The sequence below is a fragment of the Heterodontus francisci genome, chromosome 5, assembly GCF_036365525.1.
Source record: "Heterodontus francisci isolate sHetFra1 chromosome 5, sHetFra1.hap1, whole genome shotgun sequence".
In the NCBI taxonomy this organism is placed as follows: Eukaryota; Metazoa; Chordata; class Chondrichthyes; order Heterodontiformes; family Heterodontidae; genus Heterodontus; species Heterodontus francisci.
The window spans coordinates 119,807,611-119,879,699 of record NC_090375.1 but is presented as its reverse complement, the minus strand read 5'-3'; the positions used below and the strand labels follow the sequence as shown (position 1 = coordinate 119,879,699).

The following is a 72,089-nucleotide window of genomic DNA, read 5'->3' as shown; positions in this document are numbered from 1 at the left end:
TCACAGAGGGATTTGAAAACAAAGAGGAGAATTTTAAAATCGAGGCATTGTTTAACTGGGAGCCAGTATAGGTCAGCATGCATAGGGGTGTTGAGTGAACAGCATTTGGCCTGGCTTAGGACACGAGCAACAGAGTTTTGGATGATTTCAAGTTTATGGAAGGTAGAATGTGGGAGGCCAGACACGAGGTAGCAAAGGCATGGATGAGGGTTTCAGCAGCAGACAAGCTGATGCAGGAGTGGAGATGTGTGATTTACAGAGGGGGACATAGGCAATCTTAGTGACAGCGTGGATGTGTGTTTGAAAGTACATCTCGGGGTCTAATGTGATGCTGAGGTTGTGAAGAGTCTGGTTTAGCCTCAGATAGTTGCCAAGAAGGAGAATGGAATTGGTGGCAAGGGAGCACATTTTGTGACAGGGACCTAAGACAATTGTTTAGAATCTTAGAATGGTTACAACACAGAAGGAGGCCATTCAGCCCATCGCGTCCATGGTCACTCTCTGCAAGAACAACTCCGTTATCCCAACTCCCTGCCCTTTTCCCGTAGCCCTGCAATTTTTTCCATTCAGGTGATTACCTAATTCCCTTTTAAAAGCTACAATTGAATCTGCCTCCACCACAGGCAGTGCATTCCAGATCCTAACCACTCACTGCGTAAAAAAGCTTTTCCTCACATCGCCCTTGGTTGTTTTGCCACACACATTACATCTGTGTCTTCTGGTTCTCAACTCTTCTGCTAAGGGGAACAGTTTCTATCTATTCTGTCTAGACCCTTCATGATTTTGAATACTTCTATTAAATCGCTTCTCAACCCCAGCTTCTCCAAGCTATCCACATAACTGAAGTCCCTCATCCTTGAAACCATTCTCATAAAGCCTTCACATCCTTCCTAATGTGTGATGTCCAGAATTAGACACAATACTCCAGTTGAGGCTGAACCGGTGTTTTATAAGGGTTTATCATAACCTCCTTGCTTTTGTACTCTATGCCTCTATTTGTAAAGCCCAGGATCCTGTATGCCTTTTTAACCACTTTCTCAACCTGCCCTTCCACATTCAAAGATTTTTCAATTTCTCTCAGTTCCTGCATACCCTTTAGAAATGGACCCTTTATTTTGCCTTTCCTTATTCTTCCTACCAAGTTGTATCAGTTCACACTTCTCTGCCTTAAATTTCATCTGCCACATGTTTGCCCATTCCATCAACCAGTATATGTCCTCTTGAAGTCGATCACTATCCTCCTTGCAGCTCATAATACTTCCAAGTTTGTGTCATCTGCAAATTTTGGAATTGTGCCACATACAACTATGTCTATGTCATAAATATGTATTAAGAAAAGCGGTGGTCCTAGTACCCATGGTTCCCGTGGAACCCCACTGCATACCTTCCGCCAATTCAAAACATAACCATTCACCACTACTCTCTGTTTTCTGTCACTCAGCCAACTTCATATCCATGCTGCCACTGTCGCTTTGATTCCATGGACTTCAATTTTGCTGGCAAGGCTGGTATGTGGCACTATATCAAATGCTTTTGCCAGACCATGTATACCACAGCAACTGCATTACCCTCATCAATCCTCTCTGTTACCTCATCAAAAAAACTCAAACAAGTTAAAAATGATTTCCCCTTAACAAATCTGTGCTGACTTTCCTTAATTAATCTACAGTTGTCCAAGTTACTGTTAAATTTGTCCTGAATTATCGTTTCTAAAAGCTTTCCCACCGCCAATATTAAACTGACTGTAGTTACTGGGCTTATCCTTACACCCTTTATTGATCAAGGATGTAACATTTGCAATCTTCCAGTCCTCTGGAACTATCCCAGTGTCTAAGGAGGATTGGAAGATTATGGCCAGTGCTTCTGCAATTTCCACCCTTACTTTCCTCAGTATCTTTGGATGCATCCCATCAGGTCCTGGTGACTTATCAACATTAAGTACTGCCAGCCTTTCTAATACCACCTCTTTATCAATTTTTAGCCCATCTAGTGTCTCAGGTTGCAAACAGTCTGGTTCAGCCTCAGACAGTTGCCAGGGAGAGGGATGGAGTCAGTGGCTAGGGACCGGAGTTTGTGGTGGGGACCAAAGACAATTTTGTCTTTCCAATATTTAATTAGAGAAAATTTCTGCTCGTCCAGTACTCGCTGCTGGGCAAGCAGTCTGATAATTTAGGGACAGTGGATGGGATGAGAGAGGTGATGGTGAGGTAGAGTTGGCTGTCATTAGCATATGTGGAAATTGGCATTGTGTTTTTGGATGATGTCGTTGAGGGCTGACTGTAGATAAAGAATAGGAGCAGGCCAAAGATAGATCCTTGGGGGACACCAGAAGTAACAACGTGGGAGCGGGAAGAGAAGCCATTGCAGGTGATACTCTTCAATGCTTATATTTTATACAGTCAGGTCACAGTTTGTAAAAATAATGATGTCACACCAGCTCCAAAAAGTTTCCAAAGCAAAACAAGCTGATTCAAATCTATTGAAACAGTCGCGCCTGCACTGATGTAAGCACAGCAATCATAATGTGCAGTTCAAATTTTCACCACAAGATGTCACTTGATGCTTTCTGTATTATCAACTTATTTGCTTCACCAGATCTTTTCACCAATAAATACAGGTATTAGAAAGAAAAAGCCTTAGCACACTGCTCTCACTAACATGCCAGTCAACAACTGAGTTATGTAGAAATTTCATTTTGTTTCATGTTATTCCATTTTGGAAAGTTGAAATTAATAGTATAATATAACTTGGATTTTGACAAGGCAGATGATCAGGTTTACAGACACGTTCACAGTGATTAGTGATTTTTTAATGTAAATCTGTTCTGTCCATAATTTTTTTTAATTGTGAAATTTTACACTGCAGGAACTACATGTTCTCTGGTCACTTTACACAGATTTTTGGGCAGAGTTTTACACTTCAATCAAATTTCCACCAGTGTAAATTACCCATTTGCTGTCAAACTAGGCCTCATTTATTATTCCACACAGTTGCAAAGTCTGCCAAAAAGCCAGTTACCGTAAGTAGACACAATCAAATTTAAACTCACCACAAATGTTTATTTTGAATTAAGCTTACATCTTCACTATTCACTTTCTGATGGTTCTACTCTCGACAGAGAAACCTCCCTCCGCCACCTTCCAGCAGCAAACACCCATCAAATACTGCACAGCAAATTATCATATGGCATCAAGTAAGCCTTAAAAGTATTACTCTGCAGTGGAAATCTAAAACGTCTACTCCAAAAGCTGTGGACACTGGTTTAATTGAAATTTTCAAGATTGAGATCAATAAACTTTTATGGGGTAAGAGCACAGATCAACCATGATCATGGCAGAATAGGCTTGAGGGGCTGAATGGCCTACTCCTGTTTACCAGGCTTATCACACCCTCTTTAAAGCAGAGGCAGTCCTTTCCCCTCCAAACTCGCCAATGGCTCACTTCAGCGTCAGCCACCACCTGCAGCAAAGGAAGTCTGTTTAAGTTTGGTTAAATTCACATTATTTCAGCAGCCCTGCCTGAGTCATTTAACAGTGGAGTTTGTATTGTTAGTGAAAATGGTCAGTCAGCTTTTTTACTGCCATATTGCTTTTGCCAACTTATTTGACTCTAACCCCCAGAACCAATTTATGTTTCAGTGAGAATTTTTCACATTGTATTATCATTAGAATTTGATTACTAGGTGCTAACAGACTGATAAAACGGGCAGACACATGGATGTTGTAAGTTCATGCAGCAAAATGTGAAATGATTCATTTTGATAGGACGAATGAGGAGAGGCAATATGAACTAAATAGTACAATTTTAAAGGGGATGCAGTAACGAAGCGATCTATGTACACAAGTCTTTGAAGATGGCAGGACAAGTTCAGAAGGCTGTTAAAATATATTTGGGATTTATACACAAAGGCATAGGGCAAGATTTTAATTCACTCAAAACCATTCAGTTACACAGAGTTAAAATCGGGCCTATAGAGTACAAAAGCAAGAAAGTTATACTCAAAATTTATAAAACACTGGCTAGTCCCCATGTGACTATTGTGTTCAATTCTGGGCAGAGTGTTGAGAGAGGACTTACTAGAATGGTACTAGAGATGAAGCACTTCAATTATGTTGAGAGACTAGAAAAACTGGGATTGTCCTTCTTCGAGAAGGGAAGGTTAAGGGGAGATTTGATAGAAAGGTTCAAAATCTCAAAGGTATTTGATAGAGAAAATAAGAGAATCTATTTCCTGCAGCAAAAGGGTTGTTAACCAGAGGACACAGACTTAAGTTGATTGGCCAAACAACCAGTCGGGACCTAGGTAAACAATTATTTGACACAGCAAGTTGTTACGATGTGGAATGCACTGCCTTATAGGATGGCTGAAGCAGATTCAATAATAACTTTCAAAAGGGTATTGGATGAATACTTGGATGGCTCTTTTATCCTGACAGGACAGTTTTGTTGCCATTTCTATGAGTGGCAGAACACAATTTGGATGTGCTGTAAAAATAGGTCGTACCAGAAGAGCACTGAAAACACATATTAATCATCATGAGAAATTAGGTTTCAGCTCTGGGTCAAATATAAATCTTGGCTTAAGTCAACCGCAGAAACAACAAATTACATTTATAGAGCACCTTTAACAAAATGAAATGACTGAAGGCACGTCACAGGAGGGATTATCAAACAAAGTTTGACACCAAGTGTCATGCAGGCACCCACCTGCCAAGAATGAGGACATCAATTTTGCCACATGAACATTAAAACTGAAAATTGTTGCTGGGAAGAAAAGAGGGCCTATCACAAGGAATTGCCAGGCCCCTCACCGGAAAGACCTTTTTTGCATACTAGCAGACAGTGTTGGAACAAAGGAACCAGTCCCTGCTTCGTCAATACACAGAAGACGTGGTCAGACCAGTTTAGTCACATGACTAACTGGCTGTTGGAGTTTTTTGAATTTGAACTTGCCACAGAGTTTTAAAACTCAGAAAGCTGTTTGCTCCTGGTCTGGAACAGACCTCTCTCCTGTCTACTCCCATCTCTTTCTCATGGAACTGAAGACCCAATGAAGACACATGAACCCCAAGTGAGAAAAGTCTCCTACAGTGAACAAGGTTTAAGAAGAATACTGGGCCCCAACGAAAAGCAAAACTACCTAAAAAAGGACTACAGTGAGCTCAAAGCAAAATAACAAGAAACTATTCTGATATTGCCTCAAACCTCTACTTTATTTTTTCTTCTGCTCTTTTCTGTCTCTATTTGCATGTGCGTACTGCGTATGCATGCTAGCGTGGGGTGCGGCGTGTATCCATAGGCATTAACCAAATAAGAGTTTAAGTTTTAATAAATTTCACTTTTCTCCTTTAAACCTAAGAAAGCCTGTTTGTGCTCATTTCTTTGCTTTATAATTGTAATGAGGTGGACAAGGATTCACCAAGGGGGAGCTCAAAACATGGTGTGCTTAAAAATTTAAATCCTGTTACAAAAGACCAGGTGAAGGCTGAAAGAGACCGCTAGACACCTTTCTCACCTGGTCGTAACACCAAGTGACATAAGGAGCCATTAGGGCAGATACCAAAAACCTGGTCAAAGAGGTAGGTTTTTAGGAGCATCTTAAAAGATGAAAGAGAGTTAGAGAAGAGAAGGCATTTGGGGAGGGAATTTCAGAGTTTAGGGCCAAGTAAACTCAAGGCATAGCTACTAATGGTGGAGCAATTAAAATCAGGGATACTCAAGAGGCCAGAATTGGATCTCAGAGGGTCGTAGGACTGGAGGTTTCAGATTGGGAGGGATTTGAAAACAACGAAGAGAGCTTTAAAATTGAGGCATTGCTAGACCTGGAGCCACTGTTGGTCAGCAATCAAAGGGATGTTCGGTGAATGAGACCTGGTGCGAGTTAAGATACAGGCAGCAGAGTTTTGGATGACCTTAAGTTTATGGAGAGTGGAAGATGAGAGGCTGGCCAGGAGACCATTGGAACTCAAGCCTAGTGGTAGCAAAATCATGGTGACCAGCAATGTTACAGAGGTGGAAGTCGGGGATCTTGGTGATGGAGGACATATGTGGTTGGAAGGTCATCTCAGGGTCAAATAAGATGCCAAGGTTATGAACGGTCTGATTCAGCATAAGACAATTGCCAGAGAGAGGGATGGGATCGATGGCTAGGGAGTGGAGTTTGTGGCAGTGGTCAAAGGCAATGGGTTCGGTCTTCTCAATACTTAGTTGAAGCAAATTTCTGTTCATCCAGTACTGGGTGTCAGATAAGCAGTCTGACAATTTAGAGATAGTCGAGGGACTGAGGAAGGTGGTGACATGTAGATGAGAAATAAGCAGCCACCAATGATAGATCCTTGGGAAACTCCAGAGGTAATGCTGTGGGAATGCGAAGAGAAACCATTTCAGGTGATTCTCTGGCTATGACTAAATAGATAATAATGAAACCAGGCAAGTGCAGCCTACTCCAGCTGGATGACCAAGTAGAGACATTGGAGGTAAAGGTGTGGTCAACCGTGTCAAAGGTTGCAGACAGGTCAGGAAGGATGAGGAGGGATAGTTTACCTTGGCCACAGCCACATAAGATGTCATTTATGACTTTGATAATGGCTCTTTCAGAACTGCGGCAGGGATGGAAGCCTGATTGGAAAGATTCAAAAATGGAGTTCAAGGAAAGATAAGCATGGATTTGGGAGGTGACAACACGTTCAAGGACTTTGAAGAGGAAAGTGAGGTTGGAGATTGCAGTAGTTTTCGAGGCTTGGTTTTTTGAGGAGAATGGTGATAACGGCAGATTTGAAGGGGATCAGGGACAGTACCCGAGCAGAGAGAACTATTAACTGTATCAGCTAAGAAGCCAAAAAGGGAAGTTGGGTGGAAATAGTGTCGAGGGAACAGGAGGTGGGTCTCATGTACAAGATGAGCATGGAGAGGGGATCAAGGGAGATAGGAGAGAAACTAAAGAAAGATGCGAGTTCAGGGCTAGGGCTGGGGAAATGTTAGAGAAAGTTTAGCCCTGTAGGCAAATGGAAGGGAGAGACATGGCAACGGCAGCTGAACGGATGGTCTCAATCTTAGTGACAAAGAGGTCCATGAGCTCCTCACATTTGTTGGAGGTGAGGATGGAAGAGTTACGGGAGAGGCATTTAAGAAGGCCGTTTGTAGTTGAGTAGAAAATTCGGGAGTTGTCTTTGCATTCCAGAATGATCCTGGAATAGTGAGCAGCTTAGGCAGAGGACAGCAACACCCAACATTGTTTTCTTGTGCTCCAGGCAGATCTGGTGACGAATATTTAATTCAGTTGTCCACCATAAACATTCAAGTCTGTATCCCTTGGACTTAAGGGAGCAGAGTTGAGAGCCATACCAGGGTGAATGACCAGGGACAAACACAACAAAGGTGAAGGTAAGGGTGCGAGGGTGTGATAAAGCAGATTGCTGGCTGCAGAAATGTTGTGCTGAATGGAGAGCCAAAGGCTAGATAGTTGGGAATTTTAAAGTTCAGTTGTTAACTGACTTGGACGAGAGTTTTTGCCAGGGACAGACACAGAAGGAAGGGGAATTGGGTGTAGGTAGGGGACTATGTAGAGTGTTACAAGCAAGTGATCAGAGATGGCCTTATCTGTGACTGATACAGTGGGCATATAGAGGCCACGGGTGATGGAAAGGTCAAGGGGTCAGCTGTGAATATAGGTTGTGGTGTTTATATGGCGGGAAAGATTAAGGGAGGATAGGAGGGTAGTGAACTCAGAGGAGAGAGAGCAAAATGAGTTGAGATGAAGGTTGAAATCACTGAAGATGAGAAGTTAATTAGTGCTGAGGCTGAGAAAGGAAAGCAAAGTAAGTAACTTTTTTTCTTCCTTTCAGGTGTTAAGGAATGCAAGCTCCAGCAGTTGATGGGAACTAATGCCCCTCCAGATCCTTCTTCCACTTCACTTCCCTCTGACCCCACCCCTTCTGATCTGACCCCTTGCCGTGTATTCATATACCCTCTGACCTTCCCCTCTCTGACGCTGAACATTTTGTACTCAGCAAAGGACTCAGTTTTATTCCCTTACGCCCCCACCTCAATTAATTTCGTGCTCAGCATGACATTGAGCTCTTTTTCCGTCGCCTTCGCCTCCATGCTCACTTCTTTGACCAAGAGTCCTCCCCCCGACCAGCAGACCCATTCACCCGCCTCCAGCATTCCCCCTCTACCTGGACCCCTCCCTCTGGCCTCTTACCGGCTCTTGATCTTTTCATTGAAAACTGTCGGCAAGACATCGGACGTCTCAATTTCTCTGCCCCCGCCCACCCCCCCCCCCCCCACTCACTCTAACCTGCCCCCTCCTCTGAACTTGCCACACTCCGTTCTCTCAGGTCTAACCCCGACATTGTCATCAAACCTGCAGATAAGAGTGGTGCTGTTATTGTCTGGCGTACCTACCTCTACCTTGCAGAGGCTCAGCGCCAACTCTCAGACACTTCTTCCTACTTCCCCCTGGAACATGACCCCACCACCGAACATCAAGTACTGTCCACAAGACTGTCACTGACCTCATCTCCTCTGGAGATCTTCCCTCTACAGCTTCCAACCTCATAGTCCTGCAACCCCGGACAGCCCGCTTCTACCTCCTTCCTAAAATCCACAAACAGGACTGTCCTGGGAGACCCATTATTTCAGACTGTTCCTGCCCCACTGAACTTATTTCTTCCTATCTTGACTCTATCTTTTCTCCGCTGGTCCAGTCTCTTCCCACCTACATCCATGACTCTTCTGATGCCGTACATCATTTTGACAATTTCCAGTTTCCTGGCCCTAACCGCCTCCTCTTCACTATGGTCATCCAATCTCTCTACACCTCCATCCCCCACCAGGATGGTTTGAGGGCTCTCCGCTTCTTCCTTGAACAGAGGCCCAACCAGTTGCCATCCACCATCACCCTCCTCCACCTGGATGAACTTGTTCTCACATTGAACAACTTCTCCTTCAACTCCACTCACTTCCTTCAAGTAAAAGGTGTCGCTATGGATACCCGCATGGGTCCTAGTTATGCCTGTCTTTTTGAGGGATATGTCAAACACTCCTTGTTCCAGTCCTACTCAGGCCCCCTCCCCCAACTCTTTTTCCAGTACATTGATGACTGTATCGGTGCCGTTTCCTGCTCTCGCCCAGAACTAGGAAACTTTTATCAACCTTGCTTCTAATTTCCACCCTTCTCTCACATTCACATGGTCCATCTCTGACACTTCTCTTCCCTTCCTCGACTTCTTTGTCTCTATCTCTGGGAATAGGCTGTCTACTAATATCATTATAAGCCCACCGACTCCCACAGCTACCTCGACTACACTTCTTCACACCCTGCCTCCTGTAAGGACTCCAATCCATTCTCCCAGTTTCTCCATCTCTGACGTATCTGCTCTGATGATGCTACCTTCAACGACAGCGCTTCTGACATGTCTTCCTTTTTCCTCAACCGATAATTCCCCACCACTGTGGTTGACAGGGCCCTCAACCATGTCCGGCCCATTTCCCACACGTCTATTCTCACCCCTTCCCCTCCCTCGCAGAAGCACAACAGGGTTCCCCTTGTCCGCACTTTCCACCCCACCAGCCTCCACATCCAAAGGATCATCCTCCGCCACTTCTGCCACATCCAGCATGATGCCACTACCAAGCGCATCTTCCCCTCCCCTCCCCTGTCAGCATTCCGAAGGGATCATTCCCTCCGCGACACCCTCGTTCATGCCTTCATTACCCTCACCACCGCGTCCTCTTCCCACGGCACCTTCCCCTGCAATTGCAGGAGGTGTAATACCTGCCCATTTACCTCCTCTCTCCCCCCTATCCAAGGCCCCAAACACTCCTTTCAAGTGAAGCAGCGATTTACTTGTACTTCTTTCAATTTAGTATACTGTGTTCGCTGCTCACAATGTGGTCTCCTCTACACTGGGGAGACCAAACGCAGATTGGGTGACCGCTTTGCAGAACACCTCCGCTCAGTCCGTAACCATGACCCCGAGCTTCCGGTTGCTGGCCATTTCAACACCACCACCAACAACACCCCCCCACCCCACCCCCCGGCTCTCATGTTCACATCTCTGTCCTGGGACTGCTGCAGTGTTCGAGCAAACATCAACACAAGTTCAAAGAACAGCATCTCATTTACCGATCAGGCACACTACAGCCTGCCAGACTGAACATTAAGTTCAATAATTTTAGAGCATGATGGGACCCCCTTTTTATGTTTAGTTATTTTTTCTTTTTCTCTTTTTTCTTTTTTCTTTGATTATTTTATTTTAGTTTGTTTCTACTGTGCCTACCCACGGTTTCTGTTTTTTTTTAATGTTTTGCTTGGAGTGCTTTGTACTTTACAGTCAATTCACACCCTCTCTGTACTAACACTTTGTCTTTCAGCACACCATTAACATGCCGTTTGCCTTTGCTCCATGACCTTCTGGTCAGTTATTCTTGTCCTATCCACACCTTCTCTTTTGTTACCTCTTGCCCCACCCCACTTTACTTGCTTAAAATCTCTTACATTTCTAATATCTGCCAGTTCTGATGAACGATCACTGACTTGAAATGCTAACTCTGCTTCTCTCTCCACAGATGCTGCCAGACCTGCTGAGTATTTCCAGCATTCCTTGTTTTTAAAGCAAAGTAAGTATTTCTGTGAGAATCTCAGTGTGGTCTTTGGGCGGACGGTAGAGAACGAGGATTTTAAACGAGAGCTAGAGGAATGGCATATGGTGAGATCCTCAAAAGGAGAGCAGTTGCTTGAGCAGTAAGGGGTCAGAAAAATGTATAATAAGGGCCGCACCACTTCCGTGGTGTTTGGATGTGGCAAATGGTGGAAGGTATAACCAGGAGAAAAGGCTTCACTAAAGAGGAAGGTGTCATCAGCTGTCAGCCAGCGTTTCTGTCAAGGCCGTGATGTTGATGCAAACGTCCACAGTGAGCTCAGAGGCAGCAAGAGCCTTGTTCAGAAGTGAGTGGGCATTCTGGAAGGAGATGCAGAGATAGGCGATGAAAGCTGATCCGCTGTCAGAGTCCATGGGGTCAGCCTTAGGAAAGGTATGTGGGACCACAAGGAGATTGGGCAGACTGGAAAGGAAGATCAGCAAGATAGTAGGATGGGGCAGTTGGGGTTGCTGCTCATAAGGAGGCAGTGATGTCTGTCTCAATGGGCTTTTCAGAGGTTTCCAAGAAAGGCACAGAGGGAAGCTGTAGAATTATCTAAGAAATAGTCAAGCCTGGGACAGCAAGAGGAGAGTCGGAAGTCAAGGAGTGATGAAGGGTTGGGGTAGGGATTTGGGAGGGCTGAATACCCAAGAGGAGAGAAATGAAAAGAGGCATGATGACAAGAGTGAGGAGTCTTGGAAGGGTAGAGAGTAAAGAAGAAAAAAAGTGGGAGAAAAAGGGGAAATAGGTCAGGTCCGAAGGGGCAAACACACATGCAAATGAACATAGGAGACTTAGGTTACATAGGTGTGGTTGCATAGCAAGATTAGGATAGATGTGTTCTGCTGGTAAATGGGAAATGGAGAGGAGACAATATGAGGGAGGAGTTAAAGTCAGAGGTTCCATGGTGGAATAAAGTTGAAGTAGGTTGGGTGTAGTCAGCTTGGAACATTGAAGAACTGGCGTTCATGCTTGGAGACAGGTGTAGAGGGTGAGTGAGTCCAGAAACTACTTGAAGGGTAGAATATCAGAGGACGCACTGCTGGAGGTATTACCGTAGGAATGAAAAGCCAAATTAATTGATCACGGGAGAGAAAAGTGTGGTGACGTTGAAGGTCACTATAAGATCCAGAGGTGGATGAGAAATGGACTCTGGCTCAGGAGAGTGAATTTCAGGCCTGAAAACTGTAGGACCAGTAGGACAATCATAAACTCAGCAGGTGGGGGATGGGCTACAGGCTTGACAAAGTAACCTTAAAACTTAAGCAACTGAATGGCAGATCAGAGACACAACAGCTGCATTTTACAGCGAAATCCAGTGGTGAATCATGGTCTAGACATCCAGAGAAGACCAGGAACTTGGAAGCCAAATGTGAGCAATGATCGAGTACTCACTGACAACAAAAAGCAGGCATGGTCGGGAATGGGCAGTGGGCCTAGGTAATGTCAAACTAGCAGTAAACTTTTAGTTAGGGCGAAAATGCACCCACTATTGGAGCGAGGGAACTTAAACAGCAGAAGAGAGGAAATCGGGGAAGAAAGGGTAAAGAATGATCAAGGCTGCAGTTGCACAGCAAAGGAGCTCCCTAGGGAGCTGCCAGCAGAGGTCATCTTGGATGTTCTGCCATTAGTATAAGTAGCACCACTGAGGAGAGAGGGGCTGAGTCCAGTCCATTAGCATCTGCATTTGGAGAGCAATGGGAGCATGGAAGTGGATAGATGGCAATATAGGGGACAGGAGAGTCTGCTCCTTTTGTATATTAAAAATCTATCAGTTGTGAAGTACAAACATTAATTAGAATGCATCACTTCTAATACAAGAATTCAACATTTTCTGAGAGGACATGCTCTGGAACACGGCCAACTCAGCCTGAAAACCCATTCCAAATTTTGCACTTTCAACACTTGAATTTCCTCTGTTAGATTTTTATGTACTTAAGCTTATCTGAACAGGGCTTCAGCTTAACATTTTATCTGAAAGACAGCACCTTTGACAATGCAGCACTGTCTCAGAGCTGAACTGAAGGCCAGTCTAACTTATCGGATTGAATTTTGGCCGGGATTGACAACTGTAACATTGGCATAAGATCTGCAGAAACCCCAAATTAATGGTGTAAAAGGTATTCATGCCATTTTTCCGGTGTTTCTGCAGATCGTCCATTGCAGTTATAGAAGATGAAGGTGAGAATTCCCACAGAAACTCAATCCCATGTGGTTAAATCCAGGAGTACGGAGGAAACTTTTCCAGCTCAGAGGTGATGAACGTGTTATCAGCAGAAATAAAAACAGAAAGTGCTGGGAACACTCAGCAGGTCTGTCAGCATCTGTGGAAACAGAAGCAGAGTTAACATTTCAGGTCAATGACCTTTCATTTTTATTTCAGATTTCCAGCATCCGCAGTATTTTGCTTTTATTTTAGTGTTATCAACGGAGTCAAGTTGACACCCACTGAGTTATATAATCAGCCCAAAATTCCACAGGGTGTGTTGCAGTGCATTTACAGCAAAGAGAAATGAGTTGCCCGCTCCAAAAGCCGTCAGAACTTTTAGCACCATAGTCTCATGGGTCGGCTCATTTGCATATCAACTTCAGCAGGAAGTGGCAGAAATTCCACTTTTTCTGACAGTGATGATTCAGAAGAGTAAATACATAAACCATAAGGTCCAAAAATTTCATGCACTGAGCTGTGTCACATTTGCACTAATTTCTGATGGACTGCAGAACTGTTTCCACCAGAGTTTTGTGGGTCAGCTCACTTTGCCATCCTCTGAAGGATTCATTGGCATAAGTTCTGTCTAAAATAGCAGTAACACAGTGAGGTGCTTGGAAATTAGAGTGAGACTTTAAAAAGCTATTTCTGTTTAAAGATTGCAGCAGCAGCCTGGGGAGCAGCAGGTAGGGTTGGGTGGGGGTGGGGGCGGGAGTGGGGGGCTGGTGGGGGTGGTGGTGGTTGGGGGTTTGGCTCACTCAGTTCACTGTCAGCCAGCTGCATATCTCATGTGCCAATTCATAATACTTTTTAGGATAGGACAACCCAGTAGAGGCAAACAAAAAGGAGACAGGAGCATGATGCAGAGACAGAGAAGTCCAAACTCTGCTGGATGAAACAGAACACAGGAGAAACTGAATGCTTAACGTCTGTGACCAAAAAGGTTGATCCTACCACTGAGTACCAAATCTCTTATCCCTAGGACTAGTGTTGTAAAAAGTTCAATCATTTGACCAGTGGAGGCAAGGTAATGCACCAGATTATCACGATTTTTGACCTTGTGCACCCTCCTGGTCCAGATGGCTTGCATCCCAGTTTGCTAAAGGAAGTGGAGGTGCTGATAGCGGAAGGGCTTGCCATAATCTTCCAATCTTCCCTAGATATGGAGGAGGTGCCAGAGGCTTGGAGAGTGGCAAATGTGACACCTTTATTCAAGAAAGAGTGTAATGACAATCCTAGCTACAGCTGCAACACTGGCATCTATCCAACAATGTGGAAAATTGCCCAGGTATGTCCTATCCACAAAAAGCAGGGCAAATCTAATCTGGCTAATTACCATCAATGTTCAGTTTGGGTTCCACCAGGGCCACTTGGCTCCTGACTTCATTATAGCTTTGGTCCAAACATGGACAAAAGAGCTGAACTCAAGAGGTGAGGTGTGGGTGCTTGCCCTGGATAATAAAGCAACATTTGACCAAATGTGGCATCAAGGAGCCCTAGCAAAACTGGAGTCAATGGGAATCGGGGGGAAAACTCTCCAGTGGTTGGAGTCGTACCTAGCACAAAGGAAGATAGTTGTGGTTTTGGAAATCAATCATCTCAGCTCCAGGACATCACTGCAGGAGTTCTTCAGGGCAGTCTCCTAGGCCCAACCATCTTTAGCTGCTTCATCAATGACCTTCCTTCCATTATAGAGTCAGAAGTGGGGATGTGCGCTGATGATAGCACAATGCTCAGCACCATTCGCGAATTCTCAGATACTGAAGCAGTGCAGGTCCATATGCAGCAAGACCTGGACAGCATTCAGGCTTGGTCTTGTAAGTGGGAAGTAACATTCACGCTACAGAAGTACCAGGCAATGACAATTTCCAATAAAAAGACAGAATCTAACTATCTCCCCATGGCATTCAACAGCATTACCTGGGCGTGTATTCTCTAGAGTTTCAAAGATTGAGAGGTGATTTCATTGAAACTTACAAAATTCTTATCGAGCGTGACAGGGTGGATAGAGATTGGATGTTTCCCCTGGCTGGTGAGTCTAGAACCAGGGGACATAGTCTCAGAATAAGGGGTAGGCCATTTAAGACTGAGATGAGGAGGAACTTCTTCTCAGAGGATGGTGAATCTTTGGAATTTTCTCCCCTAGAGGGCTGCGGAAGCTCAATCATTGAGTATGTTCAAGCTGAAATTGATAGATATCTGGATACTAAAGAGATCAAGGGATATGGGAATAGCATGGGAAAATGGTGCTGAGGTAGATGATCAGCCATGATCTAATTGAAAGGCAGAACAGGCTTGACGGGCTGAATGGCCTACTCCTGCTCCTATGTTCCTATTAGCATCACTGAATTCCCCACTATCAACATCCCAGGAGTTATCATTGACCAGAAGCTGAACTGGACCAGCCACATAAATATTGTGTCTACAAGAGCTGGTCAGAGGCTTGGAATTCTGCAGCGAGTAACTCACCTCCTGACTCCCCAAAGCCTGTCCACCATCTACAAGGCACAAGTCAGGAATGTGATGGAATACTCTCCACTTGCCTGGATGAGCACAGCTCCAACAACATTTAAGAAGCTCGACACCATCCAGGACAAAGCAGCCCACTTGACTGGCACCCCATCCACCACCTTAAACAGTCACTCCCTCCCCCACCAATGCACCATAGCAGCAGTGTGTACCATATACAAGATGCACTGCAGCAACTCACCATGCCTCCTACAACAGCACCTTCCAAACATGCGACCTCTTACACCAAGAGGATCAAGTACAGCATGCATGGGAATACTGCCACCAGCCAGCTCCCCTCCAAGTCACACACCATCCTGACTTGGAAATATATCACCATTCACTGTCACTGGATTAAAATCCTGGAACTTCCTCCCAAACAGCACTGTGGTGTACCTGTACCAGATACACTGCAGCGGTTCAGGATGGCAGCACACCAGCACCTTCTTATAGGCAATTAGGGATAGGCAACAAATGCTGGTCTTGCCAGCGACGCCCACACCCATGAAAGAATTTTAAAAAGCAACTATAGGCCAGTTAGTTTAACATCAGTGGTGGGTAAGGATTTAAAAACAATCAGCAGGCACTTGGAGAGGTTTGAGTGAATTAGGACGGCCAGCCGGATTTGTAAAAGACAAATCACACTTGACGAATCGAACTAAATTTTTTGATGAAGTAACAGAGAAGGTTGATGAAGGGATAGTAGCAGATATTGTCTATATGGATTTTAAGAAGCGTTTGATAAAGCGCCACATAAAAGACTGATTAACTAAATTGAGGCTCATGGAAAAGGAGGGTCAGTATCCAATTGGATTTTTAAAAATTGGTTTACGGACAGAAAACAATGAGTCGTGGTAAATGATTGTATTTCAGATTGGAGGATGATAGACAGTGGTGTTTCCCAAGGGTCAGTGCTGGAACCATTACTTTTTTGACATATATAAATGACTTGCATCTTGGAATACAGAGTAGAATTTCAAAATCTGCCAATGATACCAAACCTGGAGGAGTCGCAAACAGTAAGGATGATACAAACTGCCTGTAACAGGATATAGACAGGCTAGCAGAATGGGCAGACAAGTGGCAGATGTAATTTAATATCAGTCTGTTTTGCAAAAATAGAATAGCATTTAGCTGAGATCTAACCATCAGCCTCAAGAAAACGAACATCATGGGGCAGGACGTCAGAAATGCTCCATCCATCAATATCGGTGACCACGCTCTGGAAGTGGTTCAAGAGTTCACCTACCTATGCTCAACGATCACCAGTAACCTGTCTCTAGATGCAGAAATCAACAAGCGCATGGGAAAGGCTACCACTGCTATGTCCAGACTGGCCAAGAGAGTGTGGGAAAATGGCGCACTGACACGGAACACAAAAGTCCGAGTGTATCAAGCCTGTGTCCTCAGTACCTTGCTCTATGGCAGCGAGGTCTGGACAACGTATGTCAGCCAAGAGCGACGTCTCAATTCATTCCATCTTCGCTGCCTCCAGAGAATACTTGGCATCAGGTGGCAGGACCGTATCTCCAACACAGAAGTCCTCGAGGCGGCCAACATCCCCAGCTTTACACACTACTGAGTCAGTGGCGCTTGAGATGGCTTGGCCATGTGAGCCGCATGGAAGATGGCAGGATCCCCAAAGAGCTCGCCACTGGTATCAGACCCACCGGCCGTCCATGTCTCCGCTTTAAAGACGTCTGCAAACGTGACATGAAGTCCTGTGACATTGATCACAAGTTGTGGGAGTCAGTTGCCAGCGTTCGCCAGAGCTGGCGGGCAGCCATAAAGGCGGGGCTAAAGTGTGGCGAGTCGAAGAGACTTAGCAGTTGGCAGGTAAAAAGACAGAAGCGCAAGGGGAGAGCCAACTGTGTAACAGCCCCGACAAACAAATTTTTCTGCAGCACCTGTGGAAGAGCCTGTCACTCCAGAGTTGGCCTTTATAGCCACTCCAGGCGCTGCTCCACACACCACTGACCACCTCCAGGCGCTTACCCATTGTCTCTCGAGATAAGGAGGCCAAAGAAGATACAAATTGTGGCTGGGAGGACCCATGACAGGTGAAGTACAGCAATTGAAAATGCAGAACTCAAACTGAAGAGTTTTAAAAATGTACTTTCCCTTTAAAAAGTGGACAATGTGCCAGAAAAAGTGGCTGCCGAAGTTCAAAAGACATTGCCTTGTATATTCAAACTGTCTTACTATCTGACAAGGACAAAAGGATACATTATAAGCTAAGAAGTGTCAATTACACCCTTCCTGAATCCATCATGAGACATTTTTGAATTGAATTGGTTCTTCTGAAACAAAGAAGGTGTGAAGTCATTACAGAGGGAGAGAGATCTAGGTTTCCCAACAGAGGCAAGATGTGAGACCATTTTAACTTTATGGGGTAGTAACTGGCCAGATTGGATTTGTCCTGCTTTTTGTGGATAGGACATACCTGGGCAATTTTCCACATTGTCGGAGAGATGCCAGTCTTGTAGCTATAGCCAGGATTGTCGTTACACCCTTGCAGGCAGGCTGCATGTTGACTTGTGGTGATGGTATTATGAGATGGCGCAAAGGTCAACCCAACCTGCAAGCACTTCATAGAACATCATCTTGACTTCAGACAGCATCAAACAGTGGGTAGGTGCATAATTATTTTTACATAGACTCATGCCTGAACTTAGAGCTGCCTTTCTTTTCATTATTTACCTGCTACATCTTATTCTCTTGCCTGTTCAACCTTGTAAGACTGCAGAATTTTTATCCCTTTATTGTGACACTCTCCTATAATTGTCCCCATTGTTTTAAATTTGATGTACACACAATTGTTCCTCTCCCACCACTTACATCCTCCCTAGTCCTGTCTGAGTCTGTACCAGTGCATTGAATAATTGTGAAAATATGCTTAAACCAGGGATTGGTGTATTATTTACATTAGAACTTTCAGGTAGAATTTGAACATGTTAAACATGGAACATACTGCCTGAAGAGGTGGTAGAGGCAGGAACCCTCATAAGATTTAAGAAGTATTTAGATAAACACTTGAAACGCCATAGCATACAAAGCTACAGGCCAAGTGCCGGAAAATGGGATTCGAATAGTTAGGTGCTTGATGGCCGGCACAGACATGATGGGCCGAAGGGCCTGTTTCTGTGCTGTATAACTCTATGACTCTATGACTCCATGCTCCTATCCTTTTGAAGCTGACTGACCTGAAGAGGAAAATCAGTTTCATTGATTAAGAGCAATTGCCAATATTTTCTTTGTAGACCTTGAAAAGTGTATCGGTGTTGTTATCATTATCTCATTCAAGGGCCCTGTAGTCAGATCCCATCACTGTTTGGAATTAAAGAATTCCCCCCCAATGAAGCAAGTTTCATATATTCTGAATTTACAAGGTTTTTTTAGTCACAAGTAGAAATCAAACAGCTTGAATATTTTCTTCATAATTTATCTCTTGTATGATTGTAAATGAGATATTGATCAGGAAATTCCTTGGAGCAGCTCCAGCTCCTCCATCATTACTTTGGAGGAAGTAAATGGGATTGTAAATAAGTGAAAATGGAGTTTTTGCCACACTTTTTGCAAAGAAAGTCCAGTCAAGCTGCTAGAGCAGCTCAAGGGAATTTCCAGACTGTTGTGTCAAAGGTTGAAAGCTCACAAGCAGTAATACCCCATTTATCACTATTGAATGTCAGATTTCTTAGGCTCATAATCTTGCTGGTTTAAGAAATCACCCCATTTATAATAAGGATGGTTTCCTTACCAGGCACAGAGGGAAAAGGCATTATTAGCCCGATTGATAATTAACCAGTCCATCTGGATGATCAAGTTATAATCAAGCAAAAAAGCCAAATAATTACCTATTATCCGTCTGCAACAGCAAATACACAAAAAAGGCCATGAGGGTAAGATATAGCTTCAGCAATGGCGAAAGATGAGCATTGGCAGATTTCTTTCTAATCACTCCCTCCCAATCACTGACTTAAACAAGCAGTCAATCCACTGCTGCCCTTTTTGTGTCCCCAGTAAAGTTGAATTTTACCCACATTGGGCTGAATTTTACCTGATGTCAGGGGTCATGGTAGGGGGGGCCTGGAAAACACCTCCGGGAGAAGCCCACCACAGACCTCGACACTGGGAAAGCCCCGCCCCATATTATCGGCAGTAGCAAGGCCTCGGGGCAGCCACCACCAACCCCCACCCCACCGGCCACTTAGCAATGGGACCTTCATTAGAATATGTAAATTAATGTTAATTAATGAATAGTTACCTTGTCGTGACAGCCATCCCACTGCGATATTCCAGCTGGTTGCCGGAACTCCTGCACCTTCAGATCTCCATTTGGAGATCTGATGCGGAACACTGGTGGGAAGGGGAGAGCAGTTAAGTTTTCAGGACAGTGGGGGGAGTGCAGTGAAACCTTCCCGATTGGTCTAGGGAGTGGTGGGAAGGAGTAAAGGTCAGAGTCAATAAACTTTGAGGGGGGAAGGTTGGGATTGGAATGTCAGTTTTTTGGGGAGGGGCAAGAGGGCAACTAATAAAGTTATTACTCATTGGCGTGGGTGGGACAGGGGATTGAAACTGTTAATAAAGTTTTCATTTTAATTTTTCAGGTCCTGTTACCTTAAAAATTTAAATCGAACTGAAGGGCTGGAAGCCCTTTAAAATGGCGCCGGCACCTGCATGGTGGTGCCGGACACCTTTGCTGGGGATGGAGAGCCTACCCCCTCTACATCATCGGGGTTGGACAGTCCACCCCGACCATGTAAATGAGCTGCTGCACTAAATATCACGGCGGCTCCGCGGAGCATTTCCCGCGGGTGCGCCCCGCCATCTTTGAAGCTCGCTGCCGATCACTGGAAAAATTTCAGCCATTGTGTCTGCACAAAATTGATACATCACAATTCTCACAAATCTGTCATGCTTTCTGGAAACAACCCGTAGAATTCGGGTGTGTCTTTGTGGTTTATCTCATTATGAATTCACAAACATTTGACAAACAATATTATGAACTGTTCGTTCAAGCCTAAATCTCAGACTGCCCAAACTGGTTTCTTTGCGTAGCATGCATGTTTTAGTCAAAAACAGAATATTGTGCAGGCAACTGCTCCATACAGTAATGCTACCTTCCACTAATTGATCACAAGGGATGTGATTTCTGGGTCAAATTTAGCTTAATTCGCGATGTTGCAAGACAGCTCTGAAAACTTGGGATTTTTAACTGAAATTCAGCTGTGGTTTTCCCAAAGTTTAGGGGTAAATATACAGAGTGGGGTCATACGAGAGTCATTAATGAGCAGATGGTCCAAACTTGTTCCATGCTTTGTGCTGAGCTAGATGATCTGACCTTGCTCAGTGTCAGACTCCAGGAAAGGCACAGGCAAAGCAGGCAACAAGCAGTTTCAGACTCCACAGGCTTCAGGCTCCAGGCAAGGCAAGCTAGGCAGCATGGCAGCTTCAGGCTCCAGGCTCAGCAATGCAACCTGCTTCAGCAGGCCCCCACTTGTTCTTTCCTCTGCTCTCCAGAGTCTAGGCTCATGCATGGGCAAGACCGATCAAGCGTGCATGCGCAGTCCCAAAACAGGACTGATATGCCATGCAAATAATCACGACGCCCAGTTTTAGGAAGTTTTTGGCTTCAGAACAGTCAAATAAAATAGAATTTCCCTGGAAATCAGCCTTATTCACCAACAGTACAAATCAGAAATATCAGACTGATAAACATGACCCTCTGTTGAGACAGAATGCACAACTGATAACAGGTAGGAATTCAAAAAAAAATTTTGTAAAGCATTTTCAGATGGGGTAATGCAGTTTTTGTAAAGCGCTCTGACCTGAAATTAAATAAGCCATTAATGAGGTTTACAAACCAACTGTCAATCTATAATGGTTTATGCTTGAAAAAATAGTAACATGATAATTATATCAACTTTCTTGATTTTTAAGAGTTTATGAGCGCACATTTTATCTCGGTAGCACCACTGGAGGTGGCGTTACTTGAGCTTTGTGCCCTCCTGCAAGTGCGCACTGTGCTGCCAGCTGCTTCTTGAAGTACGTGCCACCAAAATACCATGCAGCCTCTTTAATGAGTGCTAGCAGGCATTTTAAGTGGCAATCATCTGTTTAACAAGCCTCCAAGCACTAGTTCCTACTTCTGGCTTCAACTCCTTTACTAAGATGGATTCTTGTGCTAAATGTGAGAAAAATGTGCCTTTCAGCTTAAGAACCCATTGTAGTCATCTCTTTAGTGAATAATGTACTTGGCAAAATCGCTCCCTTGCACCTAATACTGATAACATGTCAGCTAAAAAAGGAGCTTAATCATGAACTAAATCTCACTGATTTATATCTATCACTGCCACAGAGCTTAATACCAATGGATAATCATCAAGCTGGTTAAGGCTGAATTGTTTTTACGTACCTGAACCACATTGTAACCTCCATTATAAAGTCCATCCGTTAACCATATCTACTAATTGATTCTCACACTCAATGTTTAAGACTTAAACGCTGCTAATTGTTAGATGGGTTAATTAATTTGCTCAGTAGCTTATACATTTTATTTTATTCATTCATGGGTAATAAGCATTGCTGAGAAGGCCAGCATTTATTGCACATCCCTAATTGCCCTTGAGAAAGTGGTGATGAGCTGCCTTCCTGAACCACTGCAGTGCACGTGGTGTAGGTACACCCACAGCGCTGTTAGGGAGTACCAAGTCAGGATGGTGGGTGACTTGGAGGGGAACTTTCAAGTGGTGGTGTTCTCATGCATCTGCTGCCCTTGTCCCTCTAGGTGGTAGAGGTCAAGGGTCTGGAAGGTGCTGTCGAAGGAGCCTTGGCAAGTTTCTGCAGTGCATCTTGTAGATGGGACACACTACTGCCACTGTGCGGTGGTGGTGGAGGGTGTAAATGTTTAATGTGGTGGATGGGGTGCCGATCAAGCGAGCTGCTTTGTCCTAGATGGTGTTGAGCTTCTTTAGTGTTGTTGGAGCTGCACCTATCCAGGCAAGTGGAGAGTATTCCATCACACTCCTGACTTGTGCCTTGAAGATGGTGGACAGGCTTTGGGGAGTCAGGAGGTGAGTTAATCGCCGCAGAATTCTCAGCCTCTGACTTGCTCTTGTAGCCACAGCATTTATGTGACTGATCCAGTTATGTTTCTGCTCAATGGTAATCCCCAGGATGTTGAAGGTGATGTAATATTAATATAATCCAAACGGGTTGATGAAAGACAGTCCAGAGAGCCAAATGGAGGCATTTAGCACTTCCCTAGGCAAGAACCATGCATTTTAAGATGGCACTCTGTTTAGGACTGAAGGTGACAGAATTAAAGTTTTGTCTGATTCCCTTTGATTAATATTGCTTTCAATATTTATTAGGGTACTGATCCTAGATTTCTTATAGAATCTATGAGCTGCTTGGATTTGAGAGCTGAGGACTGCAGGGCACATACGAGAAGGTTTTAAATAGGCTATCTTTGCTCTCCAGAAAAGTGGGCTATTTTGACAGATGAAAGCATGGTCTGGTACAGCCTGATGTGCTCAAGCCAGATCTGGCAATAGATGGCTAAGCCAGCTGTGCACCCAGCATACTCAAGTTTTCACCCCTTGGACTTGAAGGAAGTTAGAAGCGGCACTAGAATAACTAAGATGGCAAATCAACAGCTGCAGAGATTTTGTGGCAAATGTTGGGCTAAAGCCTTGGCAGTAGATTGACAGAGTGTGGCTGTAAACAACCTCGGACAGAGATTTTTCCAGTAGCACATGTAGGAAAAAAGCAGGGAAATATGGGTGGTGAAGGATTAAGAAAGCTGCTGGAAACAGCCTTGTCGGTAATTGCGACCATGGGTGAAGGAGAGGCTGTGGGAGCTGGGGAGGTCAAGGGGATGGCAGTGAATATTGATACAAAATTTTTTATGGAATTTGAGGTTTAGAGAGGGCAGGAGGACCATGATATTGAAAGAGAGCTTACCTAGAGATTGAAATCACACAGCAAGAGAAATCGCTTGGTGCAGAGTGTGAGGGGGAAGAAAAGAATATCATAGAGAAAAATAGTTTGGGGCTGGGAGAAGGGGTGGTAGACAACTAGAATTTGAAAAGAAAGGCAAAATAGGAGGAACAGAGTGTGGTGCGTGAACGAAAAGGTATCAAAGGAGTAGGGGTAAAAGCCAAGGTATGACTTACTGATATGGACGGCACCACTACTGCTGTGGTCTAGGTGGGTTAGGTGCTCAGGGGATTTCACTAAAGGATAAGAAGATGAGGATAAGATTTGAATCAAGATCAGCACGTCAATATGATTACACGGAATGAGGTTGTTGATAGGAAGGGTCTTCTTCATAATTGAACCACCATTCTGGAGAGAAATGTGAAGGGAGTGGTGATAGTTTATTGGTTGATGGAGTCAAAGGGGACAGTGGTGGATGAGTGAACAGGAAGCAGGAGGAGTTTTTTATAGTACGTGGTGCCTTTAAATTTATTAATCCCAGAACAATCCCTGCATGGTACCTGTCAGGCTGCTGCATGGCCACTCACCTGTGTAGCTTAGGGAGAACTTTGCCACTGGAATCATTCCAATCGTAGTGGAGGGTGAGGGGAAGCAGACAGATTATGAAGGGGGTTTACAGGTAAGCTTGTTGGGATGGAGGGAACACTCCTGCTCCTCCTGGCCCACAAGCAGTGCTGTAAAGGCACTTACCTTATGGATTCAGCCCTTCTTGCCTTCTTTTCCCTGGTGGATTTCCCAAAGCTTGAGAAACCTAGATGAATGTGGTTAGCATTAAAATCACTGTTAAAATAGAGGGAGACAGTCTGCTTAAAAGGTTCCAATAACCAACCCGCTTCCGACAACCGATTGGTTGCCCCGCCTCCATTAAAACCAGAAGTGGACAGGTTCGAGGTGGATTGGGCTCCTGTTTCAGATTTTTTATGTTTTGACAATTCACCTGAACCAAACCCATCCATTACCCCCAGTATAACTCATTTCAAATGAGTGGAATAGATAAAAACAGTTGGGGTGAATTTCATCTGTCATAGCTTTGGTGAAAGAGTTGTGGAAACCCTGAAGAGATGCTATGAATGGACACTTAGAAGAACCTCCATAGAAAGTCACCTCCGACATCACTTAAAAAAGCGCATAAATTACTTTCCATTTAATGAACAAAGGTTTTCTTAGTGCTCAAAGGGAGTCCAAAGTTACTCCTGAATGTTATCACAGACACATCTGCAAAGGATACAAGCACAGTAGGGTAACATCATTCAATATTTGTAATATTGTAAAATATTGGTTAGCAGCAGTGACCTCATAAGCCTAAGTGCTTATTGTTACTGTATAAATGACTTCTATTTTGAACATTCCACTCTTCCCTGCCATCCAATCACAAAGTACAAATGAGGAATGCTATTCAGTCAATCTAACTTATCTTTACATTGAAATCTATAATGCTCTGATCATTGTATCTAATCACCTCTTAAATGATTTCACAGGATTTGCCTCTACAATCCTACCAAAAAGACCATTCTAGCTATTAATTGCTCTGTGTGGAAAAAGTACTTTTTGGCATCAGTCCAGAAATTGCCTTTCATCAATTTGTACCTACATCCACTCATTTAACTATTATGGTCTTAACTTAAAGTAGAGTTCCACACATAGCTTACCATTGCTACTTCATATTTTATATGCCACTTAGCTCCCTTCTCATTCAAATCCTTTTAAGATTAAGAGTTCAAGTTGTTCTAGCTTTTCCCAATAACTCAACCCTCTGATCCGAGGATCAACACTGTACGCTTTCTCTATACCACCTTGGTATAATTGCAAGTGTGTCTCAGTGAGCAGAAGCTGCAAACTCTTGGCTATGAATTCCTGCATTTGTGCTCGCCAGCCTGTGATTTCACACCCGTTAAAATGAATGGATAAGAATTGTGGACTAGAAGCAAGAAGAGCCCTCTAACTGTTGTTTCTGTTTTAAACACTGACCTACTTCTTACAATCTCCAGACCTAGTGTATAAGGTAAACAATTCTTCTTTTAATTTTTTACACGGGTGTCCAAATTAGCGCAGTTGTACTTTTTTTGCAAGGCATTTACAAGAAGGTACACTGATAAAAATTGCCTTGATTTTCAGAGCCTCTGACCAACAGGAATCAGAAATGCCTGTGCATCATGAACCTCCCAGTTCCTGCTCCAAATATGGCTGCCCCAATCTCGAACCAGAATGCTTTCAGGCAGAAAGGCTACCTTTAATATGCAAACTGGTGGCCTAGGGCAGCTGTAGGATCCCGATGCAATTTTGAAGTGTCAATGGGTGGAACATGCAACACGCACTCTCCACCCATTGTTGGGCATCCTAACCAGTGGCCTTTAAAGGGGTTGCTGCAAGCTACTTGCCAAACAGCCCAAGGTAAGATTTTTAAAAGATTTTTGTGGCTCCACAAAGATCTTACAGCCTGCTGCAGACCTGTCTGTGCCACCACCACCCCTCCCAAGATTACCTTTCCCCTTTTAGTCCCCATTTGCAGCTCTTCTCTGCGCTGGAGCTGCTGGATTTCCTGCCTCCCACCATGAGGACTGGTTCTGTGCTTGTTGCTCACTTTTGATATTGATGTGCCAGCCCTCAAAACAGCTTGGCCACCTTGTCAGTGTCTTGTCCCACTCAGGGTAAAAATCGTCCAAATAAATGTGTTAATATCATTACTGGTTTTCAAACTATTCCTTGCAGTGGAACCCCTAAAAATATTAACATGCCCAGCAACTTCCTGTCTTATGTTCCAAATGATAATGTTAACTACCCAAAGGAAATCAATTCTGCCATAATCAAAAAAAAATATTCACAGTAATAACAGAAATAACATGCTGGCAAGAGACAAATTCAGAGATCAGATGACCTCAGGGACTGTAGTTAGAAAACCCATGGCACAGTTGTACACATTGGTGAAGCAATGTTAGATGTTTCAGGATCAGGCTGTTTAATTGTTGTGGACTTTGGGAGAGGAATTTGCTGGATAGAAGTACACCTTACTTTTTTTTGTGATTAATTTCAGTATTTACTAGATTGTTTAGAAATCAGCTGTGACTGACTGGAATCACGTTTGCCTCTAGGTCTGGCTTGTGCTTTCCAGCCTTACTACATAATCATAGTTGGCACTCCAGTACAGCACAGAGGGTAGCGCCATCCCTTGGATGAGATGTTAAACCAAAGCTCTGGCTTCCCTCTCAGGTGAATATAAAATAGTCCATGGCACTATTCAAAGAAGATCAGATGAGTTCCCCTGGTACCCTGGCAAAAAGTTATTGCATTACTAACATCACTAAAACAGATTGCCTGGTCATTTATTTCATTGCTGCTTGTGAGACCTCGCTATGTGCAAACTATCTGCTGCGTTTCCTGACATTACAACAGTGACTATGCATCAAAAGTGCCTCATTGGCATTTTGGGACATTCTGAAGGCATGAAAGGTGCTGTATAAATGCAACTTCTATTTTCCACTATTAATGCAGTGCCTGTAGTCGTGACATGTTATTGCAACTCTCCTTGTTATTGGCCTATCCCTCAGTCAACAATTTGAAATTGCTTTGTTTGCTTCGTAATTGAAGGTGATAGTGACTTTTGATCCAAGGTTCAAAATGGTTACTAGTAATATTTAATTGACTGATTGGTGGGAAATTGATAAGTTGGTTGGATATTCCGAACACAGGCAAGACTTTCCTGCTGAATGGATTACATGAATTTTACTGCTCTCTGCACTTGCATAATATACATTATTCATAATTTGTTAAATTTGTCCAATCTTTATTTGACATACAACTTCTTGAAGTTTATTTGTATATCTCAACTTCAGAGAAAGTAAGCAGTTACAAAGAAGTCCACAGGACTGTCACTGAACTCATCTCCTCTGGAGACCTTCCTTCTACAGCTTCCAATCTCATAGTCCGCAACCCCGGACAGCCTGCTTCTACCTTCTTCCTAAAATCCACAACCAGGATTGCCCTGCTAGACCCATCATTTAAGCCTGTTCCTGCCCTACTGAACTTATTTCTTCCTATCTTGACTCTATGTTTTCTCCCCTGGTCCAGTCTCTTCCCACCTACATTCGATGACTCTACTAATGCCCTACGTCATTTTGACAATTTCCAGTTTCCTGGCCCCAACCGCCTCCTCTTCACTATGGTCATCCAATCTCTCTACACCTCCATCCCCCCCATCCCAGGACATTTTGAGGGCTCTCCACTTCTTCCTTGAACAGAGGCCCAACCAGTCCCCATCCACCACCACCCTCCTCCGCCTGGCTGAATTTGTTCTCACATTGAACAACATCTCCTTCAACTCCATTCACTCCCTTCAAGTAAAGGTGTTGCTATGTGTACCCACATAGGTCCCAGTTATGCCTGACTTTTTGAGGGATATGTCGAACATTCCTTGTTCCAGTCCTACTCAGGCCCCATCCCACCATCTCTTTTTCCACTACATTGATGACTGTATCAGTGCCGTTTCCTGCTCCCACCCCGAACTGGAAAACTTTATCAACTATGCTTCCAATTTCCACCCTTCACTCACCTTTGCATTGTCCATCCCCAACACTTCCCTCCCCTTCCTCGATTTCTCTGTCTCCATCTCTGGGGATAGGCTGTCGACTAATATTCATTATAAGCCCACCGACTCCCACAGCTACCTCGACTACACCTCTTCACATTCTGCCTCCTGTGAGGACTCCATTCCATTCTCCCAGTTTCTCTGTCTCTAATGATGCATTCTTCCACAATAGCGCTTCTGATATGTCTTCCTTTTTCCTCAACCAAGGATTCCCCCCCCCCCCCCACCCCACTCTGGTTGACAGGGCCCTCCACTGTGTCCGGCCTATTTCCCGCCTCTCTGCTCACTATCCAAGGCCCCAAACACTCCTTTCAAGTGAAAGGAGTGATTTACTTGTACTTCTTTCAATTTAGTATACTGTATTCGCTGCTCACAATGTGGTCTCTTCTACATTGGGGAGACCAAACGCAGCTTGGGTGACTGGTTTGCAGAATACCTCCACTCAGTATGAAAGCATGACCCCGAGCTTTCAGTTGCTTGCCATTTCAACACACCCCCTTGCTCTCATGCCCATATATCTGTCCTGGGCTTGCTGCACTTTTCCAATGAATATCAACCCAAGCTCGAGGAACAGCATCTCATTTATCGATTAGGCACGCTACAGCCTGCCGGACTGAACATTGAGTTGAATAATTTCAGGGCCTGACAGGCCCCCATTTTTTATTTTTAGTAATATTTTTTCTTTTTTTTAATTTTTATTTTATTTTAGTTTGTTTCATCATTCATTTTTTTTTACCATGTGCCTGCCTGCCCACTGCTTTTTTCATGTTTGTGCTTTTGGCCAGGGCTGTTCATTTTTCTGTCAATTAACACTCTCTCTGCACTAACGCGTTGTCTTTCAGCACACCATTAACACATCCTTTGCCTTTACTCCATGACCTTCTTGTCAGTTATTCTCTGTGACCCTCTGTCCTATCAACACCTTCCCTTTTATTATTGCTTGCCCTACCCCCACTTTATTTGCTTAAAACCTATTACATTTCCAAACTTTGCCAGTTCTGATGAAAGTTCACTACCTGAAACGTTAACTCTTCTTCTCTCTCCACAGATGCTGCCAGACCTGCTGAGTATTTCCAGCATTTTATCTTTATTTCAGATTTCCAGCATCTGCAGTATTTTGCTTTTATTATAAAGAAGGGCTACCTTTTTAGCTCTCTATATAAGAAATAATTGCTTATGTTAGGTTGTGCTGTTAGTGAAAGTATATGAGAATATGAAATCATTGAATTCATTTTGCCCGGATTTTTGTTTTTCAAAAACAGAAAGAAATATCATATTGTTTCAGAAGAAGCAATTTCTAAGAGTAATTGACCCATTACAGGTATTTCTCTAACATTTGCATGTTTACATTGTACCAATTGCCTTCACTGAACACTCATGTTTCATCTTTCCATTTAGCTGTAAATAAATGCATTAGTTGGTTTAGCTTGTAAATTCTGAACTATTTAAGATAAGCTATTCAGAAATTATTGATAGCAATGCACAATAATATGTATAACTGATTAAACAAATTACTGTAAATAGAAACAGAAAGTGCAGGAAACACTTAGCAGGTCTGGCAGCATCTGTGAAGAGGCAAGCAGAGTTAACGTTTCAGGTCTGTGACCTTTCATCAGAACTGGCAAAGGTTAGAAATGTAATAGGTGAAGTGAAGTGGGGGTGGGGGGAGAAAGAACAAAAGGAAAGGTGTGTGATAGGGCAGAGGGCTTTTGGACAGAGCTGTTCATTATTCTGTCATTAACACTCTCTCTGCACTAATACTTTGTCTTTCACACCATTAGCACACTTCCTTTGTCTCTGCCCCATTATCTCCTTGTCAGTTAATCTCTCCTGCCCTATCACACACCTTCCCTTTTGTTCTCATGCTTAACTAACTTGCTTGAGTTTTTTGATGAGGTAACAGAGAGGGTTGATGAGGGTCATGCGGTTGATATGGTGTACATGGACTTCCAAAAAGCATTTGATGAAATGCCACATAACAGGCTTGTCAGCAAAGTTAGATCAAATAAAAGTGACAGTGGCAGCATTGATACGAAGTTGGCTGAGTGACAGAAAACATACAGTAGCGTTGAAGTAGGTTGTTTTTCAGACTGGAGGAAGATATAGTTCCCCAGGGGTCAGTGTTAGGATCACTGCTTTTCTTGATCTATATTAATGACCTAGACTTGGGTGTACAGGGCACAATTTCAAAATTTGTGGATGACACAAAACCTGTGAATGGTGAGGTGGATAGTGATAAACTTCAAGGGGACATAGACAGGCTGGTGGAATAGGTGGACAAATGGCAGATGAAATTTAATGCAGAGAAGTGTGAAGTGATTAATTTTGGTGGGAAGAATGAGGAGAAGCAATATAAAGGGTACAATTCTAAAGTGGGTACGAGGAATCTTGGGATATATGTGCAAAATCACTGAAAGTGCTTAATAAAGCATATGGGATTTTGGGCTTTATAAATAGGGGAATAGAGTACAGAAACAATGAAGTTATGACAAACCTGTATAAAACACTTTTTCAGCCTCAACTGGAATATTGTGTCCAATTCTTGGCACCACACGTTAGGAAGGATGTGATGGCATTAGAGAGAGTGCAGAAAAGATTCACGAGAATGGTTCCAGGGATGAGGAACTTCAGTTACGTGGATAAATTCGAGAAGCTGGGCCTGTTCTCCTTGGAGAAGAGAAGATTAAGAGGATATTTTAAAGCAGTGTTCAAAATCATGTGGGGGGGGGTGGGGGTGGGGGTGGTTCTGGATAAAGTAGATAGAGAGAAACTGTTCTCATTGGTGGAAGTAGACACCAATTTAAGGTGTGTCACAGCCATATGGTGAGGTTTAAGTGGTTCTCACTGTTCAACTCTCACCTGACCGCAGCATGTGTGTTTGGTTATTAGGGTTTAACCCTTTGGTATTTTATTTGTCAAATAAACAGACAGCAATAGGTTTAAAACAGAAAATAAATTATTGAATGATCAATACACCTTATCCCAAAATTGTCACAACAAAATCTACTCTCACATTTTCTCACAAACACACAGGAAGCAGATAGAGAGGAAAAAAGGGGTAAGTGATAAGTTGGGGGGGGGGTAGGTTTTGGGGAGGTGTTACAGTAACCTGCTGAATTCCCTTGGAAATCAAGTTCTCGCTGGTTGCAGGCTTGAAGTGATTGTAGATTTCTCTCTTGGTTGAAAGTTCAGTTGAAGTCAGTGGATCACCTATAATTCACTGCTGTATAGGTGTAGATGTAGAATTCTACAGCAGGGCGCATGTCTTCTGGTTTGCTGGAACAAGCTTCATGGATGCTGTTTTCTGGGTGTCTCTCTCTCTCCCTTTCTTTCTAGACTGCTTTTTAAGGTAAAGCTGTGTTACATCTCGCCTCCAGGTAGGAGATGCTTTGGTTTCCCTCCCCCGGTGATCGCACAATGGACCAGGATGTGGTTACTTCACACTTTTTTTGTTTCAGAAGAACCCATTCAATCCTGGAATATTTTAGGATGGGTGTAGGATGGGAGCAATTGACACCTCTTAGCTTTGAGGATTTTTCCTTTGTCCAGTCAAACAGTTTGACTATACAAAAGCCAAGCCTTTTCAATCAGCAGCCATTTTTAGCACATTGTTCACTTTTTAAAATAAAGGAACATTTTTTAGAAGACAAAGTTTTTTTAACTAATCAGATTTTGTCCGTACTTTTTGTATTGTCGCACTTCTTGTGGGCGTGACAGGTGATTGGCAAAAGAAGCAATGGCAACATGAGGAAAAACTTTTTTTTTTACACAGGGCATGGTCAGTATCTGGCATGCACTACCTGAGTGTGTGGTGGAGGCAGATTCAACCATGACTTTCAAAAGAGAATGGGATAATTATCTGAAGCAAAAACAAATTGCAGGGCTATGGGGAAAAGGGAGGGTAGTGGGACGAGGGGAATTGGTCTTCCAGAGAGCTGGCATGGACATAATGAACCAAATGTCCTCTTTCTGTACTGTAACTATTCTATGATTCTAAGTCCCAAATTATAACACCTTCCCATCTGTAGAAGATATTCAAGTTAATTCCGGTTGTTCCCCATTCTCATTTAATTAAAACGTTAAACAATGTGTTATTCTACTGCTTCTTGTTCCAGGATTAGAAATTGATGGGTCAATCATACTGTTGTTTGCACGTATGTTGTTAGGTGTAACTGCTGAATTTCCAGTCAGGAATCCGTCAACTTCATCAGGAAATCTGTGTAATTGTGGTTCAGTGTGAGAATTATTAGAATCTTCATCAATTGTCCTTTCTGAATAAATTTGAGGATGGAACAATCTATAGTATAGCACAAGACAAACAATACCTATAACCAGTGATAGGCCTACAGTTATCCTAATTGGCAGATCATAGACATTGCGCTTAGTAAAACCTTTCAGTAACCAGCATAATAAAAGCATATTAATGGTTTCAAAGATTCTAAATACATAATAGACAGTCATACCTACTTTTGTATTCTGACCTTTTAAATTGAAAAAGGTGAAAACTAAAATGGTGGCAACTACTGTCCTGTAAATAATTTCTTGGCATTTAGATGTACAAAATGCAGTCTTCTGTCTCCAGACACAGAAAATCATGATTAGCCACAAAGCACACAAGTAAGAAGCAACAGCTGTGACATGCAGAGTAGCCAATAGAGTTATGGTCAAAATTTTGGCACTAAGTGTCAACACCTTGTAAAGAAAGTAGATCACATAAGGGAATCCACAAACTAGATTCTGTTGAGCAGGCAAGGATCTTTTTAATGCTGCGTAATAATCCAAAGTCGTCCACGAAATGCTGAAACATGACATAATCACAGACCCATCTGTAAAAGAAAAGGAACGCAGTATAGTGACATAATTCAGTGCCCTTCAGAACTGCAATACTTTCAGTATTAATCAACAGAAATCTTGAGCACTCTAGAACTTCTATACCATTGCAGCCTCAAGATCAATTTCAGAAGATAAAAATGCTTCATATCATGTTATTTTCATTCACTGCACTTTTATTCCAGGCCTCAAAAGTAAGATTTTGGACTCTCTGTGAACCAACTGTGTGTGGGCGAATAATAACTGACCACAAGGAGGATGTAACACTGCAGTAAGGTGAGTGAGAAATGAAATACTTTTAATGTTAGCACAGCCACTGTGGACTGGGGCAACATCCCCAATGTAAATTAATTTTGTGCCAGGCATTAGTTGTAGAAATCACACATTGGCCATTGTGGAATCTCACCTCCTTACTCTTAACTCTGCCAATAGTAAAAAATGAACCAGGGACAGACACATGCATGTATCAAGAAAACATCTCCCTGATGAGGATAAAACATTATTGTTTGAAGATAAAATGGGAAAAAAGGAATTTGTTCTAAACATTTAGTCAAACAGAAGGTGAATAAGTCATCAGGCCCAGATGACATGCACTCTAAGCTGTTGAAAGAAGTCAGGGAAGAGATAGCAGAGGTTCTGGTCACAATTTTTAAATTTTCCTTAGTTACATAATGTGCCATGAAACTGCAGAACAGCCAGTGTAATATGTTTATTCAACAAGGTAGACAGGGATAATTGAGTAACTACAGACCAGTTAGTCTATAGTCAGCCAAGGCAAATTTATAAATTTATTGCTGCAGCAAAGAGCTGGCACAGCCACAATTGGCCAAATGGCATCTGCCTGTGTAGTAAACTGCTGTCATTCTCTGGTTCTAAATGGATGTGTACTGGCCAAACCCAAGTGGAAAACTGAGCATAGATCTTTAACATAGACTGTCCATCTAGTTTACACATCATGCATATTTATGACAGTGAATTAAATGGCAGCAGGAAGCTGCCGCTTGAAACAACATCCAAAAATTTACATCACTCTGACATTCACACCGCTTTCTGCATTATGTACAGTCCATTGGGAATGAAGGCAGACAAGTCCCCAGGGCCTGATGGCCTACATCCTAGGGTCTTAAAGGAAGTGGCAGCGGAGATAGTGGATCCATTGGTTATAATATTCCAAAATTCCCTGAATGCAGGAAAGGTTCCAGTGGATTAGAAAAATGCTAATATAACGCCCTTATTCAGAAAAGGAGTGAGGCAGAAAGTAGGAAACTATAGATCAGTTAGTTTAACATCTGGTGTTGGGAAATTGTTAGAATCCATTCTTAAGGAAGTAATAACAGGACATTTAGAAAGTCAAAACGCAATCCATCAGAGTCAGCATGGTTTTATGAAGGGTAAATCGTGTTTGACTAAATTGCTAGAGTTCTTCAAAGATGTAACAAGTAAAGCAGATAATGGGGATCCTGTAGATGTAGTACATCTGGACTTCCAGAAGGCATTTGATAAGGTGCCACACAAAAGGTTAATACACAAGGTAAGATCACATGGGGTTAGGGGCAATTTATTAGCTTGGATAGAGGATTGGCTAACCAACAGAAAACACAGAGTCGGGATAAATGAGTCCTTTTCTGGTTGGCAAGATGTAACTAGTAGGGTGCCACAGGGTTCGGCCCTCGGGCCCCAACTATTTACAATCTATATTAATGACTTGGATGCAGGAATAGAAGGTACTATAGCTAAATTTGCAAATGACACTAAAATAGGTGGGATAGTAAGTTGCAATAAAGAAATAAGAAATTTACAAATGGATATGGATAGGTTAGGTGAATGGACCAAAATGTGGCAGATGGAGTTTAACATGGATAAGTGTGAGGTTATCCATTTTGGTCAGAAGAATAGTTTGGCAAATTATCTAAATGGAGAGAAACTTCAGAGTGCTTCGGTGCAGAGGGATCTGGGTGTCCTCGTGCATGAATGGCAGAAAACTAGTATGCAGGTACAGCAGGTAATAAGGAAGGCAAATGGAATTTTGGCATTTATTGCTAAAGGAATGCAGTATAAAAGTAGGGAAGGGTTGCTGCAACTGTACAAGACACTGGTGAGACCACACCTGGAGTATTGCGTACAGTTTTGGTCCCCTTACTTGAGGAAGGATGTAGTTGCATTGAAGGCAGTTCAGAGGAGGTTCACTAGATTGATTCCAGAGATGAGGGATTTGTCTTATGAAGAGAGATTGAGCAGTTTAGGTCTTTACTCTCTGGAGTTTAGAAGAATGAGAGAAGATCTAATTGAGGTATATAAGATGATTAAGGGGATTGACAAAGTAGACGTAGAGAGGATGTTTCTTCTGGTGGGGCAATCTAGAACAAGAGGTCATAGTTTTAGGATAAGGGGTAGCAGATTTAAAACAGAGATGGGGAGAAATTATTTCTCTCAAAGGGTCGTGTGTCTGTGGAATTCACTATCCCAGAGTGCGGGGAATGCCGGGACATTGAGTAAATTTAAGGAGGAGATAGACAGATTTCTAATTAGTAATGGGTTGAAGGGTTGTGGAGAACGGGCTGGAAAGTGGAGTTGAGGCCGAGATGAGATCAGCCATGGTCGTATTGAATGGCGGAGCAGGTTCGAGGGGCTGAATTGCCTACTCCTGCTCCTAGTTCTTATATTCTTACGTTACACTGAGTGAGGTAAACACCCATATGAAATGACGTATACGGCTGCTAGGGAATGAGCTACATAAGCAAGTTCATTTAAAAAGCCTATCAAGAGGATTAAGCCAACAATTTTTAGACCATTTTCTTTGATTTTTGTTTCTGCTGTCAATTAGGCATTGTAGCAATTGTTCTGTTGCTGCCTTTTTTCCCACAGCTCCAATAATATTGCATTAAGTTTCTCAATGGGAGAAGAGGATGGTCAACAATGGGATACTAGATAGGTCAGGCTGCAGAGAGGAGTACTCTGTCCATATGCTGGTATCTCATATCTGCACCTTCAGACAGAAGTGTACATATCTTCCTTTTTCAGAGTGTTAATGCATGCAGAGGTTCCAATTCCATGACAATAGACATGATGGCACAAATATTATTTGTGGGCCTGACTAGCCATTATACTAGATTGATCTTTGGAACCATTCCATACATAGCATTTTATGTATTAAGTGGCATGAATGAGGTATAGTTTGGTGGTCAATAGCCAACTTAACTAAACACTCCAAGATCCCACTACCAGATTAACAGGCCCTGGCACACCTACCTGGTAATGACCACTGGGAACCAGCTTCACAAGCTCCAGGTCAGCAGAGAGCTAGATGCTGAGTTGTGCCATGTGCTGTAAGGCTACCAACAGCTAAAATACACTATAGGACTAGAAAAAACTAGCTATGGCCTTACATCATAGGCATTGGGAATGCCACCAATGCTACTGAGTCAATTCTCAGACTAAACAGCTCACATGATGACAAGGTGGCCATGACCAGGGATGGCATGGATCTTTGGTCATGGTGCCACACATTCTCAAGCCTGCATCACCACCGCCAAGTCCAAAATCCCCCTTCCATTGACTGCTACTGAGATTGAGACATGCTGGGCTGGATTGTTGACCTGCTCTCTTCAACAAGGAGGAGTTGCAGATGCAGGCTTGAATTTCTGGGTCCTAAGCGCACAGATTGAAATTCACCTCAATCCCAGGAGCTAGTTATGAAGAATAAGCTAGCAGCCCCCAGCCACATTTGTGTCTTATGGGTTGCACCAAATAGAAGCATAAGGATTGGAACAGAATACAAAAGAAACTTATATAAAAGGGACATGCACAGTGGGAAAAAAGTTTAGAGATTGATAAATAGATATGTAAATAAAGAGTATTGGAACACTATAAATTGTGTTTCTATGTTAATGTTCTGGATTCTTTTTCACTTTTAGATAATAAATGATCGGAGTTTGAGTAGGTTGGGGTATAGATTTGTTTGGGAAGGAGCAGATCAAAGTTAATGTGATGGCTCTATTTGCCTCATGGAGCAGGGAATGTGTGACTCAGGATATATGGTGGTGCTCTGCTGACTGGCTGGACTCCTATCATCCCTTGAAAAGTTCCTGATGGATGGAAATTTTGAAGTGACAGGAGCTATCCCTGTACTGTAGATTCAAGCCTTCTCTCAGGAGGTCACAGATTTCTCTGACCACCTACCTGGGAAGTTTCATAGCGCTTAATTAATATGGAGAGCTCCTGACTGGCACCTGGAGAAAATACGGAGTAATGAGGCCTAAGCTACTGTGACAACATCGAGACCTCCCTCCACCACCACCCCACCAGCACTCCTCCCAAGATGCAAAACCATGCAGATACCCTATATGGCTGCCAGTATTGTCCATGGGGTTTCCCGAACTCCGATGGAAAATCAGCAGATACCCCAAGAAAATGCCATTTACACTGCTTCTCCAGAGTTTCAAAAAATGATAAGCCAAAGTTATGGTGGGAGATCAGTGAATCAGAAAAATTTTACCCTAGCAACATAAAAAATATGAGTTGTGCTTTTGGGACATTAAATGTGTTGTATGTTTGGATGGTACTCTGCCACTTTAATATACTTAGTTAGTCGAGCTTAGAGAAATTCTTTAGTCTTGAGAACTTGACCGTAATATAATAAAAGGTTAATGTTCTATGTACAGCTCCACACCAGTCTGTGTGACTCCTCTGAAGCCACACTGCATCTCTCTTCAAGTCTCTCTCATGTGATCTCTTACACCATCATGGTAGGAGGTAGTCTTTACATTTTCTCAACATAAATCCTTTCAGACCCTTATACTACATCTCCCAAGTTTTTATCTCAATATATGCATTTTTGTACGTTCATATTTATATTTCACTTACTACCCCATCTCCCCCCAAGCTGTCAGGGGGCTTCACAACCTTCCCTGATCGTGTTGTTGACAGATGCAGAAGATCCTTAGACTTTTTCTGAACTCTTGTATCTTGAATTGGACGGCCTTCATTGAGGTTTGTAGTATACGGTCCTTTCTGAATTTCAGGTTCAACATCTGATTCAATCAAATGTATGACTGATTAATGTCTTTCATGAATAGGAATAAAATTCCCCCCATTTCTTCTTATAGTACCTTCTGAAGTATGTACTAAATGACATCTCTGTTGATTCTCATTTCTCTGGACAATTATTCCTTCTCTGCTCTGGTCTCATCCCATACCTTTTGATCTTCTGTCAACTTAGGTAGAATCCTGGTATGGTATTTCCTATTATAATTATAGGCTTGTTGCTTTCTGTAAGACTTTTCTATCTTGAACTCTCTGATAATCCAGGACTTGTAGCCCTGGAAGTAACTTTTTGGGGAGGATTAGAAGTTGTGTTCTAAGTTTCCTTCCCATCAACAGTTCTGATGGTGCTAATCCACAGCAATGGAGTAGATCTAGAGTTTAGGAGTGCCGATGCCGTTTCAAAATCTTAATTTTTCTTTAACAGTACTTTGATAGTTCTGACTCCTTGCTCAGCTTCTCAGTTAGATTGTGGATATCTAGAGTAACTTGTAAGATATAAAAATCCAGTTTTCCGCAAATTGCCTGAAGTAGTCGTTTGCAAATTGTGGTCCATTATCAGGTATACCATGTGTTGCAAAGATTTCTTGTAACACTCTGTGATGATCAGGTGAGAAAGGTGTCTATGGGTCCCTTTCAGCCTTCACCTGGTTTTACCATAACACGGTTTAATTTTAAACACACCGTGTTTTCAGCTCCCCCTTGGTGAATCCTTGTTCACTGCTTTACAATTATAAGGCAAAGAAACCAGCACAAACAGGTTTCCTTAGGTTTAAAGAAGAAAGATTGAGACTTATTAAACTTAAACTCTAATTCGGTTAATGCCTATGGATACATGACGCGCCACGCTAGCATGTATATGCAATAAGCACATGCAGATAGGGACAGAAAAGAGCAGAAGAAAAATAAAGTGGAAAAGTTTGAGGCAATATCTGAAGATGGGTTTTTGTTACGGTTCCTTGAGCTTGCTGCAGAGTCCTTGTTTGCAGGTAAATGTTACTTTTTGTTGGGGCCCAATATTCTTCTTAAACCTTGCTCAATGTAGGAGACTTTTCTCTCTTGGGGTTCATGTGTCTTCAGTGGATTTGAGTCTTGTGAGAAACAGATGGAGAGGGAGACAGGAGAACAAAGAACAAACTAAAACCTTCTGCACTTCCGGGGAACGTATCCCTCTATTCCCATCCTATTCATAGAACACAGAACATAGAACATAGAACATTACAGTGCAGTACAGGCCCTTCAGCCCTCGATGTTGCGCCGACCTGTGAAACCATCTGACCTACACTATTCCATTTTCATCCATATGTCTATCCAATGACCACTTAAATGCCCTTAAAGTTGGCGAGTCTACTACTGTTGCAGGCAGGGCGTTCCGCGCCCCTACTACTCTCTGTGTAAAGAAACTACCTCTGACATCTGTCCTATATCTATCACCCCTCAACTTAAAGCTATGTCCCCTCGTGTTTGCCATCACCATCCGAGGAAAAAGGCTCTCACTATCCACCCTGTCCAGCCCTCTGATTATCTTACATGTCTCTATTAAGTCACCTCTTCTCCTCCTTCTCTCTAACGAAAACAACCTCAAGTCCCTCAGCCTTTCCTCGTAAGACCTTCCCTCCATACCAGGCAACATCCTAGTAAATCTCCTCTGCACCTTTTCCAAAGCTTCCACATCCTTCCTATAATGCGGTGACCAAAACTGCACGCAATACTCCAGGTGCGGCCGCACCAGAGTTTTGTACAGCTGCAGCATGACCTCGTGGCTCCTAAACTCGATCCCCCTACTAATAAAAGCTAACACACCACATGCCTTCTTAACAGCTCTATTAACCTGGGTGGCAACTTTCAGGGATTTATGTACCTGGACACCAAGATCTCTCTGCTCATCTACACTACCAAGAATCTTCCCATTAGCCCAGTATTCTGCAATCCTGTTACTCCTTCCGAAGTGAATCACCTCACACTTTTCCGCATTAAACTCCATTTGCCATCTCTCAGCCCAGCTCCGCAGCCTATCTATGTCCCTCTATAACCTACAACATCCTTCGGCACTATCCACAACTCCACCGACCTTCGTGTCATCCGCAAATTTACTAAACCACCCTTCTACACCCTCATCCAGGTCATTTATAAAAATGACAAACAACAGTGGCCCCAAAACAGATCCTTGCGGTACACCACTAGAAACTATACTCCAGGATGAACATTTACCATCAACCACCACCCTCTGTCTTCTTTCAGCTAGCCAATTTCTGATCCAAAGCACTAATTCACCTTCAATCCCATACTTCTGTATTTTCTGCAATAGCCTACCGTGGGGAACTTTATCAAACGCCTTACTGAAATCCATATAGACCACATCCACGGCTTTACCCTCATCCACCTGTTTGGTCACCTTCTCAAAAAACTCAATAAGGTTTGTGAGGCACGACCTACCCTTCACAAAACCGTGCTGACTATCTCTAATGAACTTATTCTTTTCAAGATGATTATAAATCCGATCTCTTATAACCTTTTCCAACATTTTACCCACAACCGAAGTAAGGCTCACAGGTCCATAATTACCAGGGCTGTCTCTACTCCCCTTCATGAACAAGGGGACAACATTTGCTATCCTCCAGTCTTCCGGCACTATTCCTGTCGACAATGACGACATAAAAATCAAGGACAAAGGCTCTGCAATCTCCTCCCTGGCTTCCCAGAGAATCCTAGGATAAATCCCATCTGGCCCAGGGGACTTATCTATTTTCACACTTTCCAAAATTGCTAACACCTCCTCCTTGTGAACCTCAATCCCATCTAGCCTAGTAGTCTGTATCTCAGTATTCTCCTCGACAACATTTTCTTTCTCCACTGTAAATACTGACGAAAAATATTCATTTAACACTTCCCCTATCTCCTCCGATTCCACACACAACTTCCCACTACTATCCTTGATTGGCCCTAACCTATCTCTAGTCATTCTTTTATTCCTGATATACCTATAGAAAGCCTTAGGGTTTTCTTTGATCCTATCCGCCAATGACTTCTCGTGTCCTCTCCTTGCTCTCCTTATCTCTCCTTTTAGATCCTTCCTGGCTAGCTTGTAGCCCTAACTGAGCCTTCACGTCTCATCCTAACATAAGCCTTCTTCTTCCTCTTGACAAGCTCTTCAACTTCTTTAGTAAACCACGGCTCCCTCGCTCGACAACTTCCTCCCTGCCTGACAGGTACATACTTATCAAGGACACGCAGTAGCTGCTCCTTGAATAAGCTCCACATTTCGATTGTGCCCATCCCCTGCAGTTTCCTTCCCCATCCTACGCATCCTTTGTCAAGATGCCTCTTAAACGTCGCTATCGTACCTGCTTCCACCACCTCCCCTGGCAGCAAGTTCCAGGCACTCACCACCCTCTGTGTAAAAAATTTGCCTCGCACATCCCCTCTAAACTTTGCCCCTTGCACCTTAAACCTATGTCCCCTAGTAACTGACTCTTCCTGGGAAAAAGCTTCTGACTATCCACTCTGTCCATGCTGCTCATAACTTTGTAAACCTCTATCGTGTCGCCCCTCCACCTCCGTCGTTCCAGTGAAAACAATCCGAGTTTTTCCAACCTCTCCTCATAGCTAATGCCCTCCAGACCAGGCAACATCCTGGTAAACCTCCTCTGTACCCTCTCCAAAGCCTCCACGTCCTTCTGGTAGTGTGGCGACCAGAATTGCACGCAATATTCTAAGTGTGGCCTAACTAAGGTTCTGTACAGCTACAACATGACTTGCCAATTTTTAGACACTATGCCCCGACCGATGAAGGCAAGCATGCCGTATGCCTTCTTGACTACCTTATCCACCTGCGTTGCCACTGTCAGTGACCTGTGGATCTGTACGCCCAGATCTCTCTGCCTGTCAATACTCCTAAGGGTTCTGCCATTTACTGTATACCTCCCACCTGCATTAGACCTTCCAAAATGCATTACCTCACATTTGTCCGAATTAAACTCCATCTGCCATTTCTCCGCCCAAGTCTCCAACCGATCTATATCCTGCTGTATCCTCTGACAATCCTCATCATTATCCACAACTCCACCAACCTTTGTGTCGTCCGCAAACTTACTAATCAGACCAGCTACATTTTCCTCCAAATCATTTATATATACTACAAACAGCAAAGGTCCCAGCACTGATCCCTGCGGAACACTACTAGTCACATCCCTCCATTCAGAAAAACACCCATCCACTGTAACCCTCTGTCTTCTGTGACTGAGCCAGTTCTGTATCCATCTTGCCAGCTCACCTCTGATCCCGTGTGACTTCACCTTTTGCACCAGTCTGCCATGCGGGACCTTGTCAAAGGCTTTACTAAAGTCCATATAGACAACATCCACCGCCCTTCCTTCATCAATCATCTTCGTCACTTCCTCAAAAAACTCAATCAAATTAGTAAGACACAACCTCCGCTTCACAAAACCATGCTGTCTCTCGCTAATACGTTCGTTTGTTTCCAAATGGGAGTAAATCCTGTCCCGAAGAATCCTCTCTAATAGTTTCCCTACCACTGACGTAAGGCTCACCGGCCTATAATTTCCTGGATTATCCTTACCACCCTTCTTAAACAACGGAACAACATTGGCTTTTCTCCAGTACTCTGGGACCTCACCTGCAGCCAATGAGGATGTAAAGATTTCTGTCAAGGCCCCAGCAATTTCTTCCCTTGCCTCCCTCAGTATTCTAGGGTAGATCCCATCAGGCCCTGGGGACTTATCTACCTTAATGCTTTGCAAGACATCCAACACCTCCTCCTTTTTGATAATGAGATGACTGAGACTATCTGCACTCCCTTCCCTAGGCTCATCATCCACCAAGTCCTTCTCCTTAGTGAATACTGATGCAAAGTACTCATTTAGCACCTCACCCATTTCCTCTGGCTCCACGCATAGATTCCCATCTCTGTCCTTGAGTGGGCCAACCCTTTCCCTGGTTACCCTCTTGCTCTTTATATATGTATAAAAAGTCTTGGGATTTTCCTTAATCCTGTTTGCCAATGACTTTTCATGACCCCTTTTAGCCCTCCTAGTTTTTGCTTAAGTTCCTTCCTACTGTCTTTATATTCCTCAAGTGCTTCATCTGTTCCTAGCCTTCCAGCCCTTACAAATGCTTCCTTTTTCTTTTTGACTAGGCTCACAATATCCCGTGTTATCCAAGCTTCCCGAAATTTGCCAAACTTGTCTTTCTTCCTCACAGGAACATGCTGGTCCTGGATTCTAATCAGCTGACGTTTGAAAGACTCCCACATGTCAGATGTTGATTTACCCTCAAACAGCCGCCCGCAATCCAAATTCTTCAGTTCCTGCCTAATATTGTTATAATTAGCCTTCCCCCAATTTAGCACCTTCACCCGAGGACTACTCTTATCCTTATTCACAAGTACCTTAAAACTTATGGAATTATGGTCACTGCTCCCGAAATGCTCCCCCACTGAAACTTTGACCACCTGGCCGGGCTCATTCCCCAATACCAGGTCCAGAATGGCCCCATCCCTAGTTGGACTATCTACATACTGTTTCAAGAAGCCCTCCTGGATGCTCCTCACAAATTCTGCCCCATCCAAGCCCCTAGCACTAAGTGAGTCCCAGTCAATATTGGGGAAGTTAAAATCACCCACCACTCCAACCCTGTTACCTTTACATCTTTCCAAAATCTGTCTCCATATCTGCTCCTCTACCTCCCGCTGGCTGTTTGGAGGCCTGTAGTAAACCCCCAACATCGTGACTGCACCCTTCCTATTCCTGAGCTCCACCCATATTGCCTCGCTGCATGACCTCTCTGAGGTGTCCTCCCGCAGTACAGCTGTGATATTCTCCTTAACCAGTAATGCAACTCCCCCACCCCTTTTACATCCCCCTCTATCCTGCCTGAAGCTTCTAAAGCCTGGAACATTTAGCTACCAATCCTGCCCTTCCCTCAACCAAGTCTCTGTAATAGCAACATCATATTTCCAAGAACTAATCCAAGCTCTAAATTCATCTGCCTTACCTGTTATACTTCTCGTATTGAAACAAATGCACTTCAGACCAACAGTCCCGCTGTGCTCAGCAACATCTCCCTGCCTGCTCTTCCTCTTAGTCCTACTGGCCTTGTTTAATATGTCCTCCTCATTTACTTCACTAGCTGTCCTCCTGCTCTGGTTCCCACCCCCCTGCCACACTAGTTTAAACCCTCCCGAGTGACGCTAGCAAACCTCGCAGCCAGGATATTAGTGCCCTTCCAAGTTTAGATGCAACCCGTCCTTCTTGTACAGGTCCCATCTGTCCCTGAAGAGAGCCCAATGATCCAGATATCTGAAACCCTCCCTTCTACACCAGCTGCTCAGCCACGTGTTTAGCTGCACTATCTTCCTATTTCTAGCCTCACTGGCATGTGGCGCAGGGAGTAATCCAGAGATTACAATCCTAGAATCCTGTTTTTTAACTTACTACCTAACTCCCTAAACTCCCCCTGCAGGACCTCATCACTCTTCCTGCCTAAGTCATTGGTACCGATGTGTACCACAACCTCTGGCTGTTCACCCTCCCCCTTCAGAATGCCCTCTGTCCGTTCAAAGACATCCTTGACCCTGGCGCCAGGGAGGCAACATACCATCCTGGAGTCTCTTTCACGTCCACAAAAGCGCCTATCTGTGCCCCTGACTATAGAGTCCCCTATAACTATTGCTCTTCTGCGCTTTGTCCCTCCCTGCTGAACAACAGTGCCAGCCGTGGTGCCACTGCTCTGGCTGCTGCTGTTTTCCCCTGATAGGCCATCCCCCCCAACAGTATCCAAAACGGTATACTTGTTAGAGAGGGGGATAGCCACAGGGGATTCCTGCACTGACTGCCTGCCCCTTCTAGCGGTCACCCATCTATCTGCCTGCACCTTGGGTGTAACCACTTCTCTAAAACTCCTGTCTATGACACTTTCTGCCACCTGCATGCTCCTAAGTGCATCCAGTTGCTGCTCCAACCGATTCATGCAGTCTGTGAGGAGCTGCAGCTGAGTACACTTCCTGCAGATGTAGTCGCCCGGAACGCTGGAAGCGTCACGGACTTCCCACATCTCACAGGTGAAGCACTTCACCCCTCAAACTGTCATTTCTATCACTAATTAGTTAATTGATATAAAATAAATACTTATTAAATCCTTGCTAAATTATGATACACTTCACTATGTGGTCCCTAGTGCTAGATTTCTACAATAAATATTAAATGTTGTCTAAATACAGTAATCTCCTCCCTCTGGTTTAGTTACTCTACTTATTAATTAGTTAATTAGTGTTTTAATCAATTTTTATCAGTTTTATTTTCAAATTCGGTACAGATTCCCTACCAGCCAATCAGGTCACAGCTTTCCTGTGACGTCACTTTTTCAGTTTTTTTTCCCACCCGAGGTAACTTACTCTGTATACTCACCACTCTGGAACTCCGCCCTCTGAGTCTGCTCCGAGAATCCCTGAGGTAAGTTTTTTTATGTACTCACCGCTCTGGAACTCCGCCCTCCGGGTCTGAGAGATCTTCTCAGTCCAGGAGCAAACAGTCTTTGAGTTCAAACTCTCTGGCGTTCATTCAAAAGACCCCTGGAACAGCCAGTTAGTCATGTGACCAACTGGTCCAACCAGTCCTGGCCCCTGTGGATTGCATCACCCCTGCAGGCCCTGGAATGTGCTTCTCCACCCCCTCATGGTCAGGTGATCAACATCTATTGTGGGTTGAATGTGTCAGGGAATGGTCCATTGTCTACACAAGCACCATCTGTTAATATGCAAATATCTTTTCCAGCCATGGCTGATCTGTTTATAAAGTCATTTTCTCACTCCAGTAACAGTTTAAAACCAATGTTCATGACAAAATTAATGTGCTTCATTCTTGGCAGGTGGGGCCTAACATGACACACTCGAACGACTGCTTCAGTTGTCGTTGTGTACAAACACTTGACCTCAATCCACCTTGAAAAGTAGTCGATGACAATTGGGTAGGATTTTCCAATAATTATGACTAGATCCATCGCCAGACATTCCCTTAGTTTGGTTGGGAATTGCACTGCACATATCTGGAAATTTGAAATAATTTCTTCTATATCTTTTGATATTCCCAGTCACCACACAGATGCCTGGGCCCATGCTCTACATTTAGTTATACCCATATGACCCTGGTGTATTTTCTCCAAGACGTCTACCCGGAGTGACTCTGGAATCATCAGTCTCTCGTCATATACCAGCAAATCATCCGCTATGGTAAAGTGTCTTCGTGTTTGAGGAAGATTTTCATCCTGTTACCATTGGGATGCTGCTGCAGCCAGGCTTGCTTGGAATATAGCCAGATATAGATACATTCTTCATCTTGCAAATGAGCATGATGGATTTTTTGGAGCTTTCTTGAACTTGCTGACCATTGTGATGCAGTGTATTGAGAATAAGACTCAATTTCATTATTAAAGTTAACATCCTGTTGTGTAGGATGGTCGACAGTGGCTCTGGACAATGCATCTGCTGTCACTTTTTGCTTGCCCTGTACATATACCGTTTCATACGTGAATCTCATTAGCCTCAACCAGAATCTCTGGATTCGCGGAGGCATCCTAGTAAGTTTCTTTTCATCAAGTAAGGAAACTAGGGGTTTGTGGTCTGTCTCTATGACAACCTTTAAACTGCTAATATAATCTGAAAACTTCTCAAGCCCACGTGGCTGCGAGAGCTTCTTTCTCGATTATGGCATACCCCGTCTCAGTGTCAGACAATGCTTGTGACGCATAATAAACAGGTCTTCTACTTCCATCTGGCTGTGCTTGGAAAAGGACTGCCCCTATCCTTGTAGATGAGGCATCTGCTGCAATTATGGTTGGAAGTGAAGGGTTATAATGCGCTAAAATATCCAGCGGAATCAGCATCTCCTTGATCCTTTGAAATGCTTGTTCCTGATGTGCGTCCCAGCACCATGCTTGAGTTTTCCTTTATAGTTATCACAAAGGCTCAGTAACTTGTGCTAGATTGGGTAAAAATTGTGCCAATTGATTGACCATGCCAAGGAATCACTGAAGATTTTGGACAGAAGTAGGAAGTGAGAATTCACTAATGGCTCTCGTCTTTAACAGGTCTGCCATTATGAGTTGTTAATCACAATATGTCCTAAAAAACAAAGATAGTTTCGAAAACTCACACTTCTCAGTAAGCGTTAGGCCTTCATCTTGTAGGCGCTTCAAAACCACTCTCTCAGGTCGTATTCTTCAATGGACTCACCGTGAACTAAGATGTCATACATCTGGCATATTACCCCTTTAAGGCCCTGCAGGATGTTTAACATAGTTGTTTGGAATATTTCCGGTGCTGATGTGATATTGAATGGTAGATGATTAAAACAAAATCTTCCAAATGGAGTAATGAAGGTTGTCAATCACCCTGACTTCTTATCCAATGGAACTTGCCAAAAGCCACTATTTGTGCCAAGCTTCATGAACACTATACTTTTGGATAACTTTGCCAAGCATTCATTCACTGAGGACATCAGATGAACTTCTCTTGCCACAGCCTTATTAGATTGAGTTAAGTCTACACAAATGAAAAGATCACCGGTAGGTTTAGGAACCAGAACCATTCCCAAACATCACTCTGCAGGTTCAGTGATAGGAGACATGACTCCCATCCTGGTCATGTCTCCTAGTTGATGTTGGACTTGTTTTATTAGTGGCTGTGGTATCTTCCTAGGAGTGAAAAGACAAACTGGTTTAGCATCTTTTCGTAAAGTAATACTATATTTGGTCCTAAGTCTCCGTCTTTTTGGTAGTGACTCCTGGATTCTTGTTGCTTAGCTTATTACACTTTCCTTATAAAGATGAAGGTCAATACAAGCTCTTCTACTTGAGAGAGAGAATTCCTGATTCCTTAGAATATAGTGTTTCCAATATCTGCTTGCTCTTGCACTGGGGTGTTGCCTGCAGCTTCCCCTTAACTTCTAGTTCAACCCCTCCTGAGCCATGGACCTGGATTTCTGTTAGTTGCAGGTAATGCGTTGATAACCATAGTCCGTTGTTTGATAAGACAGTAATACTTGCTCCAGTGTCCAGTTTAAAAATAGCGTTATGGCCGTTGCCATATATATATCTGCAGACCAGAATGCCTGCTAAGGATCATTGATCTCACCAAGGAAGTTTTCTGATTTCTCTCCTGATGGAGGTTGTTTAACTTCATTAACCACTCTATGCTTGAATGTTTTTTCCTTTCAAACATGTGGGAATAGAGATTGTACTTTTGGCACATTTTCCTAAAATGTTCAATTTTCTCGCAGTGGAAGCATTCTGCTTTGTTGGCAGGACACTGTTCGTGCCTGTGGGTCTTTTTGGGGCCACAGCGCTGGCAGGGTTTCATGGCGTCTTGCATTTCCTCCCAACCGCACCCCCCCCCCCCCCCCCCCCCCCACCAGTGTACTTTCTTTTCTGGTACCTCACTCTTCTTGTCTTGCGGCTGAGATGCATGTGGCAGTTGTCCTCATCATGGAGGTGCCCGTGCGTGCATCTCCAGAGGCATCATTGCAGGGGAAGCCTCCATCAGTTGGCCCTGCTGCACAGATAGTCCCTCAGTCAGAGGGGCCAAGGATGTTGAGAGAGCCCTATGAGGAGTGGCACCCTCATCCTCCTCAGAGATATCCTCAGCCCTCACCGGATGCCTTGCAGAGGACACCAGCTGGAGCACAGCTGGCATCCCCTCCAAGAATCTCTCCGCCACCATTGCCAGTGACTGGTCCCCTCTACCCAGCATCTCTCGGATCCTGTGGACATCAGTGAACAATTCCTGCATCCAAGCAGAGTGATGCCTCCTATGGCTCTCCATGAAGTTGGCCACTCTCTCAATGGAGGAGCTCATGCACTCATGGCCCTGGATTATGATATTGAACATGAGCTGGATGGACTCCTCCATCCTCACCCAAGGTCCCTCACTGCCTCAGGGAATTCCAACATGCGGGAGCACATCTCCCACTGCTGTTCAAGGTAGCGCCTTCTTTCCTGTGACTCCTGAGGCCCTGCACCCATGCCCAGCAGAGCAGGGCCGTGTCTGTCCTCCCTCCTCCGAGGGGAACTGACCACAGCTCCCTCTGCCTCTGGCACCTCCTCCTGCCCACTAGTGCCGTGATCATCACCCTGTGCCAAGGTATCTAAATGTGCTTGAGGATCCGAGGAGAGAATATCTGCACTGGTGGATGGTGCACACGTAAGGTCTGACGGTGCTTCTTCTTCCTCGTGTAGCTCAGGTCCTGCAAAGATAGAGGGAGTATGCACCTGGGTTGGACACCATCTATCTGCAGGAGACACAAAGAGATGATGAGCGCTAGCCTAGCAGAGTGGAGACCTCTGCAGTGCTGAGCCTACCCAATGTTACTCAGTGCACGACACACTATCAGATGGGGTGGAGTGCACTCCATCCCCTTAATAACCACTTTTCCCTCTGTAATCACCAGGTGCACCAGGAGATCCGGTTTCACCAGACCAGACTGCCTCCTCTTCCACTATCCTGGCAATCTCCATTGCCATCTCCTCCGTGGGGGTTATTCGATAGAGGAAGAGTACCCCTCCTCCTGTCTGGGCCCTCTCCCTCATGTTGTGCGCATAGTGCTCCTACAAAGACAAAAGAGATCAAGAAAAGGCATTGCTGTCCTCTGTATCCAATGTCACCATCCCCTATCCATTAGGAGCTGCATGTCTCAGTGGTGACAGGACCTCAGTAGCACCATGGTTGTGAATCATTCTGAGGTGTCAATAAGTGCCCTGAGCACATACCCCTCCTATGTTCAGGAGCAGTGTGTGCCCTGAGGCTCCTCAGATGGTGTATCTGCTGGAGGGTGTAAGCCCTGAGGCCTGTCTGGAGGGTTGGGGGTTGCACTCACCTGCCAGAGCGCATCAGGTCATTGAAGCTTTTTCAGCACTGGATCCAAATTCTCCTTGCTTCACGCTGCCGTCATCAGCAGCAGACTATCTGGAGCCAGGCATACTCGATTTCAACTGCTGGCCTCTTCCAGCCACCCTCCTCTCCCTCATGGCTTTCAACGTGAGTTTAAGGTCGACATCAATGAAACGTGGGATAGCCCTGCCCCTGGTGCTAGTTCTCCGGCTGTCCCGAGTCATCTAACGTACCGAAGGCTTTGGCATGAACCACACATCTCTCCTTCAGGACAACCAGCAGCCCCAGTATTGGCTGCTGTGGGGAACCTAAATGAGACCCACACTTCATCTGACCCACCTCCATTTTCACCAAATGGCTCTAATTGGACAGGAAACCTCTCTCTCCACCAATGAAGGGGTTCCTCACATGAAAATCGGGACTTTAATCAGTTTCTCACCAGAAGCAGGTTTCTGACAACATAGAATCATAGAAAATAGGAGCAGGTATAGGCCATTCGGCCCCTCAGGCCTGCTCCGCCATTCAAAAAAGATCATGGCTGATTATCTAATCCAAAACCCTGTTCCCGCTTTCTCCCCATATCCCTTGATCCCTTTGGCATTAAGAAATATATCTAACTCCTTCTTGAATATATTGAATGACTTGGCCTCCACTGCCTTCTGCAGTGGAGAATTCCACAGGTTCACCACCCTGAGTGAAGACATTTCTTCTCATCTAGATTCTAAATGGCAAACCCCTTATTCTGAGACTGTGACCTCTGGTTCTGGACTCCCCAGCCATCGGGAACATCCTCCCTGCACCTAGCCTGTCCAGTCCTGTTAGAATTTTACAGGTTTCTATGAGATCCCCTCTCATTCTTCTAAACTCTAGTGAATATATGCCTAGTCAACCCAATCGCTCCTCATACGTCAATCCTGCAATCCCAGGATCAGCCTAGTAAATCTTCTTTGCATTCCCTCCATTGCAAGAACATCCTTCCTCAGATAAGGAGACCAAAACTGCACACAATACTCCAGATGTGTTCTCACCAAGGCCCTGTATAACTGCAGTAAGACATCCTTGCTCCTGTACTCAAATCCTCTTGCAATGAAGGCCATTCGCCTTCCTAACCGCTTGCTGCACCTGAATGCTTGCTTTCAACCACTGCTGTACAAGGACACCAGGTCTCGTTGCACCTCCCCCTTTCCCAATGTATTAGCATTCAGATGATAATCTGCCTTTCTGTTTTTACAACCAAAGTGGATAACCTCACATTTATCCACATTATACTGCATCTGCCATGCATTTGCCCACTCACCCACCTTGTCCAAATCACATTGGAGCCGCTCTGCATCCTCCTCACAGCTCACATTCCCCCCCAGTTTTGTGTCGTCTGCAAACTTGGAAATGTTACATTTAGTTCCCTCACCCAAGTCATTAATATATATTGTGAATAGCTGAGGCCCAAGCACTGATCCCTGCAGTACCCCACTAGTCACTGCCTGCCACCCAGAAAGAGACCCGTTTATTCCTACTCTCTGTTTCCTGTCTGTTAGCCAATTCTCAATCCATGCCAGTATATTACCCCCAATCCCATGTGCTTTAATTTTGCACACTTAACCTCTTATGTGGGACCTTATCAAAAGTCTTCTGAAAATCCAAATACACCACATCCACTGGTTCTCCCTTATCTATTCTACTAGTTACATCCTCAAAAAACTCCAGTAGATTTGTTCAGCATGATTTACCTTTCGTAAACCCATGCTGACTTTGTCCAATCCCATTTATACTTTCCAGGTGTTCTGCTATCACATCCTTTATAATAGACTCTAGCCTTTTCCCCATTACTAATGTAAGGCTAACTGGTCTGTAATTCCCTGTTTTTTTTTCTCCCTCCTTTTTAAAATAGTGGGGTTACATTTCCCACCCTCCAATCTGTAGGAACTGCTCCAGAGTCTATAGAATTTTGGAAGATGACTGCCAATGCATCCACTATTTCCAGGGCCACTTCCTTTAGTACTCTGGGATGTAGATTATCAGGCCCTGGGGATTTGTCAGCCTTTAACCCCATTAATTTCCCTAGCATATTTTTTTTACTAATACTGATTTCCTTCAGTTCCTCCCCCTCATTAGACCCTTGGTTCCCTAACATTTCTGGGAGGTTATTTTGTGTCCTCCATTGTGAAGACAGAACCAAAGTATGTGTTCTGCCATTTCTTTGTTCCCCATTATAATATCCCCCCCCCGTTTCTGACTGTAAGGGACCTACATTTGTCTTCACTAATCTTTTTCTCTTCACATATTTATAGAAGCTTTTACAGTCAGTTTTTATGTTCCCTGCAAGTTTCCTCTCATACTCTATTTTCTCCCACTTAATCAACCTCTTTCTCCTCCTTTGCTGATTTCTAAACTGCTCCCAATCCTCAGACAAGCCTGGCTCCTGTTTCCTGTCTCCGTGGCAAAAACCCCCTGCAAATCAAGTCAGTAAAAATTCTGCCCTCAGTATCAGTGGCATTATTAAGAAAATCTACATCAAATAAACTTACATTGAATATAACTTCTGTCATCAGACTCCAGCAAGATGAAGGTCTGCAGAACAAGTTGAGGTGCGGTTTCCAAAAATGCCTCAAACAATCGTAACATGCTCAAGTCTGTCACCGCATAAATGATATCCGAGCAAGTAGTTTCTTGTTTTTTGAATACCTCCTTGTATCCAGAGCTAAGTGCTTTTATGAACCTTTAAAATAGAAAGAGAAAAATGTTTGGAAATATAAGGCAATGTAGACACAAGTTGTATGAAATATTTACTTTATGCAAAACAGCCATAAATTTTCTGATTGAGAGCAATAAAAAGTACCATGCCAGAGAAACTTGTCAACCAATATTATTTAATGTATTTTGCATGTCAGATTTTTTTTTTGAGTGGAAGCATAGAATGGTTGATGTCAAAATTCTTGGGTATTGTTGCAGCAGCACCTATCCAGGTAACTGGTGAGTATTCTATCACTCTCCTGAATTGAATCATATAGAGGGGTTAGGAGGTGAGCCACTCATCAGAGTACCCAGCCTATGACCTGTTCTTATAGCTATTGTGTTAGTATGGGGGAGAGGGTGGTGTAGTTGTAATGTCACTGAACTAGTAATTCAAAAGCCCAGGCTAATGTTCTGGGGACATGCATTCAAATGACAGCTGGTGGAATTTAAATTCAACTAATTAATAAATTCAAGTAATTAATAAAAAAAATCTGGAATTGAAAGCTAGTCTTAGTTTTGTGGCACCATTACTATCAGTAATTGTTGTAAAAACCCACCTGATTCACGAATATCCTTTAGGGAAGGAAATCTGCCATCCTTACCTGGTCTAGCTTACATGTGACTCCAGACTCACAGCAACGTGGTTGACTCTTGACTCGAAACTGACCTCTTAAATGGCCGAATAAGTCATTCAGTTATCAAGGGCAATTAGGGATGGGCAACAAATGCTGGCCTTGCCAGTGATGCCCACATCCCATCTAAGAATAAAATAAAATGGCAGATCCAGTTCAGATTCTGATCAAGTGTGACCCCCAGGATGTTGATGCGGGAGATCGACGATGATACTGCCACTGAAGGCCTGGGTTTTCTATTGTTCAATATGGTCAATACATTGCACATATGATGCAAAGGTTTGCTGCCACTTGTCAGCCCAAGTATGGTGGTTAACCCAGCTTCTCCTGTAGGCTGGCATGAACTGCTTATCAGAGGAATTGTAAATGCTCAACATTGTGAAATCATCAATAAACAACCCCCTCCTGACCTTATAACACAGCAAAGATCATTGATAAAGTAGCTGAGGACAATTAGGCCAATGACAATTTTACGAGGATCTCCAACAGTGCAGGTGAGTTGGTGGTTTTCTCCTCATGAAACTATTCCTCTTTTTCAAGCCACCATCAAATTCCTTTTCAAAATAATATGAACTTTGCTTCAATACTGTTTTGTAATAGTTAGTTCCATACTCTAATGATCTCTGTGGAAAGACATTTTTCTAACCTCCCCTTTAATTCCTTTTCTGTTCACCTTAAATTTATGCTCTTCTTGTTAATGTCTTGCTGGCCAGTGGAAAAAGACAATCTATTTATCCAATCAAAACTCTTTGTAATCATAAAAACCCTTAAATTTCTCAGATAAAAAATTCTCCAGCTTTTCTCCTGAGCTGTAAACCCTCAGCCCTGGTAACATTTTAGTGTATCTTTGCTGTGTCACTTATGTATGTGGTAAATAAGAGCGCCACAACCCAGTTTCCTGAAGAACATTGCTCACCATACGTTTACAACTTCATTTATACCCTAGTCTTTGCTTTCTTCCCTCCAACCATTTCTCTGTCTATGTGACCACATTCCTCAAATCCATGCATTACTATCCTCACCACAAGTCCCTTATATGGTACCATATTTATACCTAATTTCTTGCATTTCTTTGTGCTGTTATTTCTTCAAAGAATTTCATAAGTTTGGTCAAGCATGAAGCTACATCAATGTGGAAGGAGATAATTAACAGGTGGCTCAAGGCATCATTTTTTTTTTACATTAAACAAATAATTTGGAAGAGGGACAGAAATAAAGGTGTAAAAGTTTGCTGATTATACCAAACTGGGAAATGGCAGGAAGGCTGCAAATAACAGGGAAACAAGACATCAAAAAGAGGGGGATTTGAGTAATTAAGAAGTTGGGCTGTCAAATGGCAGTTTTTTTAATGTGGATAAATGCAGAGATATGAGACTTGGGAAGGGGAATAAGCAATGAGAACATAAACAGTGTGGGCTAAATTTCCTCTACCCCCATAAACATGTTGGGACAAGACCTCCGCCCACCCAAGTCAATATTAATTGTAACATCCCTCTCTTCATTCACACAATGATGGTCTTTTTTATTCATTCATGGGATGGTGAGCATTGCTGGCAAGGCCAGCATTTGTTGCCCTTCCCTAGTTGCCCTTGAGAAGGTGATGGTGAGCCGACTTCTTGAACTCCTGAAGTTCATGTGGTGTGGTACACCCACACTGCTGTTAAAGAAGGGAGTTCCAGGTTTTTGACCCAACAACAGTGAAGGATTGGCGATATAGTTCCAAGTCAGGATGGCGTGTGACTTGGAGGGGAACGTGCAGGTGGTGGAGTTTCCATGTATCTGCTGCCCTTGTTCTTCTAGGTGGTAGAGGTTTCTGTCAAAGGGAGCAGCACAGTGGCGCAGTGGTTAGCACTGCACCCTCGCAGCTCCAGCAACCCGGGTTCGGTTCTGGGTACCGCCGATGCGGACTTTGCAAGTTCTCCCTGTGACCGCGTGGGTTTCCCCTGGGTGCTCCGGTTTCCTCCCACAGCCAAAGGCTTGCAGGTTGATAGGTAAATTGGCCATTGTAAATTGTGCCTAGTGTAGGTAGGTGGTAGGAGAATTGAGGGGATGTGGTAGGATTAGTATAAATGGGTGGTTGATGCTTGGCACAAACTCAGTGGGCCAAAGGGCCTGTTTCAGTGCTGTATCTCTCTGAGAATTGCTGCAGTACATCTAGTAAATGGTACACACTGATTTTTAGATTTAGATTTTTTTTTTAGATTTAGAGATACAGTACTGAAACAGGCCCTTCGGCCCACCGAGTCTGTGCCGACCATTAACCACCCATTTATACAAATCCTACACGAATTCCATATTACTACCACATCCTCACCTGTCCCTATATTCCCCTACCACCTACCTATACTAGAGGCAATTTATAATGGCCAATTTACCTGTCAACCTGCAAGTCTTTTGGCTGTGGGAGGAAACTGGAGCACCCGGAGGAAACCCACGCAGACACAGGGAGAACTTGCAAACTCCACACAGGCAGTACCCAGAATTGAACTCGGGTCGCTGGAGCTGTGCGGCTGCGGTGCTAACCACTGCGCCACTGTGCCGCCCACTGCGTCCACTGCTGCCACAGTGCATCGGTGGTGGAAAGATTGAATGTTTAAGGCAATGGATAGGATGCCAATCAAGCAGGCTGCTTTGTCCTGGAAGATGTCGAGCTTCTTGAGTGTTGTTGGAGCTGCACTCATCGAGGCAAGTGGAGAGTATTCCATCACACTCCTGACTTGTGCCTTGCAAATGGTGAACAGACTCTGGGGAGTCAGGAGGTGAGTTACTTACTGCAGAATTAGAATTAGAATTAGAACATTACAGCGCAGTACAGGCCCTTCGGCCCTCGATGTTGCGCCGACCTGTGAAACCATCTGACCTACACTATTCCATTTTCATCCATATGTCTATCCAATGACCACTTAAATGCCCTTAAAGTTGGCGAGTCTACTACTGTTGCAGGCAGGGCGTTCCACACCCCTACTACTCTCTGCGTAAAGAAACTACCACTGACATCTGTCCTATATCTTTCACCCCTCAACTTAAAGCTATGTCCCCTCGTGTTTGCCATCATCATCCGAGGAAAAAGACTCTCACTATCCACCCTATCTAACCCTCTGATTATCTTGTATGTCTCTATTAAGTCACCTCTCCACCTCCTTCTCTCTAACGAAAACAACCCCAAGTCCCTCAGCCTTTCCTCGTAAGACCTTCCCTCCATACCAGGCAACATCCTAGTAAATCTCCTCTGCACCCATTCCAAAGCTTCCACATCCTTCCTATAATGCGGTGACCAGAACTGCACGCAATACTCAAGGTGCGGCCTCACCAGAGTTTTATACAGCTGCATCATGATCTCGTGGCTCCGAAACTCGATCCCCCTACTAATAAAAGCTAACACACCATATGCCTTCTTAACAGCCCTATTAACCTGGGTAGCAACTTTCAGGGATTTATGTACCTGGACACCAAGATCTCTCTGCTCATCTACACTACCAAGAATCTTCCCATTAGCCCAGTACTCTGCATTGCTGTTACTCCTTCCAAAGTGAATCACCTCACACTTCTCCACATTAAACTCCATTTGCCATCTCTCAGCCCAGCTCTGCAGCCCATCTATGTCCCTCTGTACCCTACAACACCCTTCGACACTATCCACAACTCCACCGACCTTCGTGTCATCCGCAAATTTACTAACCCACCCTTCTACACCCTCATCCAGGTCATTTATAAAAATGACAAACAGCAGTGGCCCCAAAACAGAACCTTGCGGTACACCACTAGTAACTAAACTCCAGGATGAACATTTGCCATCAACCACCACCCTCTGTCTTCTTTCAGCTAGCCAATTTCTGATCCAAAGCTCTAAATCACCTTCAACCCCATACTTCCATATTTTCTGCAATAGCCGACCGTGGGGAACCTTATCAAACACCTTACTGAAATCCATATACACCACATCCATGGCTTTACCCTCATCCACCTGTTTGGTCACCTTCTCGAAAAACTCAATAAGGTTTGTGAGGTACAACCTACCTTTCACAAAACCGTGCTGACTATCGCAAATGAACTTATTCTTTTCAAGATGATTATAAATCCTATCTCTTATAACCTTTTCCAACATTTTACCCACAACCGAAGTAAGGCTCACAGGTCTATAATTACCAGGGCTGTCTCTACTCCCCTTCTTGAACAAGGGGACAACATTTGCTATCCTCCAGTCTTCCGGCACTACTCCTGTCGACAATGACGACATAAAGATCAACAACAACGACTCTGCAATCTCCTCCCTGGCTTCCCAGAGAATCCTAGGATAAATCCCATCTGGCCCAGGGGACTTATCTATTTTCACACTTTCCAAAATTGCTAACACCTCCTCCTTGTGAATCTCAATCCCATCTAGCCTAGTAGGCTGTATCTCAGTAATCTCCTCGACAACATTTTCTTTCTCTACTGTAAATACTGACGAAAAATATTCATTTAACGCTTCCCCATCTTCTCTGATTCCACACACAACTTCCCACTACTATCCTTGATTGGCCCTGTTCTAACTCTAGTCATTCTTTTATTCCTGATATACCGATAGAAAGCCTTAGGGTTTTCTTTGATCCTATCCGCCAATGACTTCTCGTGTCCTCTCCTTGCTCTTCTTAGCCCTCCCTTTAGATCCTTCCTGGCTAGCTTGTAACTCTCAAGCGCCCTAACTGAGCCTTCACGTCTCATCCTAACATAAGCCGCCTTCTTCCTTTTGACAAGCGCTTCAACTTCTTTAGTAAACCACGGCTCCCTCGCTCGACAACTTCCTCCCTGCCTGACAGGTACATACTTATCAAGGACACGCATTAGCTGCCTCTTCAATAAGCTCCACATTTCGTTTGTGCCCATCCCCTGCAGTTTCCTTCCCCATCCTACACATCCTAAATCTTGCCTTATCGCGTCATAATTTCCTTTCCCCCAGCTATAATTCTTGCCCTGCGGTATATACCTGTCCCTGCCCATCGCTAAGGTAAACCTAACCGAATTGTGATCACTATCGCCAAAGTGCTCACCTACATCTAAATCAAACACCTGGCCGGGTTCATTACCCAGTACCAAATCCAATGTGGCATCGCCCCTGGTTGGCCTGTCCACATACTGTGTCAGAAAACCCTCCTGCACACACTGGACAAAAACAGACCCATCTAAAGTACTCGAACTATAGTATTTCCAGTCAATATTTGGAAAGTTAAAGTCCCCCATAACCACTACCCTGTTACTCTCGCTCCTGTCGAGAATCATCTTCGCTATCCTTTCCTCTACATCTCTGGAACTATTCGGAGGTCTATAGAAAACTCCCAACAGGGTGACCTCTCCTCTCCTGTTTCTAACCTCGGCCCATACTACCTCAGTAGACGAGTCCTCAAATGTCCTTTCTGCCGCTGTAATACTTTCCTTGATTAACAATGCCACCTCCCCCCCCCCTCTTTTACCCTCTTCTCTGTTCTTACTGAAACATCTAAATCCCGGAACCTGCAACATCCATTCCTGCCCCTGCTCTACCCATGTCTCCGAAATGGCCACATCAGGATCCCAGGTACCAACCCATGCTGCAAGCTCACCCACCTTATTCCGGATGCTCCTGGCGTTGAAGTAGACACACTTTAAACCAAGTTCTTGCTTGCCAGTGCCCTCTTGCGTCCCTGTAACCTTATCCCCTACCTCACTACTCTCAACAGCCTGTACACTGGAACTACAATTTAGGTTCCCATTCCCCTGCTGATTTAGTTTAAACCCCCCCGAAGAGCACTAACAAATCTCCCCCCCAGGATATTGGTACCCCTCTGGTTCAGGTGAAGACCATCCTGTTTGTAGAGGTCCCACCTACCCCAGAAAGAGCCCCAATTATCCAGGAAACCAAAACCCTCCCTCCTACACCATCCCTGCAGCCACGTGTTCAACTCCTCTCTCTCCCTATTCCTCTCTTCGCTAGCACGTGGCATGGGCAACAACCCAGAGATAACAACTCTGATTGTTCTCGCTCTAAGCTTCCACCCTAGCTCCCTGAATCTCTCTTCCTACCTATGTTGTTGGTGCCTATGTGGACCACGACTTGGGGGTGCTCCCCCTCCCCCTTAAGGATCCCAAAAACACGATCAGAGACATCACGTACCCTGGCACCTGGGAGGCAACATACCAACCGTGAGTCTCTCTCGTTCCCACAGAACCTCCTATCTGTTCCCCTAACTATGGAGTCCCCAATGACTGATGCTCTGCTCCTCTTCCCCTTTCCCTTCTGAGCAACAGGGACAGACTCTGTGCCAGAGACCTGCACCCCATTGCTTACACCTGGTAAGTCGTCCCCCGCAACAGTATCCAAAACGGTATACCTATTGTTGAGGGAAACGGCCACAGGGGATCCCTGCACTGCCTGCTGATTCACTCTCCTTCCCCTGACGGTAACCCATCTACCTACTTCTTTTACCTGAGGTGTGACTGCCTCCCTATAACTCCTGTCAATAATCCCCTCCGCCTCCCGAATGATCCGAAGTTCATCCAGCTCCAGCTCCAGTTCCCTAACGCGGTCTGCGAGGAGCTGGAGTTGGGTGCACTTCCCGCAGATGCAGTCAGCAGGGACACTCTTGGCGACCCCTACCTCCCACATTCTGCAGGAGGAACATACAACTGCCTTTACCTCCATTCCCACTATTCTAGATTCCCAACAAATCTACTGAAAAACCAAACAAAAAAAGTCAAAACTTGTTCGCTTAGCAATCCGACGGACTGAACTTTTTAAATAAAAAGCTTACCTTATCAACACACCAGAGTCCTTTTTTTTTTTGCCTAGCCTTCCACCTGTTCTTGTAGCCACTGTATTTATATAACTGATCCAGTCAAGTTTCTGGTCAATGGTAACCCCCACAACGTTGTGACGGAAACCAAGCCAGTCAAATGTAAACATGTTTTATTTCGTCATATGGAACACGACTTGAACTTTTTATTGGACATTGAACATAACTTGTTTAAACTGACTAGAGTTGAACAGCTGAAAACCTGGTTCCACGTTTGCATTCCAAGTACCAGTACAATTGCAGTTGCATAGGGAGACAATGGGAGTGCTCCCTGATTCAATTAGTTAGATGGGTTTTGTCGATAGTGATGATCAGAAGACATTGAGAGCCATTGATTTGTAAGAGACAAACCTCCAATGAGTGTGACTGGAGAACTTTTGAAATCAACAATACTCCCCAGAATATGCTGTTCCAAACAAAGAGCTGGTCACATGACGTACGTGCTGGCCAGACTGGGAACCGTTTGAATTGTGCCTCACAGAAAGGTTTGGGGCAGACTGCAATTTGAAGCCCAAAGAGAAGGAAGGTCCCTCTCTCTCTGTCTGTCTCTCTCTCAAGCAAAGTCCCAGGGACCCAGGGAAGCTGTTTAAGCCTCAAAACAGAGGATCTCTTCAGCCTTCTGGTACCAGAGAAGCAAGTCTGAAAGTGTGCACTAGGCCCCAGTGAGAATTGCAAGACTTCAACTCCAATCAAGGACTTTACAGCAAAATTAAAGACAGCAACTGAATTCCATTTACTATTCCAACCCCTCCCCCCTTTATCTATTTGCTTGTGTGTTTATCTCATATGCATGCTAGTATGGTTGCATCATGTATTTTAGTAATTTTAACTGAGTTAAGAGTGGCAAGGTTAATAGACTTACATCTTTCTTGTTTAAATCTAAGAAAGCCTGTCTGGTTGGTTCATTTACAATTACTATTAGAGAGCAGTGAGCAAGGACTCACTGAGGTGAAGCTAAAAACACTGTTTTAAAAGTTAAACCCTGTTACGGCCAAACCAGGAAAGGGGCAAGAGGGGAGCCTGAGACCCCTTCCTCACCCGGTCATAACAATGCTGATAGTAGGGGAATTCAGCAATGGTAATGCCGTTGAAGGTCAAGGGGAGATGGTTAGATTCTCTCTTGGAGATGTTCATTGCTGGCACTTATGTGGCACGAATGCTACTTTCTGCATATCAGCCTAAGCCTGAATGTTGTCTGGGTCTAGCTGTAGGTGGGAATGGACTGCTTCAGTATCTGAGGAGTTGCAAGTGGTATTGAGCCCCGTACAATGATCAGCGAACATCCCCACTTCTGATCTTATGATGGAGGGAAGGTCAATGATGAAGCAGCTGACGATGGTTGGGCTAGGGCACTACCCTGAAGAACTCCTGCAGTGATGTCCTGGGGCCTCCAACAAGAACCATCTTCCTTTGTGCTAGGTATGATTCCAACCAATATTGTAGGTATGGAGATGACTCATGCTTCAAGCATTATTTCAGGACTCTCATGGGTATCCTTTGCAACCCTCTTAGGTGATACTTAGCCAGATGATAATGGTCTAAAGAGCAACAGTGCACCTCTCGAATGACTATTTGTGCACCAGACTCAACATCTCCATCATTGCACCTTAATTAGTCAAGCACCAACTCAGATACCACCACTCAAATGCTGCATCAAGCACAAGAGAGCAGGAAGAGCTGGCTGGAGAAGAGGAGAGGTCAGCCCTTTGCTGAAGAACCAAGAAACCCAGATCTCAGGGCCCCAAGAGAAAAATGATCATGGAACAAAGGATTGACTGGAAAGGCAGTAGAACCAAATAATAACTGCTTGGTCAAAACAGGACTGGCTAGATGTATGGTACAAAATGACGTGGGGTATGGGATAAAATATTGTTTTGGCAATCTTGCATTTCGGAACCAGATATATCATATTGGTCTCTTCTGGTCCCGTACATTCCTGGGTCCCTAACCAGCTAACAGTGACGCAATATTCGCAAACAATGTAGAATAACAATGGGAAACATTTAAAAAAGAGTGTTCAACAGAGTGCAGGAAAACTATATTTTGCTAAAAGGAAAGAACAAACTAAACACTAATGAGTCTCTGTGGATGAATAAAGAAATAAGGGAACAACTGAAGGTCAGAAAAGAGGCAACATTAAGTACATAGACAGCTGAGGAGTGCTGATAAGAAAGAATACAAAGAGATTAGGAGAGGAGTCAAACAATTAGGAAGGTAAAGGCGAACTATGAAATTAAATTAAATTATCAAGGAACATAAAACAAAACAAAATATTTTACAGACACATCAATTTTTTTAAAAAGGAAGGCTGTGATGGCAGTAAGATCATTAAGGGATAGACAGGATAATATCACAGGTAAAGATATAAAGATGGCAGAAATATTAAATAATTATTTCACTTCAATGTTTACCAGGGAGATAGAACAGGTACAATGACATGAATGATGAGATGGGCAGGAGATGAAATAAGCACATTTAAAATAAAAAAGGGGACGTATTGGATAAGCTCATCAAACTCAGAGAGGGTAAAGCCCCTGGTCTGGATGGATTGCATCCACATATTTTTAAAGAATCTAGGGAACAGATAGCAGAGGCTACACATATTTAATAATTTGTTAGAAAAAGGTGTGGCACCAGAAGACTGGCAGATAACTAATGCAATTCCTATATTTAAGGGGGATGGAGCATGCCCAGGGAATTACAGACCAGTCAGCCTAACATTGATGGTAGGAAAAATAATGGAATCCCTACTAAAGCACAGAATATCTAGAAATTAAAAATGTAACAGTGAATAACCAGCATTGATTAAAAATGGAAAATCTTGCTTGACCAATCTTAGTAAATTTTTTGAGGAGGTAGTAAAAGAGAGTAGACAATGGTAATGCAGCCTCCACTGCTCTCTGGGTAGAAAATTACAAAGATTAACAACCCTCAGGGAAGAAATTTCTCCTCATCTGTCTTAAATGGGAGACCTCTTATTTTGAAACTGTGCACCCTAGTTCTAGATTCTCCCATGAGGGGAAACATCCTCTCAGCATCTACCCTGCAAAGCCCCTCAGAATCTTATATGTTTCAATTAAGATTACCTCTCAATCTTCTAAACTCTAATAAGTATCGGCCCAGACTGCTCAACCTTTCCTCTTCATACAGGAATCAACCTAGTTAACTGTCTCTGAACTGCCTCCAATGCAAGTATATCCCTCCTTAAATAAAGATACCAAAACAATACACAGTACTCCAGGTGTGGAACCACCAATGCCCTGTTCCCAGCCTGGGTTACTCTGCAACCATGTCTCTGTAATGGCTATATCATTCCAATCTATTTCTATTTGTGCTATCTTGTGCTATCATCCATCTTGTATCTGAATGCACACAGCATTCATAAAGGAGCCTTTAATTCTGTCTTTTTACCATGTTTCCCTTGTCTGACACTATTTGCTGGTGCACTCTTATGTTTATACACCCTATCCCTTCCCATCACATTCTGGTTATCATTCTTTCTATCTTTCTTTGGCCTCCTTATCTCGAGAGACAATGGATAAGCGCCTGGAGGTGGTCAGTGGTTTGTGAAGCAGCGCCTGGAGTGGCTATAAAGGCCAATTCTAGAGTGACAGGCTGTTCCACAGGTGCTGCAGAAAAATGTGTTTGTCGGGGCTGTTACACAGTTGGCTCTCCCCTTGCGCCTCTGTCTTTTTTCCTGCCAACTACTAAGTCTCTTCGAATCGCCACACTTTAGCCCCGCCTTTATGGCTGCCCGCCAGCTCTGGCGGACGCTGGCAACTGACTGCCACGGCTTGTGATCAATGTCACAGGATTTCATGTCGCGTTTGCAGACATCTTTAAAGCGGAGACATGGACGGCCGGTGGATCTGATAACAGTGGCGAGCTCGCTGTCCAATGTGTCTTTGGGGATCCTGCCATCTTCCATGCGGCTCACAATCAATACCCTGCACTTATGCCTTGTGCTTTGTCCTTTGTCATTAACTTTCTAAAGCTCCATTCACGTGAACCCTCCGCCCACCCGCAGCACCAACCCCCCGCCCCCACCCCCACCCAAAACCAACTATTTAGTTTAAAACCTTCTCTACAGCCCTAGTTATTCGATTCAGCAGGACACTGGTCCCAACATGGTGCAAGTGAAGCCTGTCCCAACAGTACTGGTGCCAGTTCCCCATTGAATCAAAACCCATTTTTCCCACACCAATCTAAGAGCCACGCATTCATCTATTTACCCTATGCCAATTTGCTCACAGCTCAGGTATTAATCCAGAAATTCTTGCCTTTGTAGTTTTGCTTTTTAAATTTAGTCCCTAGCTGCTCATACTCCCTGAGCAGAACCTCTTTCTTAGTCCTATCTAAGGCATTGGTACCTACTTGGACCATGACAACTGGATCCTTCACCTCCCACTCTAAGTTCCTCTCCAGCCCTGAGGAGATGTCTTTAACCCTGGCACCTGGCAGGCAACAGAGCATTCAGGACTCATGCTCTCCATTGCAGAGAACAGTATCTATCCCCCTAACAATATTGTCCCCTACTACTATTAAAAGAACATTCTTTTTTATTCCCCTCACTGGAATGGCCCCTGCACCACAGTTCTGTGGTCAGTTTGCTCATCCTCCCTTTAGCTCCTGCTCTTGTCCACACAGGCTGCAAGAACCTTGAACCTGTTGGACATGTGCAAGAGCTGAGGCTCCTCCAGTGCCAACCTCTGGATCCTCATACCTGCCTCACTTGTAGTCACACCCTCCTGTACTTGACCATGGACCAAATCTGAAGTATCTAACCTAAGGGACATGACTGCCTCCTGGAACAAAGTGTCCAGGTAATTTTTCCCTCCCTCATACATCGCAGTGTCCAAAGCTCAGATTCCAGCTCATCAACTCTGAGCCAAAGCTCCTCAAGCTGCATACACTTACTGCAGATCACACTGGTGTCCACCAGCTCCCACATGCTACAGCTGCAACACATCACATGCCCTGCCACCTTTATTGCATTTTGTTTAACTGATTAGTGTTTCAAGTTTATAAATATCACTCAATGATAATCTGTAATTATATTAAGTAGGTTAATTAGTTAAACTAGAAATTTAATACAATACTTATACCTCCCCAGTGCTCGTTCAAATTATTGCACCAGTTTAGAGAAAATAAAAGAAACCTTAAAATTCACCAATCACCTACCTACTTACCTAATTAATGCCTCTGGACTTCAGCTCTCAGAACTCGTGTCCCACACCCTCTCTCGAATCATTCCTTGTTCTGTAAAGCCAAGAACAGCACCCCTTCCCTCACTGTGCCCAATTCCCACACTCACGCACATGGTGAAAGCAGGACTCCTTTGAACTGGACTTAATACATTAGCAGAGCCTCCTGTATTTATACTAGCAAAAATTCCTGACTCAGCCCCTGCTGACCAGGTAACCAGTTCCAACCAGTCACCTAATTAACTCTGCAGCTGCTATTAGCAGGCAGCTTATCTATCATTGACTAACACTGAAAGAAACTACAAGATAAAGTTTAAGCTGAATGCTAAATGCAGAACTTGATTAGATTTTAGAATGAGATCAACCCGTAAAACCCCTAAAATTCCAGCACTCACCAAATTCCCGATTTAAGCACTCTGTCGAAGCAGGTCGCCATCAAACTGGACCTCGTAGATTACCTCACATTGAAAACTATCCATCAGTTTTGACTACACATATACTGTGTATGTCTGTTTGTAACTCCTGCCCCCATCTGTAAATCTTACTGTGCCTCCCAAATTAGTTTCATCTGCAAACTTGCATATACAACTCTCTATTTCTTCATCCCAATCATGAATATATATGGTGAAAAGCTGGAGCCTCATACAGATCTCTAGGGAACATTACTCATTACATCCCACCAGAGTACATACCCTTTATCCCTACTCTCTGTCTCTGACTTCCCAACCAATCTCCAGCCCATGTTGCAAGGCTGCCTCCAACTCCATGTGCTTTCATTTTTGCTAATAATCTCTTGTGCCAACAATTATCAGATGCTTAATAAAACCAAAAAATGCTGGAAATACTCAGAATCTATGGAGAGAGCAAAGTTAACATTTCAGGTCAGTGACCTTATTTCAGATTTCCAGCACCTGCATTATTTTGTTTTTATTATCAACTGCCTTCTGGAAGTCCTTATACACAACATCCATAGCCACTCACTTATTCACCACTACATTAGTGATTTTCTCAAAAAATGTAATCAGCTTAGTCTGACATGATGTGCCCTTCACAAATCCACGTCTTTTAATATTGCTCATAAATGGGAGGGGAGGGAAACAGAAAGACTACGAGGACTTACATTGTGATTTAAGATGGATTATCACTGCAAGTACAACGACTCAAGCTGATTACTCATTCTGGGTTCACTGCCTTGCTGATATATTCTGTCAGTTTAGAAAATCCAGTTGCAATTGATTTTGTCAGCATAATTATCTTAGAATCAAAGGTGGATTACTAATTTATTTTTAGCAGTAGACAGTTTGCTATGTTATTTGCACTATTGTATTCACTCAGGCTGCCATACTAGTTCAATTTACAGAAGCACTGTTGCATAAAATAGTGAAAGATAGTTAGTTGATCTGATGTTAGTGAGGATAACAGGTTTCGACATTCCTATGATCTTGAAACCCAAAATAGTTTCAGTTATGGAAAACGGGGGGGGGGTGCGATCAATAGTTCATAAAAACAATACTGTACATGCACCAAAAAAAACCTCTCAAACTGTCTAAAAATCTTTTGAGATTCTATCAGGAAACAGACAACAGGTTTTCTCACCAATGACTGTGACTTTCAACTTTCCTCTCATGGAAAAGATTCCAACATCATTTTTCCTTCCATCAGAATGAACAACAACTTGCATTTAGAATGACTTTTAATGTAGTTAAACATCCCAAGGTGCTTCACTTGAGCATTATCAAACAAAATTTAACACCAAACCACATAAGGAGATAATAGGACATGTAAGATTTGATAAGATTGGGGTATTTTAAAGCCTCCAAGGTGGGAACAAACTTGACAGCACAAAGCTTGTTATGAATCGACTTTATTGAGATAAAAGTAAGGACAAGTTTGTTAAGTTTTCAGATAAACCATAGTCACAAACTCAGGCAGTAATTAACAGTCTAACACAAATACTACCCATATAACAGACTGGACAGCAGAGTGCACAACTAGTTTATTTTGCAGCTTTGGGGTCCTCAAGCTTTTCGGTCGGTCTCTCTCTTTCATAGTTTCTCTTAACTCTTGTTGTTTTTCGAAGATTCTCTGCTGCATAGTAGCAAGGACAGGACTTTTATCCTGGCAGCTTTCTAGTTAACCCACCCCTCTCCCAATCAGTGAATAGTCTTGTATTAAAGGATGCCTTTCTTAACCAACCAAGAATCATTTTGTGATGGTTACTAACCTTTCGGATTTGCGCTAGTACCCCTTGTGTTGACTACTTTATCTCAATGCTTTTACATTTCAAGGATGCCTTTCTTGCTACAAATCTATGCAGAAGCTGTTTTCACTGTCTGCTCTCAAGGTCTCACCCTTTTGCTGCAAGTAAGCATTTTAAAACTTGACAATCTCCCAGAATCTCTCTGCCTTGACATCTTGTCCATACTGTGCCCTACTTCCTAAGTTTTTCTACTTTACCATACAACAAAGAAGGGTTCTAATAAAGCTAAATGTTAGTTTATGATAATAAGTTCATTGTTAATGTATAATAGCTGGATTTTAACCATTAGTACGCTGGTTAGTAACTTTTAGTAACCTAATAATCTTACAGACAGGTGGTAAAAGCTTGGTCAAACAGAGTACCTTTAAAGGAGAAGAATATGGTGAAGAGGTGGAGAGGTTTAGTGAGGGAATTCCAGAGCTTAGGGCTAAGAAGAAATCTGCTGTGAAAACTACCAAGGATGCAAGTAAAATATTAAAGAAGTGAATATCACCGCTGAGCCCTAGCATTCAGCAAACCCTGTTGAGACTGACATCACGAAAACATTTGGGTGTAGCTACCAATGGCAGAGTGATTAAACTCAGTGATGTGCAAAAGGGCAGAATTGGAAGAGTTTAAAGATCTGAGGGGTAGAGCTGGAGAATGTTACAGAGAAAGGGACGGGCAAGGCCATGGAAGAATTTGGAAACAATAATGAGAATATTAAAATCAAAACATTGCTTAACTGGGAGCCAATGTTGGTCAGCAAGCACAGGGCTGATGGGCAAACAAGATTTGGTGCGAATTATGAAATGGGAAGTAGAGTTTTGGATGATCAAGTTTATGGAGGGTGCAAGGTGGGAGGCCAGCCCAGGAATGCATTGGAATAATCAAGTCTAGAGGTCGCAAAGGCATGGATGAGGATGCCAGGAGCAGAGGCAGAGTCAGGGACAAGTGAAAACTATGGAAGTGGAAATAAGCGGATGTGGTCGGAAGCTCATCTCAGGGTCAAATAGGATGTCAAGGTTGCAAATGATCTGGTCCAGCCTCAGACAATGGCCAAGGACAGGGATGTAGTTGGTAGCTAGGGAATGGAGTTTGTAATGGGGATTAAAGAGAATTGTTTTGGTCTTCCCAATAATTTATTAGAAGAAGTTTCTGCTCATCCAGTACTGGATCTCAGACAAGCAACATGACAACTCAGAGACAGTGGATAGCAATGCACTCTAAGTTGTGCAGTGGCATAGCCGTGCAGCAACTCAGAAGTTACCGCACAGGCCGCTCACCATTTGTTTCCTTTAAGATAGAGCCTGTGCACGGCCACACAAAAAAAAATGGTAAAGGTACCATGCACGTCAATGAATAGGCCGAGCACAACAAAATAAAATTAGAGGGGACATTAGAGAGGTCAAGGAAAGTGGTGGTGAGTTAGAGCTAGGTGTTGTCAGCATACATGTTGAATCTGATGTGTTTTTGAATGATATGGATGAGGGCAGCATGCAGAGGAGAATTAGAAGCAGCCAAGGATAGATCTTTTGAGGGTACCAGAGGTAATGGTGCAGCAGTGGGAAGAGAAACCACTGCAGGTGATATGAACTATCTATAACTCATCACAAGTGAGTTATACATTATGTCTGGCAGATGTAAATTAGATAAGGTGTACCAAGCAAAGGGTATCACCACAGCAGCCATCCACTGCCTGGCTCACTGTCAAGCAGGTCTCTGGCCTGGTCCACAAGGAGATCCGCAGGGTGCTGAAGGTGTGGCTGGAGAATATCAGAAATGCAGTTACCCACTTTAGTCATCTGGTGCTTGCCTTGCTTTATGCCATGGACATGATGTATTCTCTGAGATAGTGGGGCTGCACTCTTTGCTATGAATTCAGTGATTGAAGAACTGGAGCCTTTCTACAAACACTCACCAAAAAATTTGATCCCTGAAGTGCATCCTAAAGCATCAGTTTAACTTTCCTATAGGCCTTTCCAAGTTTGGAATTGTGCAGCTTTTTGCTGTAGACCAAATTTTTCTCTGTTCATTCTTGTTCCTGGGTTTCTGTCTGGACTTTCTCCTCTTCCTGCAGATCATGAGGATACTTTCACTTTTACAGAGCTTACTGATATGAACTGTGGATAAATGTATACTCTACCCCAAAGAAACCATTTAGGAAATTAAAAGTTAAAATGTTAATATCTTTAAGATGGGAAAATACTGTGTGAACATAATAATTGTTAGAAACGGAAGATATTGCAGAAAATCAATCAGTCAGGATGTAACTAATGCAACCCACCTTGATCATGTGGATGAGTTAGGTCCCACATCCCATTGAATTCCCCATTTTTCACGTCTTGAATGTCCTTCATTTATATAATAGATGGCCTATAGTGTACCTGTGATGTTTTACTCCTCCAACAAGCCACTGGAAAATTACTTTACAACTAATGCATCACAAGATCCCATCAGCAGCAATTGCATAGTGACCATAACAACTGTAAATGCTAAGACAACTAATGAATATTCATTCAATGACATCCACATTTTGGCGACATTTACAACATTGCATTGGTGCAACATGATTTCGCCTCATTAACTCTTAAAAATGTATTATACATCTAGACCTGATTCTAGACTGAACCCGAGTGAAACTAGCTGAAGAAGGAAGTAAACCTCTGCTCCCCTTTGGAGTCAGGTGGCCCATTTACACACTTTGAATAGATGCCACATTGCAGTGTAAATACAGTTTTAAATTTAAGAGTTGTCATCTCAACTTGACTGCTTCAAGTGAGGATACTCCACTGTTTCTCAATATACCTACATCTTCTTCTCAGATTTAGTAAAAAAAAAATCAAACAGACATAATAGAGAAACTTCTTTATCCAGACAGTGGTCAGAATATGAAATTTGGTCTCACAAGAATATGTTGATAGGATTAAATGAAGAAGCATGGGAGGAGGGTGGCTGAAGCTTAAACACTGGCAGAGACTTGTTGAGCCCAATTGCCTGTTTCTGTGCTGTAAATAATTTATAATGCTCTGTGATTCATAAATATTACCACAGTGTGTGGTGTAAAAAGAGTAAAAGCAAAATACTGCAAATGCTGGAAATCTGAAATAAAAGCAAGAAATGCTGGAAATACTCAGCAGGTCTGGCAGCATCTGTGCAGAGAGAAGCAGAGTTAACGTTTCAGGTCAGTGACCCTTCTTCAGAACTGCTTTTTTCTGAAGAAGGGTCACTGACCTGAAACGTTAACTCTGCTTCTCTCTCCACAGATGCTGCCAGACCTGCTGAGTATTTCGAGCATTTCTTGTGTAAAAAGAGTAACTTGGAAAGAGGATGCTACTGTTATAGTCAGTCCACTGGAAACCATGAGATTTTCTGGTGAAACAAGGGCACATTTAAAATGAACGGGGCTGAAGTTTTAAATACACAACCATTTTTTTTATATACAAATATTGAGACAGATACAAGTTACATTTTATTCACAAAGAAAAACGTGACACTGGATGGCCTAGGGAATTAGTAATTTAAAAAAATACCGGCGTCACGATCCATCACTCCGAAACTAGCTGGTCTGATTTAATTCCTTTCTACCGTGCAGTAATGCCACATTTACACCTTCTACATACTGGGGGAGATTCCTGGGCCATTTGCTCGAATACAGCACCGAGGAAAGTAGGAGGAGACCCAGAGGAGCGAGACAATTTCTTCTGCCTCTGATTTTCTGAAAATTATTCAGAATAATCTGAAAGTACCTACCTTACCAGCATTCCCATCTGAAAAATATGGACCAGACAGAGACAGGAACACCTGCTTTTACACTCTAGGTTGTTGGAACATTGTATTTCTGAATTAACCTGGCGATTTTTCTCGTCATCTTTATACCAAGCCCAGCTAAAGGTCTGAAGTGTCACTGCTGAAACCAAAGTCACAGTCATCACCAGAACACACCACAGGAAATGTCCTTTGTAGAAAAAATCTATAGCAACCCAAAGGTCGGTTCCAACGTCTCCTAAGTACAGCACGAATCCAGCTAGGGTCAGTAAAAGATCGATCTTGCTGAACGTTGTCTCCTTTGCCATGGTCAACTGTTAATCCTGCTTACTGTCAATCCATACCGTCTTCACTGAACCCGTGTAAAATTCCCAACTTCATGAAGGTGGATTTTTCTCTTTCACTTTTCCAATTAACCAGATGCTCGGAAACGTCACTCGAATTAAGCAAAGCCAGTTTTTTGTTATCTGGGTGGAGACCAGCAGTCATCCTATGATTTCGCGGAGAAACTGAATGACTGGCCAAGAAAGCAAATTACTGTGAAGGTTTAGGAGCGAAGTCCCTCTGAGAAGAGCCGAGGGAGTGGTGGAGAGTTGAAAGTTAGAGCGGCCAACTTTCACTATCTCAACTTCCGTCCAATCAGGGTGAAGTGTAGTAAGAGCACACAGCGCGCATCGCAAGGTTTTCATTCGCGTGTTAATGGTGTTCTTGCAAGTTTATGATGTCGTTTTACCAACAATACAATATTGCTTTATTAGTGATTTGAAAAAGCTGACCACCAACAAATCCAACAAGGCTAAGTGTCAGATTGCTACCTCAATAAGCACACTGACTATGGCCTGAAAACAAGGAAGAAAGTTAGTTCTCGTTCTCAGTGCCTGAGCAGTAAGCTGGCGAAGCAGCGCGCTCTCTCCTTGTAGAACCCGCCTGATTTTCAGGAAATCAGTGGTATGAAAATTAGGCGACTCTGTAATAGGCAGGAGATCCACTC

At 43.6% G+C, this 72,089-nt stretch overlaps 1 protein-coding gene across 1 annotated transcript; it reads right to left on the bottom strand.

Annotated features, from left to right (window-relative positions):
• Positions 1 to 30,932: 30,932 nt before the first annotated feature.
• On the bottom strand, positions 30,933 to 71,691 carry xkr9 (XK, Kell blood group complex subunit-related family, member 9). The gene is made up of 3 exons (XM_068030923.1): positions 71,084 to 71,691; positions 52,239 to 52,429; positions 30,933 to 32,770 (listed from the first exon to the last, which is right to left on the bottom strand). The coding sequence occupies exons 1-3, from the start codon at positions 71,404 to 71,406 to the stop codon at positions 32,016 to 32,018; spliced, it is 1,269 nt and encodes a 422-aa protein (XP_067887024.1). The 5' UTR covers positions 71,407 to 71,691; the 3' UTR covers positions 30,933 to 32,015.
• Positions 71,692 to 72,089: the final 398 nt, after the last annotated feature.

Coding starts and splice junctions, on each gene's coding strand:
- xkr9 (XM_068030923.1), bottom strand. CDS start 71,406: ATGGCAAAGGAGACAACGTTCAGCAAGATCGATCTTTTACTGACCCTA. Junction 52,430..71,083: donor CAGATGGGAATGCTGGTAAG/GTAGGTACTTTC, acceptor TCTATTTTAAAG/GTTCATAAAAGCACTTAGCT. Junction 32,771..52,238: donor TGACAGAAGTTATATTCAAT/GTAAGTTTATTT, acceptor TTTCTTTTACAG/ATGGGTCTGTGATTATGTCA.